General features: G+C 39.0%; 1 protein-coding gene and 1 long non-coding RNA gene across 2 annotated transcripts; one reads left to right on the plus strand and one right to left on the minus strand.

Annotated features, from left to right (window-relative positions):
• Nucleotides 1-19,652: 19,652 nt before the first annotated feature.
• PIM3 (Pim-3 proto-oncogene, serine/threonine kinase) lies at nucleotides 19,653-24,939 on the minus strand. The gene is made up of 6 exons (XM_086886897.1): nucleotides 24,143-24,939; nucleotides 23,685-23,794; nucleotides 23,482-23,532; nucleotides 22,825-23,188; nucleotides 21,404-21,580; nucleotides 19,653-21,248 (listed from the first exon to the last, which is right to left on the minus strand). Exons 1-6 carry the CDS (start codon nucleotides 24,222-24,224, stop codon nucleotides 21,064-21,066), a joined length of 969 nt encoding a protein of 322 aa, XP_086743023.1. The 5' UTR covers nucleotides 24,225-24,939; the 3' UTR covers nucleotides 19,653-21,063.
• Nucleotides 24,940-32,756: 7,817 nt separating this feature from the next.
• On the plus strand, nucleotides 32,757-41,504 carry LOC111923044 (uncharacterized). The gene is made up of 4 exons (XR_002860888.2): nucleotides 32,757-32,909; nucleotides 37,394-37,618; nucleotides 39,630-39,862; nucleotides 40,200-41,504. It is a non-coding gene; the product is annotated as an uncharacterized LOC111923044 (long non-coding RNA).
• The last annotated feature ends 30,585 nt before the right edge of the window (nucleotides 41,505-72,089 follow it).

The raw sequence follows: 72,089 nt of genomic DNA on the forward strand, positions 1-72,089 counted from the left end.
AAGCTATATGTATCTTCTTTCCTTCTTCAGGTCACTTTTAGATGTCTGAGTTGATCTGCTTGCACAGTTTCTGACTGCTCATTAGGAAAAAAATATAAATGCTGGCTAGGCACAATTTTCTCCTCTTCTCCCAAAGGAATATGATTGTGAACATATCAAGCAAGGCCTGGTGATGCAGCTACCTTTCCAGTTCTTGGTCTGAGAAAAGAGGGTATTTCCAGAGCAATAGGAAAAAGCATAGCAAAAAGACTATGCATCAGATTAGTAGTGGGTCAAGAACTTAAAATAAGCATGTGACCATCATGAAGTTAATGCTGACTTCCCTTCATATCTAAACAAAGCAACCATTTGCCACCTGCCAGTGACCATAGAAATGAGGATGGTGACTAATCCCCTTCTGTTAGCAGTTTGTAGCCAGTCTGTTTGGATTTAGAATATCAGTAGCTGGATGTGATTTTTGAGAGTTCAATGTCATAAAGAATTTTCCACACCATACTACCCACAGATGACAAAATTGATATGCCATTGATGGCTTTGTACTTCTATTAGGATTACTTGGCACTTAAAGGCTATACAGTTATATCAGGGCTTTTCAGGGCATACATATACCCATACTGTGCCTGGAGATTTGTTGAAGTAATACATCATGATAAAAGACTTTTTTTTCTTCTCCTCAATTCTGCATAACTTGCATACTACCAAGGCCACTTAATGTCCCTCAGCTGTAGCTCACCAGGTCAAATATATGACTCAAAAATTCTACAGCACCTCTGGATGCAGAAAGGAAAGTACATTCATTTCTAGATTTTTTCCTATGCAGCTTCATTTCTAGATTTTTCTTATATAACTAAACGGCTTGTTATTTTTATCAGTATCTGGGGAATTGTTCATACCTTTAAGGCTAATGAAGCTGAAAGAATTTATCCATCAGCCAGCTGAACAGCTGCAGTATGGTGACAGAATGTATCTGGCTGACAAAACCTATCCAGTAATTCTATGCCATTTACCAAAATGATAACACTTTTCCAACCTTACCGTATGGTTCAAATTAGGGAGCATCTGCATGAGCCCTTTGGTGCTGTGCATGAGTACTGGGAGACAAAATGATGATACTAAACCTGCAAGTCCCATTTGAATAGCAACATCATGTGAAACATTGAGAAAACTTGATTTTTATCTGCCTTCTCTGCCTGAATACTGAACAGAGCACCTGACCTTCCCACAGAAATGTATACATGGATCTAACTCAGTGTTATACTCCCAAGAAGGAGATTTGTGCTTGCTGAAATCCTAAAAGCACAGAAATCAAGAGCAACTTCCAAACCTGAGACTTGATATCTACACCTGAAGTTCAGTGGCAGCTTTTGAATAGTGGCTCATTTTTATAGAATTGGTAGCAGAGAAGGATGTGTATGAGACTGGAGTCTTAGATTTTGGCCCAGTCATAATTTGGTTGCTAACAACAACTGTTTACTGACTCTTCTGATGCTATTGTATTAGATAAAATGCTAGAAATTAATATAAATGGCCAAGAAGCTGTCTGGCTCATAAAAGCCTGAGATCTGGACCAAAGAGGAATAGAAACCAGTTAATAGAATTTGCGGACATGTAATAAAAACATAGGTATCACCATATAGCAGGAACCAACAGACTTAATCCTTGAGAAGTCACATCACAAGCAAGTAGAAACACAATCATTACAAAGTACTTTTTGTTATCTGTTTTCTTCTTTCTTATTAATTTATTTGAATTAATTTCTAATAATTAATTTGACAAAGCACAGATGGGCAGAATTTTTTCATCAGCGAAAACACAAACATCAGGGTTTAAAAAACTAAACTGGCCCTGACCTTGATAAAGATGTGAAATAGACTTTCTGACTTGCTTTCATCTGGTGAAAGTGCAGGATACCACTAAAACCCTCCTGTTTCAATGCGAAGTATGAAAAGCTAGAAGTCTGTGTTTATATAGATAATGAGATTCAACTCCTCATCAGCTTAACTAGAAAGATCATATTAAGTTTTACACAGTTGTAAAAATATTATCCCTGAAATAGTCCAAGCTCTGGTATGGCTATGCACCTTTGTTCAACATAACATGATCTTCACCTGAAAGAAATCAGCTCCATTTCAGGCTGCAGTGGATTTACCATGTTTCATCTTCTGCTTTATGGGCTTTTTTGGATGTTTACTTTTCTGTTACACTGGAGTGATAAAAATGGTCACAAACATGGTTCAAAGGCCAATTAGTGACCAGAGAGCCAGAAGCATTCAAGAACTTGGCATTCCTAAAAAAATCATTAAGTAGCATCTTAGACATTGTTGTGCAATGATAGCTCAAACACCAAACACCTGCACAGAGGGATAGCTGTAGGATAAAGAGCAGGGTAGTATTCCTCTCCAGCTCTGGATAAAACCCAAACTTTTCAGCAGAACAACAAACAAGCTACCTAAATATACTGATAAAAGGTAATATGAAAATTAGATATAAAGCTGATAATAAGGAGACTACATGATATGGTATGAGTACACAGATACAAGTACATTAGAAGCAACAGTCATTCTGATTTCATCTTGCTACTGCATTGAGTCAAGAAGCCAAATTTTTGGTGGCTGCATGGTCTATGTCAAGATCCAGTTACCATTTTTGGAAGATTTAATTTGGAAACACAGTTGTGCTTCTCAACCAAGTAACAGACTACATTTAGAATTATTGATCACATTTTGGAGAAATAGAACGCAATTAAATCTTTTATTGTCATATATATAGTGAAAAGGCAGATAGGAAGTAATATTAAGCCATGGACAATGTTAGGTGAAGAGAACATCAGTGGCTTGGACAGAAGCTAAATGTGATTAATTTACTAAGTTCTGCTTTTAAAGATAATGACAATCATCTCATTAGGAGAATTCTATTGCAATTATAAATTAAATATCCAAAGCAAAAATTTTTAGAAATTTGGGGTTTGTTTGTCTTTTTTAATCCAAGGTGTCCATGCAAATAGAAGAAAAACAAAAGTAGCATAATTCCTCAATTCTCTAATGCCCAAATGCATATTCTACTAGCTATGTCAGGTCAGAAACCTCAGGTTCTGTTTTTGACAAAGGCTTTGCTTATACTAGCATTTGCATTAGTATATTCTTATATACTTCAATCTCTATGTCTGACTGAAATATCATTACAGTTTTTAAGTCTTGGTATTAAATTCTAGTACAAAAAAGTTTGTGTATGCTATTTTGTATATGGGAGCAAAAACATATGAAATCTGGGTAAACAATTCCTTTCTACATTTGAGTGAGAGTTAAGCAGGTGCTGTTTTCCACATGTGAAGAAATGTAAACTTGGTGACAACTGCAGAATATTTTATCTTTGAGTACTATAAACACAAATACTTCCTGGATAATTGATCTGTAAGGGTAATGTTAATTAATGCATCTCCTACATTTTTAATTGCAATTTTCTTTTCCTGTACAATCCCTAGTTACTCCATGGGCAGGTTCTGGCTGGGATAGAGTTAATTTTCCTAACAGAAACTAGTTGTGGAGCTATGTTTTGATTTGTGCTGTAGACTGTGGTGATTGCAAATAGATGTTTCAGCTACTGCATAGCAGTGCTTACATGGAGTCAAAGATTTTTCTGCTTTTCATATTACCCCACGAGCAAGGAGGCTGGGAAGGCACAAGTTGGGAAGGGACACAGTTGGGACAGCTGAGGCCAAAAGACCCAAGGCATATTCCAGACCATATGGCATCATGCTCAGTGTATAAAGCTGGGGGAAAAAGGAGGAAGAGGAGAATGTTTCAAGTGATCACATTTGTCTTCCCAAGATACTGCCACTTGTGATGGAGCCCTGCTTTCCTTGGGATGGCTGAACACCTGCCTGTCCATGGGAAGTGATGAATGAATTCCTTATTTTGCTTTATTTGTGGGCATGGCTTTTGCTATCCCTATTGAACTGTCTTTACCTCAATCCAAGAGTTTTCTAATTCTTACTTTTCCAACTCTTTCCCCCATCCCACCAAGGGGAAGTGAGTGAGATTGGTGTGGGGCTTGGTTGATGGCTAGGGTCAAACCATGACATCCAGGGAAGTTATTCAGAGCTACAGAAAAGTTGCCTTCTCCTTTCATGCAGAAATAGCAGTAAGGGATAAATTCTTTGCACCACAGAACTACCTCATTACCTGCTACTTCTCTCAGGCCTGAAGATGCACTAAGAACAATATAGTGAATACCAAACATGGAATAAAAGAGTGGATAAATCCATTTTCTAATTTCTCTTCTGATGAAAACATGTAGATGTATCATACATAGTATGGTATGTCATATTTTTGCGCTGTTTTTAAAGTTATTTTTTATTTTATTATATTATTTTGTTTATTCTGAATCTGTTAAAATGAAAATAAAAGAATCCTCCTTATGTAATTTTAGTACATATTAAATAAGAAGCAAAGACAAACTATTTTTAATGATCTCTTGAAAATCACCTTTAAGATCATTTGGCTTTTGTATTTTAAACCCTTTTAGTTACTTTTATGATAGACACTGGTGTATATGCATCCAAAAAATATGTACTAATAGAAGTAATAAATTCATAAATTCTTGCCTTAATGTAGACAGGTGGCAGAGCAAACAAAATACTGTCTTTGCTCCTGCCTGATAAATGTCACCATAATATTGCTATTTATTCTCAAAGAAGAAATTTGCCTCCTGCATGAGTTTTCTTTTCCACTTGTGGGCCACTTGTAGGTTTCATCAATATCTTGCTAGTGCAAGGATAGTGACAACGACTTTTATCAGGGAAGATGAAATTAAGAACTGATATTTCTCACATAAAAAATAAATAAGCTTTCTAAGGCTCTTTTAATGTGTCTTATGAAGGAACAGTTAATAATATAAATGTATGTTTCATTTGTGGTTTATAGCTGCATAACTTCTCTTGCTGGGCTGAAGGGTAATTAAGCTGGGCTCAAGTAAAACCTTTCCTAAAGGTCAGACTGTCTGGGCTGGTACTGTTGGTCAATAGTGTTTACATCACAAAATTATGGGGCCAAGTGAAAAAACATGTAATGATGAGGAAATTTATATCATGCATATGCCTTTTTAACACATTAAAAAGGCATTGTTGTTTTAGGGTTGTTAGAAAGGTCATCTGTGTTCCTCTGAAAGACTTGTCTTAGTAGAAAAAAAAATGATCTAGTATTAGGTTTGCCAATTCAGTGCTAGGATTGTAAGTAACCTGCTTCATTTTTGTGGGGGCAATGCATTTTTTCTTCAAAAAAGTCTAGTTTGGATTCTCCTTTTGTTTCTCTGTAGTAATTCTACTATTACATAAATAAAGTGCTTGGATTTAATTATATCTTGTATTGCTGAAATGAGCAGGGTGTATTTTAAATAAAGAGCCTTACACAAGAGTAATGACGTGATTAAATTTACATTTAAACATATTATTTGTTGTTTCTGATATAAATCTCAGTTTGCTCTAGGGTAGAATTGTGCATTATTCAAAGAGCATCTTATCTTGGAAGAAAACCCAAATTCACACCTGAAAAATCAATTCTTTATGAAGACACTAACAGTAAAATACATTATTAATTACTTTTTTATTGTGACAGAACAGTTCTCTACAGAAAAAAAAAACCAAAACAAAACAAAACAAAAAAAAACCCAACAAAAACAAAAATCAAAACTCTCACACACCTAAGATTCTGGGACTCATATATTCTTAATTTTCCTGTAGATCAAGAAACATGATTAGCTGCAGCTCTTGAAGTCTCATTCAGTGCTGGGTGCTTGTGCACTGTCACTGTCTAGACACAGCTCCTGCGAGGAGCTGGGAGTCACTTCCCTGAGCAGAGCTTGTGTGGGGATGCTGCTGCCACTCCAAACCCTGCCCTCTTCCCTTCCTAAATGCTCTGCAGTCCCTCAGCCTAATTGTACTTGAAGCAGTGAAACTGATGTGCTCCATGTGACATGTGCAAAGAACTAATTGAAGTTTTTGGATGAAGTTTCTCTAAGTACTGAACAGATTTGTAGAGATTTATTCTCTCTTTGTAACATTTAATAACGTAACCATATGGTCATTTTTCTTGGGTTTTAGTATCTAATGATCAAATTCCACTGCTGCTATTTGGCTAACAGCTAAAAAGCCTAAGACAAATGTGTGACCTTGACAGTCAGAGACCTATTGCAAATGGAGAAGGGCTGGAAGAATATATCCCTAGATATATTTTTTTCTCCCCAATAATACAGAGAAGCTTTGTATTGACCGAGAGTCAGAAAAAGATGACATGTTTCCTGTCCAGTTTTCCACAATAACTTTTTTAGTAAGTAAAGGCAGCAGAAGTAACAAGTATAACAGTATTAAGAAGAGGACAAAGGAGATTGCTTTCTGAAATTGCACTGATTGTTAAAATGACCCCCTCCATTGATAGTACTATGCATTTTGGCAAGCACCATAACTGCTTGTCAGCTGTTTAAATCCAGTCAGAAATACAGCCCAAATAGTACTCAAACTAGTTTGGAAAATTAAAAAGGAATTTGACCTTTTTTTATTTTTTTTTTTTTTTTTGGGGGGGGGTGGGGTGGGGCAGGCAGCAAAGGAAACAGACACTGAGATAGAAGGGGTCTTGGGTAGAGTTGTCCCATATTTTCCCAAGCAGGAAGAGGAATTCAGGAGGCAAAAGGATGAGGCAGGACAAAGTGAGGATGGCATGGAAAAGGGAAATCTGGGACACACCTTCAAAGACAAATGCATGCTAGGAATGAAATGTGTGTGTGTATGTGTAATATCTGTCTTCCTTCATGAGAACAAGGGAAATAAAGGTCCTTGCCTCTCCAGCTGTCTTACGGATTCTCTACATACTTTCCCAAGGAAACTGGGAATCTTTGCATACCTTTCCTTTACTGGAAACAAGATCTGATGGTTCCCCTTGCCACCCTTCTCCCTGCCTGATCTCAGTGGCCAGTGGTTTAGTGGCCCTTCTCTCCCCAAAGATGCATGTGGGGAAGGAAGAGAGGAAAAAAAAGGAGGACTAAACATTGCCATTGACCCTTGGCTGTTCTCAGGGTGCGGGGGCTGCAGGGTCTAGGGTTTCTGGAACACTAGAATTGCCTGACTCCTATCTCTCTGTTACCATCTTAATGATAGCTATGACGTTCCTATGTGATGTAAACAACCACAAAGCCTCGCTCTGTCAGCTGATAACAACTGACAGGATCACAGACTGAAAGCACCTAGCCCCAGGCAGGGAGGATGAAGACCCACCTAAGAGAATGAAGCCATTTACACCCCTAAGCACTGCATTGTTTTCTTCCTGTACTCACCCCCCGCGAGATGTTTTCATTAATGACAATCTGCCATGAGGATAGGAGCACTTAACACTTACTGAAGAAGTTGTCTTGAAGTGTTGATTTCTTCCAGACTGACTAGATGCTTTGCAGTACTACAAAAGTGCTTTAGTTGCCTTAAAATTGTATGACTGCCCCAGGTACTGGAGAGAAGACTGAGTTACTGGAACCTCCTCCCTCTTATTTTCACCTGTTGGAGCCTTGCTTATCTTAACTGTCTGGAAAGGTTCAAGATCCAACGATGTAAATGAAATCAGTGTTAACAAAATCATTTACCACTGAGCACCCGGGATAAAGAGATCTTTGGCCTTGACAGTTTAGCAAGTGGGGAATCCTTTTGAGGAAAATTACAGATTGTTGATGTTGTTAAGGACTTTATTTCCATATGTCTTCACATTTGTACCTGAGTAGGAGCTAATGATATCCTAAGAGCCCTATTTCATTAATATCACAAGTAAAAGAAAAAAAACTAAATCGAAGGACTTTATCTAATCTCCCTGAAACCTCTCTAATCTAGGACAATCTGTCCTCGGTCTTCCAAGTCTAGACAGAACTTTAGATAGTGATATTATGTGCTATAAGTGCTTAAAATCTTTGCAGTACTGATCCTTAAGCTCATGATGACTTTTCCAAGACACCACCCTTCTATATTGTCTCCACATCAATGTTCTTCACTCTGTGCCACTATTGTCACCAACAGCACGAGATCATTTGATTCCAAATCACCTTCTGAGCTTTTCTGCTCTTGGTCACTTTTTCTTTTCTTTGGGAAACAGAGGCAGATATAATCTTTCTTTTGAAATGCCACAGAGCAGAAAGGTTTCAAGCAAACTTTAAGTTTTCCCCAGCTCCAACAGCTCATGAAGTTAACACAGTTAAGGCAGATATCTACCTTTTCCTTTGCTTCTGGATCTGTCCATTTGGCAGTTTTCTAATTGCCATTTCAAAGGCCTTCCCAAGCCCTTTAGAGATGATCCAAAGCACATCTGGAAAGACTCTTGCTCTGATGTGCTCATGTTGTATACAAAAAATAGCTATTCCTGCATTCCCTGAATTTGTCTTATTTCAGTCCAAAGGGATGTAACTACTTGCCTCCAGCTCACTGATTTTTCTGAAAGTCAAGTTTGCTTTCATTATGTTAACACTTCACTTGATGACAACATTAATTTCTAAAGTCAAGATAAGAAAGACCTGAGATCTCTTTCTTTCTAGCTTAGCAAGATAACTGCTGGCAAAGTGCAGATATACTGGTAACAGAAAAAATAGAAATGGGTAAGGAGATGGCAGGGAAACCTGACAATATGGTATAGTTTGATTTTCATTATAAGGACAGATATAGGCAAAACCAGAATTCATATGCATGAGCAGTAATAGTTTTTACAAGATATTTGAATGACTCCAACAGGAATATGTAGGCTTCATAGACACCTGTGTATGTGATAGACAATATTTTGCTACTTGTGATACTAGAGTAATGAATGTATGTAATGAAGCTGGAAATACTAAGTTAGGCATTGAAAGATTTCCTCCAGCAGCTCCATTCTGCTAGGGAAGTCCACTTGTGTAGCTTGAAAAAAAGGCCTACTTTACACACCTACTTTTATCAGTGTTTTCTGCTTTGGTGTGTCTTCTGTTTTAGCAGACCAACTGTGCCATGTACAGTTTCCTGTTATAAATTATATGGTTCCTCTAGATTTTTTTTTTGGTTGGTGAAGAGGAGATGAGATCAGCTATCAACTATGACTAAGTCTCCTTGCTGTCAAGGGATAAAAATAGAGTAATGTGTACATGCCTAAAGAAGTAAAAATAAGCCCATATGTTTGACAAAGGTGGGCTGGTTCCACTGGCTGCTCTTGCCCAAGGTTATCCTATGTTACAAGTTAATGCAGATGGTTATTGAATAGACTGGGGCCATCCAGCAACACCTAGCAATATCTAGCAACATCTAGCATCTGTTCACCTAGCAATGTCAGATAAGAGGGCAGTTGCCTCTAAAAGCCACTTACATATTAATCCACTCAACTGTTTTCTGCTTGTACATCTGGGACTGAGGCAGGATCAGACTCTAGCCATGACCTCACATAATCCTCCTTCTGTAGTGACACCCTTGCATAATACAGAAGAATATTTGCAGCGTCAGAGTCATATGTCACAGCAGTACGAGGAGTCACAAGTGGCATGACTGTGTCAAGGAGTTTTTAAACAAGTGTGACTGGCACGGAGCCTTACACATATCTGTCATATGGCCTTGTAAGAGATAGATTTGGGAAGCCCTAAGCAAGGCTGTTCCCAGACGTAAGGTCACTAGCACACAACAATAGTGTCCCTGTGAGGTGCTCCAAGAGACAATCATCACATTTGACCATTAGATTATCAAAATGGATGTTGTAACAGCATAGTGTTGAGTTTGAAAGGAAATTATTTTCATATCTGAGCCAAGAAAAATTTTCCAGTAACATCAGGAAGATCAACTTGGATGCCTACAAAGTTCTGTTAGTTAATAATGGCCAGGCAGAGGGCCAGTAGAAATAGAGGGTATTGTTTTAAAAAATATATATTCATCCCTTTCCCCTTACACTTTGCCTGCTGTTTGCCTTTTTGGACTGAAAGGGCTTCAGAGCAAAGTTGTGTTTATTGTCTGAGATCAGTCATATTACTTAATCAATGGCCACTAATGATAAATAAGAATAATATAAAACATTAATGACTTTCTACCCATGTCTGCATCTGGCTCTCAGTGAGCTACTGCACTTGTTACTGCTGCATCTGACCATATGTTCCCAGGGCAAACCCCCTAAAGTCTTCACAGCAGCAATACACCTGGGACATGAAAGCTGGTAGCAAATCCCTGATGTCAGGGCTAGAGGCAAGAGACAGAGAAACCAAGAAAGTCAAGAGATGCATGAAACTAAAAATGGTAAAGAATAGTGAAGAGACAAGAAATCCAGGTAGCTAAAGATGAACCCTGGGGCAAGGAGCAGGTAGGAACAAAGCAAAACTTGTCAAGCTTGATAGCACTGAGATTCTACAAAACACAACAAGCAGTGGACATAGTGATGAGATTGGTCTTACAAGCCAACTCTTAATACAGTTTTGGCCAAATGACTGACTGCAGCTCAGTCATCTTGATGGACAGAGCAGCGTCTAACACACTCTGGCAAGAACTTGGGGCTGATATGAAATTCTTCCCAGAAAACAGTAATAAGATATGCACCTCTTACTTGTTCCCACAAAATGATGATGTAGCAGGATGCTGATGTATCAAAAAGCCATTGAAAACAAGCAATGCTTTGCAAGACTTTGCACCTCACTGTAATAATAAACAGTAATCAGTCATTGTCATTATCCCATATTTTTCCTTCTGAATCTTTAGAGGAATTTTACACCAGCACATTCAGGTCTCATTAGCTTTCAAAAAGCTGCAGTAGTCACTTCCTCAGAAACGGCAAATTTACAGAAAAATATTTTTTATTTAATTTTTAAATATTTTTTATAATAAAGATACAAGCAAGAATGATTGTACAAAATTCTAATGCCCATGTCATTTACAAGACCAGACTACCACAATGAATCCCAAAATCTACAAAGCGATTTTTTTCCCTCATTATTCTTCACTTTCTAGTTTTAATCCCATTCAAATTCATTAGTATTCCTTCACTATGTTGTCAGTCTGCATTATGGTGGGGGTCTGGAAGACCTTCAACAAAAGAATTTTTGCCTGTGCTACAACCCTCGCCTTTTGTACCTTCAATCAATGCCAGTAGAAAGAATTTCTAAATGCCTGCATGTTGCAGGAAATCAACCCTTAATGAATCTTTGGATGCAAGTCTAAACAGATGACAGTACTTTCTAATCTGCTGTGGAAACAATATGTTTTAATTAAGTATAAGGTTTAATAAAATTTTCACTACTTGTACAAAAATTCATGCTGATTAACAGACGGCTGACAAGACAACCCTAATAATTTCTGATTAAATGCTTTTGTTTAGTATTTTCAGTCACCTCTACAGGGAATTAATTACTGGAAATGAAAAAAATGAAGGTTCACGCCAGTTAATATCCTTGAGAAAGTGGAAAGTAATCAACTGTATAAATTACAGTGGCATATGCAGGCCAGCCTGTGGTCAAAATTTGTACAACATACCCCAGCTAGTTTTTGAGATGGTTAGACCGAAATGCATGTGCAGTTGTTGTTGAAAGTAGCTGCTCCTTGGTTTTAGGTAATCAGTGAGCAGCTGTGTTCAGATGAATATGCCATTGCAACTTTTCTTCACTTTGTGATTTTTTTAAATTACATTTACCTATTTCAAATGGCCACCACTGACTGTAGTTGCAAAGCATATGTTTACATAACCCTTTCATACCCCATATTGCTCTTTAAATAAACAAATAACCTTCTAAGGCAAATCTACATGGGAATATACATGAGAACCAGACATCAGGCTGCGGTAAGTACTGATCTACCCACCCAGAAAAGGGTTTCAGTTACTCCTACTGAAACCATCCCAGCAAAATTGGGGTAACAGGTACTCCAACAAATGTTTTCAAACAGGCTTTCTATAAAACTAGTGAAAAAGGAGAAAATTAGCCACTTCTTATTATCCATAAGTCTCAAAGAGGTGTTAGTTCAAAAATTTACCTGGGAAAATTTACTTGCAGAAAGTTTGATTAGACAATCCTTTAGGTGAAGTCTGATGCTGGAGTTTTTGCTCCTCTGAGTTATTGCATTAACTTGAGTCAGTTAATAGCGTTGTAAATGCTAATCTAGATATATCAAGATACTTTCATTTCAGCACAAATGTTTGTATTTTTTTTCCAGGTCTAAGCCAATTGACAATCAATTATCTTGAATTTTAACAACTGGAGTGCAGAAGTGCAGTACTTGAGAACAAACATACGCCCTCTGTGCAAAGTGATCTTTCCCTGCAGAAAACCAGCAGCAAGCTGTATGATGCCTTATCACTACATTATTTGAAGTATCTTCCATTCCAGTTTGTCACCAGTGCCATGCAAGTTTTGTACTGGCCACCTGCAAGACCTGGGAGAACTTCATGAGCCCTTCTGATAATCCTGTGTTTGTCCAGGGGTTCTTTATGACTTTTTAATATTGCCTTGATGACCACCATTTGTGGTGCTCAATTTTCAGTGAGACCTACTATAGGAGTTTGAAATAGTATATCTATATATGGTTACATATATGAACTTGTGTAATTTGAAATTTCCACTAAAGAAATTTAACATATTCCAAGAAAACATAAAAAATAGTCAGAAAGAGCAAATAATTTCAGGTCTGTTGATAACTTGGCTAAATATTCAGTGCTGTCAACTATATTAGTTGTTCTGGAATTAAGAAAGTTATACTATAAGATGTCAGTAAGATGCAGAAAAAAGTTGTTATTTTATATATATATATATATATTCATAATCAGTGAATGAAGTCTTCAAAGGACTGTGAAAACTATCTGGGTAAAAAGAACCATTTGCACCAGCGCAGTTTTTGCCATGAAGATATTAGTTTTAAAAGAATATTAAATAATAAGAATGTAACTTAGTAAAGAATATGAAAGTGTGTATTATTTGTCCTGAAACTGTGACATGTTCTTCTCATCACCTGCATCAGTAGGAGTTTGTTACAGGCCATAAAAGGAGTTGGATAGTGCTGTTAGCTGGTGACACAGAAACACTGTTCAGCAGAGGAAAAGAGAGGTATAAATTATGATCAACATTGTTATGAACCTCTTTTCACATCAACAGGCAGTTACATGGGGAAAAAGACCTGGTGTTGTTAGCATGCTCTAACCAATGGAGGTGTCTCTAGGGTGAGTAATTGCTCTTTGTGGTATTAACAAAAATGCCACCAAGGACTCAGGTTTTGAGATAATTTTTATGCTCCACTTTTCTTTCAAGTTACCTTGCCCTTTCTTTCCAAATAACATTTGTTGTCTTACAGAGAGGACTTCTGAAAGACAGAAGGGTTTCTTTCTCCTTTTTCTACTGCTTTTCAGCATTGCAGGAGAAGTTTTCTTTACAACTCCTGGATTTCTTATTTATTTTCTCTGTAGGGCAGACATTCTTTTGTCACAAGTTAAGGGATAGCTCTGTATTCGTCACACAGACAAAATTTCCCTTGAAATGATTGGAATTTTTTGACAAGAACTGTAGAATTGGGTCCTATACCACCAAAAGTATTTTGGATAGGAGTTGTCAGGGAAATGGAGTTCCTCAGCTATTAGAGCTACTTCAGTGCATCACCACAAGAAGCACTAAACTGGGAATAGTGTATCCTTAAAATGTACTCAAAATTCATGGTTTACATAGGGACTGACCAAGATTTTCAAGATCAGTTGTTGAAGATTTCCTGTAAGTATACTAGAATCCTACATATTAAACTGTGAGTATTGGTAGAAATATCTTAAAGAAGACAATGGAGCTCATGCTTGCTGAAGAGACTCAAAATGACAGAGCAATAGGAAAGTTGTAGATCTTCAGATAAAACAATAAATGCAATAGTGATAACGCATTTGTTTTACTTTTTCTCATTGCAACTTTTTTTTCTGAATAGCTGTAAATCATTGTCATTGACTAACAATTCTGAAATGTTTAATGTATTTTCTCATTTGCAAATGTACCTGTGAAGCTGGTTAAAAAGTAGGGCATACTGCTGAGATATATAAATATAATCATGAATTAAGTTTTGACCTGTGTGGGATTCTGAGTGACCTTAGTTCCTTCACTTCATCTCTATTTGAGGTACTGTATACCTCGCAAGCAAATGCTCAGCACCTGATTTGAAGAAAAGTCACTTAAAATAATTTGCATGTCAGCTTAAGAATAGCAAGATTCGTCTTATTCCTTACAAATTCCTTGTTGCAGAAGTTTTTGAATAGAAGCTAGAGGGTATGCTTGATGGTACCAACTAGAGAAAATTTTGTTTTTACACATATCCTTTCTTCAGCAGTACCATCTCTCTTCCATCACACCCCAGACCCAAGTGGTTGTTCATATTCCCTCACTTATGCTGGGTTGCTAACAAAGAGATCAGTTTATTGATCTTCGTATCAATGCACCAGCAAAAGGAAGGGATAGTATGAGGGACAATTTAGCTGATGCTGGCTATGAGAAAAGGTCAGTACCCCCATAACCTCACCATCATGAGAAAATCTGTCACTACTATTGATTAAGTCAAATCTGCATTAAAAAGTTTTGGTTTTGCCAGTAGAAAAACCAGCACTGTCAATAAATTTTATATTGATTCAAAAAGCAGATGAATAATGTGTCTGAAATCTGTTTTTGTAATTCAAGATTAGGCTGATAAAATTAAAATTTTAAAATAGCTGTAACTTCTAGATGATTTATGAAAAATTCTTGTTTCTAAAAATACTGATTTATTATACCCCACAGTTTGTTTACTCTGGTGTTCAGCTAGCCTTACAGATATAAAACTCGTCCTTACCACAACTTAATCTGCCTTCTTGTGGATTAAGTTTTTTATCCATTTATATCTGCCCAGACAATAGACAAATTTCCCTCTGCAAAACAGTGGTCTCTTACATTTTTCTATTATATATTATATATATTATATATTATTTATATTTCAAGGCTTTTGATATTACTTAGACATTATAAACAAACAAACAAACAAACAAACAAACAAACTACCCTACTCTTCCCCTCCTCTCTCTCCACCCCAAAATCTTTGCATGGAGTCCGAACACAGGAGTTTTCCCACAGGTAATGGACATCTTTCCTTAGGATGATCTTGAAAGAGACTGTTCCTTTTCATGACTCTATTAGGTTTGGAAGCTTCTGGAAAAACAATAAATTATGAGGAGTCATCATTCCAATCTTTTATAACATATGCTTGTTAACATTTTTATACATTTTAATTCAAATAGACTGATATTTGATGCTTATATTTTCCTGTCTTAAAAGAAAGGAAGCAGAAAAGGGGAGAAACTTCAACCCTGAAACCAGGCCATTCATAATTACAAGAGTAAGTTTCTCAAGCAAAATTTTTTTTTTTTATTTCTACAAAAGAGCATTTTTTTCAGTAGCACTAACATACAAAAAAAATCCCACCTAGCTATTACACAGACAATTATTCATAAAATAATAAAACATTTGCTTCAGGAGTATGTCCATAATAGAGCAAAATACCAAATATTTCAATTTTCAGTATAATTTTCTGTAATCTTTGTGTAATTCAAACTGAAGCCTTAAAGTGACTGCTGAGTCAGTTATAATAAAAAAGAATAATTTTGATCCACAAGTTTCTTTTCTGACTATGACTTAATTCTAATTTTGATGTTTAACACAGACTCACCTGAGAAACAGTGCAAGTCAAAGTATGCATCTCACTAATTCTCTTAGTGGACTAGTATAAGCAGCTTTTTACATAATGGTTTGTGTGGTCAATTAGCAGAGTATTAGCTATAATAGATAACGTTCTTACTAAGACCATATTAATTAGAGCTTAAACACAGCTAATCTGAGACCTATATTGAATTTATATTATTATGTAAGCAGAATGTTTCCGTAGGCAAGTTATTTCCTTCATAGCATTGTAAGGAAAAGGAAATCCTTGCATCTGAGATACAAACATGCCGATTTTATCAGAGTATTGCAAACCACTTAATATTTCTTACAACTTGACTGTGCCAGGGTGTATTACAAATAATAATTACAAGCAGTAAAGGACACAAAGATTGAATACCTTTTAAATTTATTGGAAGAGAACGACAAGCTAAGAAAACGTCCGCAAGTATTTAATGGATGTATGTTTCTGCTTCTCGTTTTGCCTTGAGTTACACCACAGCTCTGGTGTTCTCTAGTCACTTCTCTTCATCAAAGAAAGAGCTAGTATGTCTACGTGGACACATTTTTTAGTCATAACATGAATTCACCTGTCATGAGACAAACTTTCTCTGAAAATAATTAGGAATCCTGTCTTATACACATTTAATTTAATTTTTAGTTGCATGGATTTGTGGCCTTCTTATCATTTTGTTTTGCAATTCTGCAACATAACCAAAGCTTAGTATGTTTCTGGTAAATCAGCTACCTGAAGGAACGCTGTAGGCAAAAGCATATTAAATTTCTAAATCACGGGTAACCTTGAAACTAAGTAATTGCAAATTTACAAGCAGAGAAAATTTTGGGACAGCATCAAAAACTGTAGTGCCATGAAACTAAAACACTGCTACCTTGACTTCTGCTACAAATTAGCAGAAGAATTCTACAAGAAGAACTCTTAAAAAAGTAGAATACTGCTGTTAGTAGAAAAAATGCTACTAACAATAGGCTGATATGGCCACAACATTCTGTTGTCCAGTTACACCACTGAGAATTATTGCCCATCTGCATGCCAGAAGACAAGTGCTTCTCATGGTTACTGAAATGAAGTGGAAGAATGAGGGCTAATACGGTTGTAAATGCTCGTGCCAAGAGTCGTGTAGGTAGGTGACTGAAGGCACACCAGGCAGGTTAACACTATAACATCAGATGCAGATTTGACAACCTTTTGAATACATACTCCCCCCTCCCATTTTTATTGGGAAGTTATTTTCGCATTTGTAGTGATTTAAAATTTTTCATTTTTAGTGAAATACCCCTTCAAGCATTATGGGATAATTAGGTATCAACCATACTCACTCATATCTAAAAATATCAGCTAGCAGTGCTTTAAAATCTCCCCAGTTTATGCATCATTATTTTTGGAACATGTACTTTAATTTCACCAACAGAGGTCACTAAACCACTGAGAGAGAACCATAAGTGTTTGGTAGGAACACACCCTAGTCAACCTTCCTAACATCCTCCGATAGTTATTTTCAAAGGGGCTCTTGTTCAGCTGCTTTAGCAAATATAAGCTCAGTTAACAAAAAAGAGAAAAAAAAAAAAAAAAGACACTGTATACATGTACACTCAGGGAAAAGAGCTTTACTAGGGCTATGAATTATGCAAAACACTACACTGTTAAAGATATTTCAGTATTAGAATATATTTAAAATATCTATTATGAAGCCAGTAGCATACCTACATGCATAGGTATGAGTATTGGTAAATCAATATTTCAAGGTTAAAACAGGCCCTGATTTAAACCATAGTGTTTTAAATGACCTGCTGAATTTTATTTTTCAAGCTTTGTGCTGTTGAAAACCAGCCTAGTGGGGAGAGAGTATGAAAAGGAAGATCCCAGAGAAATAACATTTAATGACATTACTACCAGATAGAAGCACAGGAGAAACCAAGAGCTGTCACAGACTTGCTCATTTTGGCAGAAACACTCAGCTAATGGAACTATATTAACACATCATTTTCCAACTTTCAACTGTAATGAAAAGCTATTTTTACTAATCATTACTTTTGGTACATGGTGTTTCAGCCACATGGCTTCTATTAGTGTACAGGGGAGTTTCACAAGCAAAGCTGCCTGTGCAGCACTGAAAGTGCACCTTTTATGTTGAGCTAATCCCAGGAGGGAGTCAGCACTTGTGCCGGTGTCCTTTTGACCTTTATCCTTTTAATGCATTTTGCCTCAGTAGCAAAAGGTGAAAACCTAGTTTTTATGTTTCAAAACAGAGCGTTTCTACGCTGATTCTCAGTGAAGCTAAGGAAAGTAACATCAGCTCTTGTGGAAATGTTGAAAGTCCCTAGCTCAGCAATCAACAATAGCTTTACAAATGTGTTTTTAGAATTGCTTTTCTGGTAGCCCTTTGAAGCTCACCCATAGGGCCCTGCTGCCATCCCTCTGAACAGCTGTGAACATGTGAAGTCACTGGAGTGGAAGATGTTAATTACTGTCAGCTACTGGAATTTCTCCAGGGACCTCTTGTGGTTAGAAACGTTTCCCTAAAGAAGTGCACTAGGTGCTGGGATCATCTCTCCTGTAGCATACAGGAATCCTCTCTTCTTAAGAAAAAGGAATTTCTCATTCTAAAGCGAAACTCTAAATATTCACTTTAAAGTGTTCTTCTCATAAGAACACTGTGATTTTTTTCTGTGCAATCGTAAATGTAGAATCTTTTATTTCTGTGAATAGAGTTCCAACAAAAGGCAACTGAGCTTTTCAGGGACTAGGTTTAGCACATATACAGATTTTCATTAAAACATGGGGAAACTAGTCTAAAACAAGAAAGGAACAAAATCAGAAAACATAGGAAACAAACTGATGGACAGAATTCCTAACTGTGGTTAGGGCTTTTTTTTCTCATCGATGAGTAATTTGAGTTTTCTTTTTGTGGCCAAGAAACAGCAACACACCTTCCCTCTGTGTCATCAGAAAAGTGCACAGACCAAAAATGGTCTTTTTTCTTCCGCTTTACCTCCTGCTATTCGTTGGCATTTTGAGTCTAAACTAGTTAGCATCAGGAGCCTGATGTGATGCCAGCGAGATATTACCCACAGGGAACCAAAATAATAGCAGATGAGCCAGCAGAAGGATCCCCAGAAAGGGAAATAACATAAAACCAAGATTCTAAGCCTAGCCCTTTACTGTGACAACTACAAAGCACCTTTAATGACCGAACACATCCTTAAATATACCTCACAGATCCCTCTGCAGTAGTTAAACCTTGTAATCACTACCACCCCCGCAACAAGACCAAGCCAGGTCAGTCTCTGGCTAGAGAGAAACCAGGATGAAATCGTTAATCTGCAGGATTTGACTCCCAACGTGTGAAGATAAATGCCGAGGACATTTCTCTTGTCCTCTGCCGCAGTGAGAATGGCACATGCTCCCCTGTATCATACTCCATCAAGTGACACACCAGGCTTTGGTAATCTAAGGGAGTTGAAGGAAAACAGTCACCCTGCTCTCCTGAGAATGCTGTCCCTTTCCCGTAAGGGCACAGAAGTCCTCATCCACACCCAGAAGGAAAGTGCAAGTGGGAAGAAGGAAACTGAAATGTAATGGAAAGTAAACATATCAACTGTGAAAACTACAGGAACCACCAGCAGCTACAGAATTCCTTCCTTGTTATACCTAAGGACAAGTACACTGATATTCAGTGTTTACAGAGGTAAAAGTCCCACAATTACAGGGCCAATTCCCTTTTATGTAGGCCATTAGTGCTGTTGTATTGTACTCCTTCCCCAGTCCAACAATAAACGCAGTGATTGAGTAGATAGAGCTCAGGTGAGGGATTGCTTAATTCTTTCAAAATGGTCACTGCTTAATGGCATAGACCATCTCCTAACCCTGGCTCAGCTGCTGCAGGCCTTTAACAAGGCTTGACACAGTAAGAATGTGTTCCTCAGCTCATCACAAGTAACAGCGAAGATAAAAGTAAATACAAACACAGAACTTGTTATATACAAAAAGTTTAATTGAAATACCTGTATAAAAAATATGATCTCCATACATTTCACACCGTTAAACAGAAGAAAAAATCCAAATCCAAGCTGCATAAATGCAACCAGATCACAGAAACACAGCTATTAAAATAAATTAAGGTTTATGACTCTGCCACTCTACCTTCCAGAGCCAATGCACGGAGACTGTACAATGTCAATAATTTAAAACCCTTCCAAACAGCATTACTTTACACTTCTGGTACAATAATACCAGACAAAAGGCATACTGACTAACTTTAAAAAGTCATTCTATTTCCCTTAAATTAGACTTTGTACAACAATTTCCCATCTTCCAACAAAAAACTGGTAAGGTCAGAAATTTTTTTTTTTTATTTTTTTTTTGTAACCAAAAGTTGACAGGAATGCAGAAAAAAAGTGCCATGGGCAAACCACTAGAATTCCCATGGGGAGAAGGAGGGGAAAGCACAGTGTTGAATAACTCTAACCAAATAAATTAACCAAATAAATAGCCACAGCTAAAAACTGTGGGAGGTCTTCTAAATTCCAAACAATAAATAACTGTATAGTACACGGGAAAAACCAAGTTTACATAAACACATTATACAGGTATGGAAAAAAAAAAAGTAGAAGTCCTTGAATATTGCATTGATTGTGCATTCAACATGCCCATACATACTTTAAGACTCGCAGGGTGACAAAAGGCCGGGGGGGAGTTGAGAAAGGGGCTTCTCATGCCCAATGGTAGAGATGATAAAAGGAAACATGAATAAATGTTTCTGATAAAGAAGCTGATATACCTGTTCATATTTTTGTGCAGGCTATAGGAAATATTTTGAGCAGCAGAGGTGGGCTGGATTTGTAAAGGGCAGGGGCGCAGGAGTGAAATGTCTGTGTTCAAGTATTCCATCACCAGTGGATGGGACTACTTCATTCAATCACCGAACAGGTTCTCCAATGCATCATAGGAGCTGCTTCCCCCAGCACTGAGTCTAAAGGAAGCAAATTCCTATAATGAACTGGATCTTCTTTGGACATAGACAGCTCAAAAAAGAAAGTCCCACTGAAGCAGCTTTCAAAAAGGCACTCAAAAGCAAATAAAATCTAGTCCAGGCTCTATGAGAGCAAAAAAGTTTACCATGTATTCAAGAGGTCACTGCTTTCTTAATAAGGTCAGTCTTTGACTAAGTACTGGCCTGCAACTCCCAAACATCAGCGTTTCCAAAGGAAATCTCTCATTCCAAAGCAGAAACCAGCAAAGGGGGAAAACAAAATCAAGTCCCTCAGACAAAGATTCAACTACAGAATAATGAATGCATTTTTCTAGCCCCTCCTATGTATTGGCAGCAGCACTGTGGTCTTTCTGCTTGAAGCTCCCCCTCCCAGTGCGAGGTCCTTAGTAATTCACAGACTCTCATTACTCGAACTTGTGCTAGATACATCAGTATCAAGGGTCCGTAGCCTTATGTCACAGTCCTCAGACTTCACTACATCAGATTTGTGCATCCATTGATGGTCAAAAATCTGGTCAAGTGTTGGTCTGTCTGAAGGCCTCAGTGAAAGGCACCATTTGATCAGTTGTTGACATTCTGTAACAAAAAAAGAAAGCCATATTAGATTAAAAAAGTAAAAAAAAAAAAGATAATCCTCAGTAACAAAAATCTACCCACACAAGCTTACAGGTGCAAGACTATTAAAATAACCCCCAAAACTAGAAAATCCATTAGACTTCTATAGAACTTACCAGGTGAAATTCTTCTCCTGAAGTATAATCGTCCCCTCAAGATTTCTTCATCTTGCTCAAAAGGGATGTCCCCACAAACCATGTCATATAGCAGAACTCCCAGAGACCATACTGTTGCTGACCGCCCATGGTATCTGTGGTATCTGATCCACTCTGGAGGGCTGTATACTCTCGTTCCTGAAAGCAGAAAAAACCCACAATTAAAGATTTAAAGCGTTTCCCTTGACATTTAGAAATTAAAAAAAAAAAAAAAAGCAAGAACAACAACAACAAAAAACAAAAAAACAACAAAAAACCCCAAAAACTAAACAGATTAAAATTTTTCACAAGCCAAAGCCATTAGCAGTGTAATTTCAGGTCATCTGCAGAGTTACACCATCAACAGACTTGGCCCATCCGGTTGTTCTATTTTGTTGCAAGGAATAACACAGCCCCATCAGCTGACTGTTTACTGAGGCAAGCTCCCTTTCACTGACCACGTGGCGTCTGCAGCATCACACCAAAAATAGACACAAAAGGACAAAGGGGGCCGGCAGGGAGGAGGGAAGGGCGACAAGAAGGTGAAACTCAGGTCTGCCCGCATTACACGGGGCTAATCTGCTTTATCCAATTCCACAGAGCAATAAACAAAATAGGGCCGCTTACGATTTCTGTGTTTTTAAGGCGGCCCCCCCCTCCCCCCTCCAGGGCTTTTATGCGGCAGCTTTTCCCAACCCGCCCCCCTCCACTCCTCCAGTGCCCGAGGGCTCCTTGGATACCAAACAAAAAGGGGAATTCGTGATGCCGAGGGTCACGTGCGGTGGGGCTTCGGGTTTCACAACAAACAGATGTGAGTGCGGCAGCTGGGGCGGGGGGAGCGAGACCCCGCGTTACATCAGTCACACTCCACGCACCGGGGAAATGCTCCCCTCTGCTCACATGCCGGCTATGTTCAGCTTTCCCACCTCTAAAGCATCGACCCCAGCCGCTGTAGCAACTCATTTTGAGAGAATGCATTTGTCCCCATCGCTTTAAAATCTGCAATGCGGGATTTCCAGGACACTGGCAGAATGGGAGCGGGGGAGGTACCACTCCGAGTTAAAAAAAACGCCGCATATAAAAACTGCATATCCACACATGGAAACATCCGACACTGGCAAAACCTCCATGTAAACAGATCACCCTCTAGGAAAAAAACCCCGCTTTTTCCAAGACAGGGAAACATAAACTGCTGCGTCACTGCCTGGAATCGCTTCTTTCCTGCGCAACTGAACACCCCTAAGCGGCTTCGGGTCCACAGGTTTCCATTACCGATAGATCTGATATGAACCCCCGTGTCAGGGGCTCTGCTTGTTGTGACTGGTCACTGGAAAGGGGCTAAGCAGCAGCTCTAGGAAGGACGTCACCCCGGGAGGGGCACGGGAAGGGTGGGGGGCACGTACCGTCGAAATCGGTATAGACTGTGTCCTTGAGGAGGGCCCCCGAGCCAAAATCAATGAGCTTCAGCTCGCCTGTGCGGAGGTCAACCAGCAGGTTCTCGTCCTTGATGTCCCGGTGCACCACACCGCAGCCGTAGCAGTGGCGCACCGCCTCCAGCACCTGCCGGAAGAACCCGCGGGCCGTCTCCTCGTCCAGGGCACCCTTCTCCGTGATGAAGTCGAACAGGTCCTTCACCAGCTCAGGCCGCTCCATGATGATCAGGTACCCGTCGGGCCGCTCGTACCAGTCCAGCAGCTTGATGACCCCTCTGAAGCCGGAGCCCACCTTCTTGAGAAGGACGATCTCCAGGGGTACCATGATGCCGCTCTGGGCAGAAAAAGGGGCGCGGGTCAGCGGGGGGTGGCGCGGCCCGGGGCACCCCTCGGCTGACGGGAGGGAGGCGGGGAGGGCGTGCAGGGCGGGGAGGAGGGCGCGGCCGGCGGGCCCCCTCTGCCGCTGCCGCAGTCCGAGGGGCGGGCGCGGCGCTGCGGCGGCGAACCCCCGCCAAATTCCCTCCCGACGCAGAGGCCGCGCCAGCGGGGCGGGCCCCGCCGCCCACACAATGGCCCCGCCGCGGCAGAGCCCCGCGGCACCCCCGGAGTCCCCCCCCGGGTACTTACAATCGTGCCCCACTCGGTCACCCGCTCCTTCACCACATGCTTCACGGCGACCTGCGGAGCGCGGAGAACGGAGGCGCCGTGAGCGGCGGGGCGGGCTCAGCCTGCGCCCCGCCGCCGAGGGCCGGGCCGGCCGCGCCCGCCGCTTCCCGCGCCACGCTCCCGCCCGCCGCCCGCCGCCCCCGCCCGCGCGCCCCGCGCCTCACCGGCAGCCCGTCGGCGATCCTGCTCCCCGCGTACACGGTGCCGAAGCCCCCGCTGCCCAGCACGGAGCCCACTTGGTAGACTTTATCAAACGGCTCCTTCTCCACTTTCACTGCGGAAACAAGAGGGAAAACCCCGCATTAGTATCCTCAGCCGCGGTGCGCCCGAATAATAATAGCACTGGTAATAATAATAAAAAAAAATGTAAAAAAAGAGCCCCCACAAACGCTCTGCCCGGTGGACCCGTACTGTGTACACTGCCCTGATTCCGACCAAGGCTTTATTTAAAAAAAAAAAAAAAAAAAAATCTTCTTCAATTAAGAAAAAAGAAGAAAAAAAAGTAAGAATAAAATAAACGCAGCTCCGGGAGGTGCGAGACGCCGACCCCGACACCCCGGTAACGCAGGGCGGGTCTGCGCCCTCCGGCGCGGCGCTGCCAAGGGACACCCGAGCCCCGTACCTGGCTGGAGGATCTTCACCGGCAAGTGGTCCATGCTAGGGCTGCAGATGTGCGCCAGCGAGCCGAACTTGGAGAGCAACATCTTCCGAGGGAGGGAAAACGACGAGTTAGCTCCCCGCGGCAGCTCCGCCGGCGTCCTCTTGGCTCGGCGCGGCTCCCCTCTCTCCGGAGCCGGCGGAGGGCGGCGAGCCGCCGAAAGCTTCTATGCGGCTCCTTCTTCGGCCGGGAGCGGGAACCCACGGAGTCCTTGGGGGTCCGTCCTCGCCGGCAGCAGTCCAGGCGTCGGTAGCACAAAGTCCTCCGGAGAAACGCAGTCAGAGAACGCGCCGCTCCCGCGTTCCTTCTTCCACCCGGCGAAAGCCGCTCGAGGCGCAGGCAAGCGCAGGAAAAACTATAGCCCTCCGCGGAGGCAGACGAGTCCGGGGTCTCCGGATCCACGCGTGGAGCCCGCCCCTGCGGGGGCCGCGGCGGCAGGAGCGGGCTGGGCGCCGCAGTGGAGCCGTGGCGGGCGGAGGACAGACCGCGCCGCCGCCGAGCTGCCCGCGCGCTTCTGAGCCGGCGGCGCCGCCGAGCCGACTCTTAACTCCCAATATTTTGGTGCGGGCAGAGTGCGGCGACCGCGCCGAGAATATCCCTCCGCGGGGGAGGGGGGAACACCTCTCCCTGCCGCCCCCGCCGCCCCCTCCCCTCTGCGCCGGAGCCCCCGCGGGGCGGCGGCCACGACTGCAGCGCCCTGTCCCGCCCCACAGCACGGGCGGGCGCGGGGAGGGCGGGGGGCTGGGAACTACTTGTTCTGTAGTAACCGGCGCGTAGAGTTACACACCGTCTGAGAGGAACGCATCACACATTAGAGGCAAAAAAAAAAAAAAAAAAGGGCGGGGGGAGATTCTCCCGTGTGCGTTAACGCCGCCGTGCGGCCAATCGCCGGGCGCCCTTTCAAAGGGCTCCCGCTGCTGCCCAATGAGGAGAGCCCTCATTTGCATGCGGCGGCGCGCGGCCAGGCGGCGGCAGGGCGGGAATGCCGCGGCGCGCCGGGCCCGCCCCGCCCCGGGCTGCGGAAAGGTCGCTCCGAGCCGCCGCGTCCGGGGCTGCGCGGGGGCGGGGCGCCAGCAGCGCCTGGGCAGGGTGGGCCGCGGCTCTGTGGAGCCCGCCTGGGGAGCCGGCAGAGCCGGCACGCTAATTGGCGCCCGCTCGTTCTGCCAGCCGGGGCTCCCCGGTGAGCACGCGGATCGCTCCCTCGCCCTCAGCGGCGATTCCTCCTCCCCAGCGCTGCCCCTTCGCCTCGGCGGACGTCGGCCCCGTGCCAGCTCGGGGGGACGCCGGCGCCTGCCCTCCGCGCCTGCCTCTGTCAGTCACGTCCCCTGTGCGGAAGCCCCGCGGGGCCGTGCGGCGCGACGGCGGGCGCCGGAGTCCTGGCGGCGCAGCTCGGCAGAGCCGAGCCCTTCCCGCCCCGCTAGGCGCCGCGCCGGGAGAGGGCACGGGGCCGCTCCATTTCCCGGCGCTACCACTGCCCAACCCGCCCCGCCCCGCAGGGGGCGCTGCACCAACGGGAATGGGGGCGCGTCCCGACCCAGCGGGCTCGCGGGGGTCCCCGTGCCCTGAGGCTGCGGCCGCGCCGGTCACCGCAGTCCGGGCTCCGGCCTTTTCTGAAGGGGCCCAGGCGGAGAGAGAATCCCGAGGGCTTCCGGCAGATCTTGCCGAGTGTCTGACCAGCAAAGCTGTGGGCCGTTGCTTTAGAAATTAATGAGCGCGCTGCTAGGTGGGCAACAGTACCTTAATAACTGCTCCAGCAGCTACTGGCCCAGATGCCAGGCAAGGCTGGCGCTCGGGCGGGGAGCGCCCGCCGTTTGCAGACAGCCTGGCGGCCGCCCCTCCGCGCCCCGTCACCGCCGCCCTGTCACCCCCCGGGCCGGGTGCGTGGCAGGGAAACGCTGGGAGCTGGAGCGAGCGGGGCTCAGCGGGGATCCCTGACGTGAGGGCGCTTTTGGCAGCCCCTCCCACCCTGGGCTCTCGGGGACAGCCTAGCAGTTGGCATTGTCTGATAATAGTAGTGCTGTAATCTCGGGCAGTCGTGCCCATAAACAAAGCAAGGGCTTCTAGGGAGAGGTAATATCTTTTATTAGATTAGACCAGCTGATGTAAAGGTCAAGTTTGCAGGCGCAGTTTCAACCCTTCATGTCGCAGAATGTATTTCTTGAAGATAGATCAGTTGGGCTATAAAAGTTACTACTTCTGATACAGACCAATTTGCAGAGGCTCCAAAATAAACCATTGAGTTTATTGAGTAGCTGAGGAATAATTTAGGACGTTTCATGTTTATGTTTTTGGTTTTTTTCCTTAAAGCTAATGATTGGGATTTACGAGATAAAGCAATAAAAAAGCTGATTTGGTTTGGTTTGGTTTTGCTTTTTTTTTTTTTTTTTTTTTTAAATTTGTGTTAGACCCTGCCTTTTGGCTGTCTCAAGTCACATTAATAAAAGTTAATACGTGTAACAGTGTAAGTGCTAATTATTTAGGGAATTAACACTGCAAGTTGTTACTAATTCCTGCTTTTTTTACATGACCAGGCATGAAAAATCATGCATGTATCACTGGTCTGCAAATGTAATAACATCAGGCCTTGTCGTTCCAACTATTTAGAATTGCTTAAATTCATCTCTGTGTGTGGCCAATGATGTATAGTAAATCAGTGATACACTTGCCTTGAACCTGTTCAGGAAATAATACAGTTCCTTCTAAGTCCTGTTGTGTTTTAAGCTACATCTTCAGCTGTGTCAGCTATCAAAAAACCCATGACATACCTTTCCACATCTATATTTGTAGCAAAATGGTAATCTAAAAATTCTGGGATCAATCCTGGCATTGATGTAACTCCCAATCTGATTTGTATTTTCACACCAGTGTGAAAGGGAGGTTATTTTACATTTTACATTAAAGAAAACAAGGTAGTTACTGTAAGAAAAAAAAAAAAAAAAAAAAGGTGATAAGGGGGTATTTGTTCTTCATTCACTTAATTTTGGCAGACAGACGTTTAATTTGTATACAGCTACAAGCACTCTTGGCTTGACAGAATTACAGATGGATCCCAGACATGGAATTTACCCTGTCTTTACATATAAGCCTTTCATGGGTTTGTGGTGCTCCTTTTGATCTGGCTTGGAACATGCAGTTCAGTGGTCCTGAACAATTATAGCTGCAGAAATATTTTATAAACTAGTTTTGGCCACTTTAACAGTGGCTTTGCAACTATAAATGGAAAATCATTCATGGGTAGGATGCCAATTCGATTTAGAATTCATGTTTCTGTGCAACAGTCCCTGAGCAGGAGTTTGTCAGGCACAGAAATATAGAAGTTCCATGGAAGTTTCTGTTTGCAGAACAGTACTACCTTCAGGCTACCTTTTAATGTCTGTATGAAACTCAAAGTTTGCTGTGGCACATCATCAGGTATTGCACCAGTGACATTAATGGGCTCTAATATATACTTACAGCCATTGTAGGTCTTCTGGAGGGGACCACCAAAATGCATCTGTTCTCATAATGCGACCATAAGGAATGCTGCTAAGGATGCTCTGGCAGTAAACGTCCATTAAACTTACAAGAATATTGGTATTTCTAGGTCACTCAACCTCTTTACATGTCAGAGCTTCTAGCTCCCTTAATGACTCTTTGCTTGATTCTCTTCAGTCTCTCTTTTCTTTGGCAAGAGAGCAAACTGAACACATTGCTCTAGATGTGGCTTCATCTGTGCTGAAGAGAGGGCAATAATCTTGTCCCTTGACCTGCTGGCTGTGGCACTCCAAGATGTAGTCAGTGTTTATTACTGCAGGTGCACACTGCTGCCTTTGTTGCTTTGTGGTCCACTGCGTCTTCTCCTGCGGAACCATTAGTTCCAGTCTGCACTTCTCCCTAACTATATCCTGTCCCAGATCTTGGCATTCTTCTTTTTTGGAAGTCCAATACAGATGTATGCGTTACATGTTTACTCAGATAGTTGAGGTTTGGATAGCAGCTATACCCTCCAGTATACCAACAGCCCCCCTTGAATTGCTGTCACCTTGTATTTCCAAAGGTCACGGATGAAAAAGTTAAATAATATCAGCCATTTCATTGATCACAAGAAATATCCCTTGGAATCACCTGCTAATTGGATTTAAAACAGTTATTAGGTACCTTTTGAGGCCCATGACCTGGCCAGTTTTTAATGCACCTTGTAGTATACCTGTGTCTTCCCAATTTGGCTGCAGATGCTGAAAAATTATCAAAGTTCTGGCTGCAGACAAGGGAAGCAACACCTTCTCTAATCTTACCCAGAGAAACCTGTAATATAGTTGTAGAAAACAATCAGAGTGACTAAACACGGTTTGTCCTTGGGAAATTCAAGATGGCTATTCTCAATAACATTTTATTTTCATGGTAATGATTTCCATGAATACTTGCTCTGTAATTTCCTCAGCCACTGAGAGAAGGTTGATCATCTTTTCACCACCCAGATCCTCCTTTTTCAAATTCCTAAGACAGACATTTTTATAGTTGTTAGAAACTTCCTCTGATCACCGTGACCTTTCACAAGGGACTGAGAGTGTCCTTCCAATGACTTTTGCTGTCACTCTTAGTACTCTCAGATGTATCCTGTCCAGTCCCATGGACATGTATGACACTTCTAGCTTGTTTAACTAGACCCTGACTTGATCCTTGCTACTTGACATGGAACTCTGGGATCCCCGAGAGTAGACCATGCCAGTAGAAACAGATAAAATGAATACTCGTGTGCTGTGTCACAAGGTCACCTTGAGTGTTCAGCAGTTGGCCTAGATTTTACTCAGTCTCCTCTTTTGTTGCAAAAGTGTCCTTACCCATGACATCCTTCATCAATTTTAACTGCACGTAAACATTGCCCCTCTAATTCCATCCCTGCGTGCCCAGGAAATGTTCCTGTGTCCCCACTTCCACCTCCCCATATGCTTGTTTTTTGTTGTTCAGCTCAGTCATATATACCCTGTGCTGCTAAGGAAGGCTTCTGCTATATTTTCCTGTTTGCTTGCAAATTAGGACATATAATAATAATAATGACTCTGCCAGGTCTTACAGATCTGTTGTTAGGCCACTTCTTTCAGCATCTCCAGTGCTTTTCTTTTGACCAATGTGTATTGGTCACACACAGAAGCCACAACCTCTCTTTATTTCTTTGCATTTTAGAATATGCTGAGTTGGAAGGGACCCATCAGGATCATCAACTGGCCCTGTGCAGAACACACAAAGACTCACACTATGGGCCTGAGAGTGTTCAAATGCTTCTTGAACTCTATCTGGCTGGTGCTTTGACCATCTCCCTGGGGAACCTGTTCAGTGCTCAACCACCCTCTGGGTGAAAAGCCTTTTCCTCATATCCAACCTAAACCTCCCCTGACTCAGTTTAACCTTGTTTTTTGAGTCCTTTCATGGGTCATAAGAGGGATGAGATCAGTGGCTACCCCTTCACTGTCCCTCATGAGGATGTTGTAGACTGCAGTGAGGGCTCTCCTCAGTCTTCTTCAGGCTGAAAATACCAAGCTACCTCAGCCACTCCTCATACAGCTTCCCCTTTAAACTCTTCATCATCCTTGTGGCCCTCCTTTGGACAATCTCTAGGTGCTTAACGTCTTTTTTTATGTTGTGGCACCCAAAACTGCCCCCAGCACTTGAGGTGAGGCTGTCCCAGTGCAGAGCAGAGTGGGACAATCCCCTCCCTCACCCTGTCAGTGATGCTGTACCTGATGCAACCCAGGACACGGCTGGCCCTCCTGGCTGCCAGGGCACTGCTGGCTCATATTCAGCAGAAAGATACTGACAACTTCTTCAGTTACACACCGTACATTTCCACATATGGCACATTCTTTTCCCTTTATAAATCAATATCCTGAGTGTATTCAGTCAAAGTTGACTCCTACCATAAGCATTAGTGAGACCAGTATTGAGGTACTCTTAAAAGAAGGCTGAAAACGGAAAGGGTTTTCAAAGAGAATACAAAATTTAGGACTGGTATCTTAAAACACAAAGCTCTACTAGCTCAATCTACTTTGTTTATTTGACCTGTTACCATAACAGTCTAGAAGTATCTACAACTTATTTATTTTTTTTTCCACCTGATATTTGCTAGCTCTTAAAGTCTCACACAGGAAGAGTTTCCCAGGTTGAGAACCGAGAGAAAACAACAAATTCTAGAAATAAAGTACAGGTGGGTTACAGAACTTCACTGTGGATGTAGTTCTCTGGTAACTGAAGACTTGGTACTGAAGCTGGATTAAAAATAATGCAAGAAAATATGCTCATGTGTAAAAAGAACTTACAGATTTGATGCACAACTAGCATTAGATACCATGACATTGTGTCAGGTGAAGTCAGACTGGTAAGTCTCTGGAGCATTAATATTTATGATTTGAAAAGTATGGCTCTGTACAGAACTGAGTTCTCAGGACCCCATCTTTCACTGTTTTGCAGGTGGAACTTTGTATTCAGTAGAGAGACTGCACAATTTCAGCAGCTGTTTTCCCTGTTTCAAAAAATATATTGAACTAAAGTGGGATCAAGGAAAGGTAATGAGAATGACTGAGTATATGAAAAAAAAACCAACCTCTTTTGAAAGATTAGGCCTTTTTTCACTTTAGAAGGAAGATCAAGAAGGAGGATACAGTAAAATAATGGTCTAGGTACCATAGATCAGATGACTGAGTTCTCTCTCATTTAACATGAACTGAGAAACATCAAGGAGAATTAAAAGGTAACTTTCAAAACTGAAAAAATAAAAAATACCCGAACCCAACCTGTAATTACCTCTATATATAAAACTTGTAATTAGACCATGGAACTCACTGCCAAGTCACAAAGGCCAAGAATGTAACAAGATTAAAAAGAGTATTGTATTTTTAGTGATAACAAGTATATTCAAAGTTATAATTGGAGGATAAAAATAGTAGAAGGGCTATTAAGTATCAAATTTCAACTTGGAAAACAGCTTTATGTCTTGTAGAATGAGTTGATACTGTCATTAGCAAATTAATGAATAAAGAATGTAAGTAAGGAATGAAGAATATAGTCCACCTCTGCATGCTCTGGAGTCTTTATATGTATAGAGTGAGCCAAAGCGGTAGTTTGTGTACCAAGGCAATTCTTAATAAAGTCCTGTCTGTATTTGCTCCTGTGATTCTGTTTGTGTTAGTAGTGGTATATTTGCACTGCTGCAACGATGTGAAAAATTGATCTGGGTTCAATGATTGTTTAATGGGATAGTCAAAATGAGTGTTTTTCAACCTATAATCTATGTATTGACAGAAATAGTAAGACATCACAAACTGTTCAATGAATTTTCTGTTTTTCTACATGCACCAAATAAAATCAAGGAGGGAAAAAAAGAAACAATAGCAAAAATCCCCAAGGTTTACTTCTATTTGTTATTTTGTAAAATTATCAAGTTACAAAAGTAGGTGAATACATAAGCATTCCATTAAAATTAAAGAAACATCAGAACAGATGATCTCGAGATTTTGTATTAAAATTTAGAGGGATATTTATTCTATCACTGTTGCATCATAGCTTTATGGGATGAAGCAAAAAAAACCAGTCTTTATGACTGTGTTTCATAGAAATGTTAGAGTACAGATGAAACTGGATTGTGTTCTACCTTCCCTTTGAAGTGTGAAGATATGAAAGCCTTATGTGAGTTGTGACCACCATAGTTATAAGATTTATATCATCCCATTGTATCTGTGCCCTGATCCAAAATGCTGTATTACCAGTAAAATAATTCATCAATCTGTTAATAATAAATTCATTTTAACAGACAGTGTCAATATGAATGGGTCTTTCTATATTTGAGAATAGATAGAAAAGTTTAAGTGTTTTTCAATAATTATAATGATAATAAGTAATAAAATTGCTGAAGACTTGCAAAAAGAGACAATATACAGAGCTGTCAGCTCTCCACTTGATCTTTTTTAAATCTTGACACTACATTTAAACTCAAACATAATACCAACATTGTAAGTCAAAATATTATGTTCATGTGGTCTTATGCTACTAATTTCTACTCAATATATAGATTCATTTCTAATTTTAAAAGCAAGAGGAGTAATTTAAAGGAGACTGAAAGGACAGTTGGTGGGCAAGTCAAATGAAGAACTGTTATAATAATATGGTAGCTGTAATATGAACATAATGAAATAAGTTCATGCAATAGGTGGATGCACTTTGTCACAACAGTTTGTCAACCAGTTTTATGGCTACATAAGTTACTAATTAAGGCTTGATGAGCTAAAATTCAGCAGTATAAAGCATTCAGACCTTTCCTACTAACTTAGCATCACTACCTTTATGCTTCCACTTCCACTTTCTCTACTTCAGCTTCTCAACCACTCTGTAATGAGAAAAATACTATGGAGTTACTGTAATTACAGAAATAAGATCTGTCCTTTGAACCATATACAGGAGAGAACCACCAGATTAGTTTGTATGGGTGTGCCCCACCTCTATGATTGACAATCTACTGGTGTTCCTGGTCTTTGCTAATCTAAAAGGATGTAATTATTAACCAGCAAAAACGCCACTCCTTCACATGCATCCCACGTGTAGTCCTCTGCAGAACTGCCACCAGTCACTGCTACTGTTGTTAGGACCAGACACAGAACAGCATCATTTAGCAAGCTGAGGATCCTCAACACTGATCTAGTGTGTGTAATAGAAAACAGAAGTTCACATGGAGGAGAAGGCTATATATTGAGTAAATTTCTATGTAAGTATAATTACTCTTGCCAGAATAGGCTGCCTTTTCTGTTTTTTTGAAGTTAGATTAAGTCTATGAGAAGAATAGTTCCATTTAAGATATATAAAAAGTTGGTACCTGATTTGTTAATGTACTATTAAAATAATAGTAATAAGAAAAGGGAAGGAATGAGTATCCTGAAAGGATCTTTGATCAAGGCCCAGCTGAATGCACTTCAATATTTGTATTATAATCTAAAACATAGTGACTGTCCTTGCTCAGTGTTTTATTCATAGATAACTAAAGTATGTACCATAAACCACATGACTGTATGATCAAAGGACACCTTACTGTGTGTGTCTTATCTGTAGTAGTATACTAACTTTATGATCATAATATTTCATTTTCTGTCGTGTTTCTATGGACTTCATAAAGAATATCACAGTCTTTGTTAATCAGTATCTTATAATTTTTAAAATTGTTTTCCAAATGTGAAAATCTAGCAACAAATATGCTACCATGCTATTATTACACTTTCTGAAAGGATGATTTCACTCGTATTTCAATCTGATAAGTCTCTTAGGCCGATCTAAAATGAAGAGCATGTATTATTTGAATTTTTTGACAGTCACTTTTGGCTAATTTTCAGTGCTGCCGTGGGCATTCATCAGTAGAGTATATGTAAAAAGGCACCTAATAAAGTTTGGCAGCAGGCAACAACAAACATCCATTTGTGAATGAAACTTAGTTTTGTGATGAAAGTACTAAAATATCCCAGTGGTTAAGGCATTATAAAAGAAGGAAAGATCTATTTTCTAGACTCTTGGCGCTACGAAGCAGCACAGCTGTAGCTTCTGAGCAAGGTCTTCTACCAGGCTAATGGTAATGGTACTCTGAGTGCAGCAGCCTCTGAAACAAAGGCTGTGTAGTTTTGAGCACAAGATTCCATGGACACCATTGTGGAGTCAACTAATAACTTTTATTTATCTTTGGTATATTCAACAATAAAGTAATTATTGAGGGAAGGTTGATTATTCTTGAGCCTTGAGATTTAAATTTCAAATGAAATCACAGTTTAGGCATTCTACGTTCTTCCTGATTAAGGTAATCCTGTGTGATGGAGGAATACTGGACTCTAAATCCTGGTGCAGGTCATTTCTGCATTTGTTGTATAAAAGGACACTTATACTAAGATGTAAAATGTATATGTCATACATTGAAAAGGTGAAAAGGAACAAAGTTATTTACATTTAAGACATACAGGAAAAAAAGAGTATTGAAGGAGCTGGTAGCAGTGTTAAACATGCTGCTGAGAGCGTCCTTTATTAGTACTGAAGTAGAAACTATGGATTATTACTAGGTTAATGGAGTTGGAAATTGTAAAAGATTGCAAAAAAGATTGATGGCTTGGCTGCAAGAAAGTGAGTGGAAAAGCCAAAGGTATATCCAGCACTTCTTAGGCTAGGGAATGGTGACTAGGCCTTTTCTTCTGGATGACACTCGAGGAAACTGATGACTAGCACCACTCTCTCTATTCCACAAATAGCAGGAGCATCTAACTGCTGAAGTATTCTGTTTCTGAAGAATTTGATTGCAATAGTAAGTCAGACAATATTTAGAAGTCCAGGATTTGTATTTAAAATACGTGTGAGAAAGCCTGTGCAGACAGTTCTAATTAGGATCAGAGACAAAGGTATCTAGCGCTTTCTGTTAAGATCTGTGGCTTCTGTTAGTATGTAGAGTTTGGGTTACTGCCTCACATGAAGAACCTCCGTGTCTTTCACTCCTTATTCTTGCTTCACTCAGAAGTCCTGATACTTTTAGTTAGGTTGGCTAGCAATGACCTACATAATTTTGAGTCGATTTTTCAGGATAAATGCAGTCATCTTGCTGTAACACTTCAGTGAGATGTCAGTCATGCTTCCAGAGAGGCAACCAACAGGAATGCACACATATGTATACTGCCCTCACACAAATTTATACCATATAAAAATGAACTGAAAGAAGTGGCCCAGAGAAGTGGTTGAGTCACCATCGTTGGAGGTTTTTAAAAGGTATGTAGATATGGCATTTAGGGATATTGTTTAATGGTGAACTTGGCAGTGCTCGCAGTTTACAACTGAACTCAATGATCTGAAGGGTCTTTCACAGCCTAAATGATTCTTAGGAGCAGAAGTGGTATTTGGTAAGATTAAATAATACACATTAGTAACTCCTCATTTAACTGATGTCCTGTTGCAGCTGTACCATTAATTTCCCTTGCATCGTAACAATTCTACTTTGAAGTATTGGCAGAAAAAAATTCTGAAAGGCAAAACAAAAGGCAATCTGGAGTCTTCAAAATGTGTTGAAATTCTCAAGGATCTATGATTTCTGGGAGAAAGTAACTCAGGCCTGTTTATCTTCTTGTGATAATTTTTACTTGATTCTCTTCAATGTCATCCTTAGGTAATATTGGAAAAGAAAATATATATCACTTCTATTTTATGGAACAAAAGCACACTTAGCTCTGTTCCAGATACAAAACAGAAACATACTGAACACCTCTGCCTTTTCCAATATCATTAGCAATTTTGTCATCTTCCTTTTCTGTAATGATGTAATTTATATTCATGCTACTCTGTAACAATATTCACAGGAACTAGGATTTCTTTTACTCACAAATTTTATTAAAAATCAATTATTTTTCTTATTCTTATTGAATGCAGAATTTTTCTGCCTATATTTTTAATTTCCCCTGTTACCTGGTTTTCTTCACATAATGTTTTACATTTTTTGATTCCATATTTAATTACTGTTCTTTGCCATCTGTCTGCAGGGAAATGTGGTTTATCTGTATTACTGATGCCTAAAAGGAAAATGTGGGAAACTTAATAATAATTTCCTACATTTTGAAAATGTGTGAAGTACATGGGTTGAAGGTAGTGTCTCTAAAGTTTAAATCTAAACCTTCATAATTACAAATCTGTCCTGTAGTCAAAAAGAAGATAATGAATCAATGCTGAGTTGCTTGCTACACAATTATTTTCCACACCATTTCCTAGAAGATGAACTTTCCAGTGAAATAGAAGATTTAAATTCATGATATGAGTGTTGAAGGCTGTATTTAGGTGTAAAAAACTATGTGTCTGAGAATACTTATAGACTTGAGGTACCAGATTAAAATCTAATATTTTTTACTTCCTTCAGTTTTGTGCCTTGCCCCTAGGAAAGCCACCGCCACTCTTGGGACAAAGGTGGCTGATGCACTTGTTGGTCTGATTATTAACATAAATCATCTTAAGACTGAATCCTTTTAGCTGAGAACATCCCTAAGAATAATAAGTCTTGTGTTATAAAAAAAAAAATATAATCTAGTTATGGTTTATTTAAATTATGTGCAAGTAAAAAGCAGCAAATTATAGTGGTACCACTTCTGCCTGACCACCTCTAATTCCTAAGAGAAGCTGTTATGTCCACTGACATTTATTGGTGTATTATTATTGATACTTTTGTGTTCTCACCTCACAAAGATTTTGGGCTCAGTTCTAATTTCTCAAATAATGTTTTTTCTCCACTGACTTAAAAAGATTTCCATTGCTATCAGAGAGATTTAAATAAGACAATTGTAGGTACATCTACGCAGTTGTGGTTTTGCTGTCCCATTGTTTTTTTTATCATTCCTATTTCATACTTAAGTTTGCTGGAAGAAAGGGGATTGTTTTTCACCTGTTTTTTCACCTCAGGTCAAAGAGATAATAGAATAGAAATTTATCAGTCTTGAGGGTCATATATCTGAAAAACAGATTTAAATGAGTACAGTCAAATATATTGTACTTAGTTTCATTTTTTGTGTCACATGTCAAATTATATTTTATTCCTCGCTTTTGGTGGGTTTTTTTGTGGGTTTGTTTTTGTTTTTGTAGGTATGTGGTTATCCATACTGCCGAACTTTGCCCTTTGTCAGGAAATGACAACCAGTGTAAGGATTGAAGAACAAATTCAATTCATTGTTTGGTCTGGTTTCAGAGTTATATTGCAGATAACATTGTTATAATGCACCTTGCATCTGCTGTGTAACATAAAAATTGAATGATGAGTTTTAAGAGCATAATAAGGAATCATAGAATTCATTGAATTGAATGGAAAAGCTTTTGTTTTAGACTAGTTGTCACTGTAATGAGTTTTTTCTTAATGACATAATCATGTTAGTAACAATGAATGTCATACCAACTCCAGGAGCAAACCAGCTTTCATAATGTATGCAGGAACAGAAATGTCTGATACACTTGTGTATTAAAGCGTACCCCTAAATGTTCAGAAAAAGGAAAAATATTGCTTACTGCTTCCTTCCTACGGAAACAAGATGGCAAAAATCTGGTATTCAAAATTCAGTATGTATGTCTTCAATATGTCTTCATACTGTCAACAAGATGAGAGTTATATTGTGATGGACCAAGAGTCTACTACAAACTATACATACTACTTCAGTAAATTGCAAACATAAACTTATTAAATTGACTTTAATTCTACAGGTTCTTGGTGTGCCTACTCTTATACCAGTGGTGAAGAGCTGCACCCACAGCTTCATCAGCAACTATGGTTCCTCTCCTCTAACCTCTGTATCTCAAGATATCTGAATGTGGAACTGTTCAGTAGTGCTTCCTCCTTGGTTTCATGATGACATCTATTCTTTCCAAAGATGTGATTATCCATTGTCAAGAACATAAAAGGCTCTCCTATAATATTTTGTGTGCAAGGTATTGATGCTATCCACTAAAGTTTTTTGGCCTTACTGTAAGAATAATTGGCTCTGGCAAAGTGGCTATCTTACTTTTTTTCTTCTGTATGAAAGGAGAGGGCCGAGAGAGAAATAGTACATTGCAACCTTCCAGGATAGTCCTGCTGCAGGTCCCTGGGAGTGTGACTTGACCCAATGGTACTATGTTATAAAAAAGAGGGTTGTCTGTCTTTCAGACGTTATGAATTTTTTAAAAAAAAAATAAGGAATGGATAAAGACCAAAGAGCATTGATATGGTGGGAAGGCACAATAGTGCACAAACTTCTAGATGTTGGCTGGATTAAGCTCTTCAAGGGCATCCTAAGATGTCCAGGTTTTGTGTGGAATTGCTTTGAAGTACTTGTGCTCTGAGAAACCAAGAGAGGAGACTCTTGAATGTAGATGCTGAGGCACTCAGAAAGGTTGGGATTTGATAGAATTGCTATACAGTTATGTAAAACATACATTTATTTAAAATATGTGAATAGGATTATTTTCATCCATCTTTCTCTTAATGTTTCATCTTCACAAGTAACACCTTTGCTGGAACTGTAGATCTCTCCTTGAACATGGGCTATCAGTTTTCCTGTAAAAATACCTATTTTTCTGATGGGCCTTAGTACACCTGACTGGACTGTGTTATTTTAGAAGGAGGTGCTCTTTTTCCTTTCCTACTTGCTTTTACCCACACACATTGATGTTAGCATGCAGTAGAATCATGGCTGATGTATCTCTTTGTCATTATAGAACAAGACTAGTAAAGAAATAACCAGAACCAGTGCACTTAGACATACCTTGTCTAAGTCAGTCATCAAAGATGATCAGGAGCAGCAAGACAAAGATGACACTGCAAGAGCTGGCAATTAGATTCACTTAGGCTGCAATAGAGCCACGTTTTTGAGTGTTGTTTAGAGGCAGCAAGAGATTATTTAAGCCAAAGGTTCCATGGTCCAGTCCTCCATTGTTGGGTATATATTTTTACTTTCACCTTTGTGCTGGCGCTTATGCTCGTCTAAAAGGTGCCCCACACGAGATTGTCTCAAGGCTTCAAATACTAATTGCACCACAAAGTATTCTTTCTGGACTGTCAAATGTGGAGGAAGTTGAAGGAATATGGATGAATTTCCTGTGGGATCAGAAAGGTAGCGTACCACATCCTTCATTATGGAACCCCTTTAGTTCTCTTCTTCTGTGTGAGAATAATATAAACACCCTGTTCAGATCCCATAAATTAGTAGGAGGAAATCTGCTTGTCCAAATGTAAAATTCCAAAACTGCAACATTCAGTTTCCAGATTCTGTAATTGTGCAGAAGCCCAAGTTCTCTACTATGTAGATAGAATCCAATAAGCAGAAAATGTCAGAAAGAATCATTGAACATAAAATCCAATCTCCTCTTTTGCCTGTCGCCTCACTGGAGGAGCTGGGAAAGACTGTATCTGGTAAACCACAATCAGTATTGTGGTAGCTATGACTAGCAGCCTTGGAGCAGGAATGTTTGACTTAATATGAGCTTAGGCAGGGAAGGAAATATCTTTTTTTTTTTTTTTTTTTTCTCCAATACCTGCATCAGTGAACAAAACTTGTACTAACTGACAATACCTTAAGTAAAAATCTGAGTTGTACTGGTTTGTCTGTGATATTTTGATTGCTTGTATGCTCTACAAATAGCTGTTGCAACTGAAGCAAGATAACCTACCATGGCTTTCTAGGTGCATACTGTTACCTTCTGTTCTGCTTTATCTTATCCTGGACTTCAGCTGGAAATTTCCATGTGCTCTTTCTACTTTCTTCTGACAATATCAGATAAGTTATTTCAAATAATTTATTTAACAATGTGAAGGCTAATATTGTTTGAAGAAAGCTAGGAAGGATTTTGCCCACTTTAGAGCCAAAGAACTGGAAAAGGAGTGGTGTCATGGGAAAGCCTTGATGCTGTTCTGCTGAAGACACCCACCTTTCATAAAGCAAATTAATTTTCTCTTTACCAGCAGCAGACTGACTGTCCATTGCTACATCATGCCATTTTGAAAAACTGTAGGTGTAGCAATCTGCAGTGGCAGTGTGAGGATGGAAAACTGGGGACCATTTACCACTTGCTGCCAAGAGGTGTATCTGTCCTCTCTCCCGTCTCTCTAATGCTGTGGATTGATAGCACCAGCCATGCCTGCCTACACCAGTTGAAGAACTTGCTGCTTTTCTTCTGAATACAGACTGTAGATGTGTGAGTATTCCCTAACATACTTCAGGCAAAAGTGTTAGCAAAACCTGCTATTTAAATCCTTTAAGGCAGCTTACTTATCTTGACCCAAGTGGGTTAGGAACTCCTTTTAGGTGTGTATCTGCTAGTGGCAGCCTGTAGCTCTGCACAGCTATATTACAGAGTTCAGAGTGTTATATCTTCTGTGGCTAGACTGCATCCTGTACCTGAAGTAGACTTATTTAGACCAACTTTTAATCTTTTAATTAATTTGTACATAAATTTTCTCTCCTTCTTTCAAGGTAGTTGTGCTTCATTTAACAGCATGCTGTGAGTCATATTTCATTCTTTGTCTCCCTAGGCTTCTTCAGCCTCTTTGGAGATAGAAGACATGATCATGTCTCTGAATCACAGACTACTGGAGGCTGTGAGAACGCACAGAACTTATATATTCTATGCTTGCCTTGTTTGTATGCTCTCCCCTAGGCACCTGCTAATCATCACTGTTGGGAATTGAACACTAAAATTCTAAAGAGGATAAAGAGGTCGTGGGTTTTACCTGTTATGGTTGTTCTTACTGTTTATTTCTATATGGCTCCAGGAAGACAGCAGCTACTCTGACTTTGCAGCTTGTCATTCAGTAGGGACATACTTTTCACTTTTCTGGCCATGTGCAGTCAAGAAGAGGGAGAAGCTAAAGAAATATGTAAAAGTGTGAAGAAAAGTATTTGTCCTTTCCACATAAACATGCAAGAGAGAAAGGAAAGACAATGAAAGCAGGGAATACAATGAAAAGGTAGGATGGATGGCTTTTCACTGATAGAGAAAGAGCAAAAGAGCAAAGAATCTATTAGTAAGGCAAGGCACAAATGGAGGAAGACACTATATCAAAGGGAAGAAGCCAGTACTGTAGCAAACTATAGTAAAAACAATAAAAAATGTTTACATAGGATTTTAAGAACAAATAGAGATGGCAAAATCCGAAATTTATTTTTTAAATTTTAAAATTTTTAGAAAATAAAAGCAGTAAAGAAATGCATTTTGTGAATATTTTAAGTTCTCATTAACAGGGCAGTGTTTTCAATGATGCATTAATTCACCTGTTCAAAATGCTTCAGTCATCAAGTCATGGAATTGCAGTGTTGGTGTGTATGTGTGTGTGCATGTGTGCCTTTGTGGTTTGGGTGAAACTGGTATTTTTTCATTTGAATCAGACAAAGGTGGGGCCAGGGTGTTTTCTTTCAGGCACTTATTTATCATAGCTTACAGTTTGCTTTGTTGTTCAAACAGTATGTGACTCCACCCGCTCCCATTATTACCCAGCAAGGATACAAGTCTGCTTTAGGGTTTCTATGTTCGCACTATTGAATTCTGGGGTCAAGTTGCTTTCTAATAGGAGCAACACTTTGAAGGGTAAATTGTAAGTGTTGTATCTGGACTGCAAAAATCTCTCTCTTTGGAAGCAAATGATGTTGAGAGAAAATTCTTACACTATTCCTTTTTTAATTGGAAATAAATCATCCCTTTCACTCCATTCCACACTGTGGGGTGTTGTTGGCCCATGTGCATCCAGGGCTGTATCTGCTGTGTTTAAGAATGTGCAGGTTTGATCTCCTGAAAGCATTTCAAAGGAATATGCTGACAGTGCATGTACACTTTCATCTACCCCACAGACAGGCTACCAGAAGTGGTTGCTCATGCTGGAAGGAAATAGTGCTTTATGCTATTAGGGTGTCACAAATCACACCTCATGTTTCCAATGCAAATGTAGAGCTCCAGGAAGCAATCTTGTTCCTCCTATCCCAGTACTCCCTGCAGGGTGATGCAACTCTATTATCTTTAGTGCAGAATAGTAGCTGCAGACAAAGTTAAATTCATGAAAATTACGGGTGAAAAGGAAAATCAACCCTATTAACTACTTTTGTGTGTGAAACTGGGTCATGAGTCCATACAAATTTGTTGTGCTTGGACCTCTTACAGCATTTCTAGATTCCCTCAAGTCCCAAAATACCAGGGAAGAGAGAGAGTGGGGTGGATGAAAATAAGGTGAATTGTCAGTCTCCTTGGGAAAGCTGCCAGTATGTTTCCTGCTACTGAAATACTTCTCACCTTTTTGGAGAGCAAAGTTCCATGTTTCAGTGGTGCTGCTGAAAATTAATTTATTGCAGGATTTTGCTGTGTCCCAATGTAACACACCAAAAATGTCACCTGTCTCCTCAGTCATAAACTTTTCTGTGTCTACCCAGTAAAGTCACCTGCTCTTTTTGCTAGATGTAGGTTCACTGTCAGAACAAAGATTCCTTTAAGTCAGTGTGTGTAGTACCCTAACACAGTGCACATATCCAAAAGCAGAAGGAACAACTATGCAAGGGAGTGGATTCATCAGAGGTCAGGCAGGAGCATTTCTTGTAGATGACTAATGGTAAGGGATGGGCAAACCTTGTGTTGTTTTGAGGTTTTGTGAACCTTGTGAACTGTACTTTTGGTTTCACACGGTTTGTGAACTGTCCCCCCTCCCACCTTGTCCTTCTCCCTTTGGTATTTTCAGAATGGGGATTTTGTTGATTTGTTATAGTTTTTTTTTTACTGTAAACAAGGGGTCCCTTTCTGTATGTATTAATGCTTGAAGAATCTTTCCACCTCAGCCCATTCTCAGCAAACTACTAAATGCAGGAAGTTTATGTCCTTATCATCTCTTCTTTTTCTCATTTTGATGATATTTTCTTCTCAGAGCACAATACGGCAAAGGGACCTTCTGTGTCACTATCAATAGAAACTGCAGCTTATTATTTTTCTAAGTCTACCTAGCTCCAGTTTTAAACAAGTTTTGTTTTGTTTTTGTTTTTTTTTTTTTTGTCTTCTTTTAATCTGATTTATCTGATTTTGTATAGTTCTATAGCAGATTTTTTAAAAATTATGTTTGTGTTTGTCTCTGCTCCCCTTTTCAGTCACTCAAATGATCTTTAAAGTCACAAATCAGAATCATAACCCTCCTGGTTTCATTAAGGTCTTGTATCAATGAGATCCTTCAACTTCACAAAATTTAAGAGATTTTAGAATAGAAAATAGAAAATTGTTTTTAAATAATTGTTATCTGGAGGAGTGAAAGTGCTCAAACAAAGTCTTAAAGAGCTAATTTTATAATACTACCTCCTCATTTTAATCTCTGCTATACCATGCCTTGTGCTGCATGTTTAAAGCAGGTTGATTTATTGTGTAAACTGTGCAGCTTTGCACTGGTGAATTATAAGGAGAAAAATTTTCTCAGACTTTACATTAGGATGGCCTGCAAGATGACGTGAAAGAAACAGTTGGCAATTTGGGAAGTTTGTCTAGTGAGTTCTGTTTTAAATATCTTTATCTTATAAATTGAATAGATTGGTTTTTTCCTATTTTTGGCATAGTATTCCAGTAGATTTGGTAGATTATTGCTGTGTTGTAAATTTTGCCATTAGTGAATGCCAATTATGTTAATGAATTTTAGCTGGCCAATCAAGGAAGAGTCAAAGCTATTTTCTGTTTGTAAAATATACTAATTGAGATCACTATACACTGTTTAATTGTGTTGGTAAATACTCTAATGTTTCATTTCTAAACAGTTCATGTTTTAATGGAGAAGGAGGAACGGGAAATTTAGTAATTTGCCAAAAATTAAGACATATTTTCTAATTACACGGATTATTCATTAGCACCAATGCTTACAAAAATCCCTCAAGGCACAAATACATATATAATTTTTAAAAAAGGAAGTAATGCTTTATCTAAAATAGAACTTAAAACAGAAATCAAAGCCAACTTTGATGGAAGCTTTGTGCGTTTTAAGCTGACTCTAGGGTATACAACAAATAGATGTGGAGTGTTGCAAAACTCAAACTTTGAAGCAACAGAGCGCAGTCTGAATAGTGCCGAGATACAGGAGAAGAATTGTCCAAAAGACCTTGGGGCAATTCTAATGAGCTAAATATGCAAACTATGCTGTGTGTGCAACATTTCTGTAATGTTTACTACACTGCCATAAAAGAATTTCTCTATGAAGAAAATTACTTTTGCAAGAATTATAGATTTATAATGGAAACAGGCAGGCATCTGTCACTATGCAACTGGTGAAAAATTGAAGGCTTTTAGTTTAATTCAGTTCTTCATGCTGGAATATCCTCTTCATTTGAATTACTGTACCAGAATTAATATTAGGGCCACCGACAGAGAAGTGATTTACTACAAGAAAAAGGATAGATTGGCAGATTTATATTCCCTAAGCACTTTCCCACAACAACTCTTCTGATGACAAGCCAACCTAGCAAGTTTTGGCTTGCAGTTTCGGTGGTTTGCAAACTGTTTCATTTTGAAAGTATGGGAGTTACTCAACACCAGGGGCCAAATGATGATCTGAATTTTGCTGGAGTTACATTCATGCTTCTCTGGTTGCTATTTTAGAACAATTCCTAATGTACACTGTTCAGATCATGATCCAGTCCAGTTTCCTACACTATGTAGAAGGTGGTGGAAGAAAGAAAATGAGATTCACCTCATCTGTGGTAGATCCTGTAATGTGTCTATCTTTTTTGCATTAAGTCTAGAGAAAGCCTAGGGCACATATTTTATACACCTACTGAATTGCCCTGCTAAGATGTGTATCTCTGCTCTGACTGTAGGAGCAGTTTGGTTACCCAACTACCTCAGACTAAGACCTCAACCTTTATACAGCTAGAATAAGGCAAAGGGAAACAGACTGGAAAGGGAGATTCTTCATCAATGATTTTGAAAGAAAATGTTCCTTTACATTAGCAATACTTTTTCTTGTAAAGGTGTTCATAATTTTTTTATAGGGCACATAAATGTTATAAGTTTGCTAAACCTCAGAAGTCACTGTAATGTCACCCTGAAAGATGAAATTTTAAAGACTGGATTTTTTTTGAAAAGAAAGTGGAAGAACATGAAATCTAGTGGCAATTCTGCCCTCTCCTTTTTGCTCATTCTTCCCAAGAGCAGAAATTGAGTTTCCTCATGGAAGCTGCTTAACTGCTTTTAGGGGTACCAGAAAATGAGAACTTGTTTGTGGTGTTTTGTCTGGGGTATGTTTTGTATGTTGTGGGTTGTTGGTTTTGTTTCTGGTTTTTTTTTCATATGATTGCAACTGGTTGACTTTGTTTTCCTGGAAATGCGAGCTCTGATTGAAAATATTTATGTAGCATTTGTGCTGCTCTCAGTGTCTGTCTGTCATGGAATGACTTCATGCTACACTCATTCTTTCAGTAAGGCTCAAACAAAGCCTATTGGGTAAGTGAAGAAATAAAGAGCTACTGCAAGAAAAACTCCAAGATCATTTCAAATGTAGGCAAGCCAAAGAAGATCTAAGGGAGGCTGGAATGTTTCTTGTATCAAAGAGCTAATTACTGGTGGGTGGAAAAGGGATAAGGATGGTCATGGCCAAAGGTAAAAGTCATAAATCAGTTTAGACTTTGAGTTTGAAAGACTTTAAAAAAAAAAAAAATGGTGCTCTGAGACAGTCTTCTGCGTGGCAAAATAAACCAACTACTATTAAGATAAGCTCGGTCACTTGAAGAAGAAGTTTGTATAATATAATGTTATATAACAAAAACCTGCATGTGGTGATCCAAATATTGTCTTTTGATAATACATTTTGAAGCCTGTAGAACACAGAGCACTCCTGTATTCTTGGCTTCCAGTCAAAGCTATTACTAAGTATCAATATATAGCTTAGGATACTTTCCTTTGTGATGAAAAAAGCACCTGAAAATACTGAAAAATTATCATAATCTCTTTGGAATTCTGTGAGTGAGAAAATGTTCTACAGTTTGATGGAGAAAATAGAAAATTGATATTAAAGTCTTATCTAGAGTAGGAAAATTTCTTACCTGTTTTTGGCAGTTGTTCAACTGCAGAAGTAATATTTGTTACACAGATAAGTGCACATAAAACTGGAAAACCCCCACTATTATACCCTTTAACTCAGATAATATTCCTACTTATGTCTTGGGTTTTAAAACTGATTCTTTAATATTCAAGTTACGTCATTACTATGGCATTGTTTTGCACAAATAATGGATTTAGTCAAACTAGAATCTAGTCTGTAGTTTAAAATAATGTCAGAATTTGGACTATTACAAGACAGTTTAACTTCCAACTATGCAGCAAGATTTGTGTTTGTGTTCTAAAAATCACATCTGTATGCACACACACACACACACTCTGACGTATGCTCTTCACCAATCAAAATAATATCAATTATGATTAAGAGTCAGACTTCAATCTGCAGGTGCAAGGGCACTTTCAGACTATAGCCTGTCCTTAAAATCACCCTGTTGTTAATAAATGACTTTTTGTAAAACATACACATACCTTCAGATAAGTCAAAATAGCGAACAGAGGTCTTGACAAAAGTCCTGTATATTTGAAAGTGTTTTCAGATATCTGTGTGTCCGTAGTACAGCATTTATGCACGTACTTGGAAAGCAGACACCCTGCAATAACCACACTGAAAAGGATTACTGGAGTCCTTTTGCCAGACTGGACTAGCAACATCTAAGTTAACTTGACTGTGTAGCAAAGTCAGTTTTGATTTCTTTTCCTCATGCTACATGCTGTTGTAATCTGTATGTGATGATTAAAGGCTAGTGAAGTGTTACTTTGCTCTTCCTGAGCATACAGAAGATTTCTCTGTAAATAGGATAACCATGTCTACAGCGGCTGTTTTGCTCAGAACCTCAAAACAGCATCTCAGTTGTGCACACCTTGTTCTCCTCATGTTTCTACCTTTCTTGGATCAAACAGATGTTGCTGAATCCTGTTGTAATGGTTTTGTAATATAATTGTTTATCCCAAATGTCTGCCTCACCTCTTTGCCAAAGGTTGTCCTGTTCAAAACCAGTAGGAAAGAGTGTTTTTCTGCTCCAAGACACTATCCCACAGTTTTGGTCAAATGTATGGTTGTAGACACTTAAGATAAGAAGCTTGACTTTTTTTTTTTTTTTTTTTTTTTATTTTTTTATTTTTTTTTTTTTTTTCCCTGAATTTATTCAATGACTTTTATTTATTTATTTATTCTTGTAAATCTTTTCCAAAGACAGTAATCCCCCCAGAAACTTATAGAATAGTCAGTTTGGAGAGCAATGCCTAAAATAATTAAAACGAGATTTAACATAATTTTTTCTGTTAAAGACCTTAATAAAAATATTTTATGTATATTCTTTAATTATTTTATTAGCTTTTATCTATGTAAAATGAACACATACCAAAGAATGGGGATTGATAGTTCATGTTCTCTTCCTGTGTTCTCCAGCAGAGTTTAAAAGTGACTCTTGGTGTTAGAAAAATTAAGAGTATTGGTAAACAAATTTTAAAAGAGAATTGTGAAGGAGGTTTTAAAGGGCTGTATTGACAAGTCTAGCCACTTCACATTAGAGTTTTCACTACTGTATTCTGTAATCAGTCTCCAAGATTAAACATTGACTGACAACAGAAAAAAATTATCTGGAGCTCAGAATTATGAACAAGCTCAGTGAGTGATGTGGAGCTGAGAATTCTGAGCAGAATTCTGAACAAGTGGAGTAGGAATTTCTTCTTAACCCTGAAGTCAAATATTTTCCATTTAATCACCATTTTACTTGTAATGTAAGAAGATGGCTTAAAACAAAGAAAATCACCTCTGGAATATTCAGAGATTGAGCATTTTCTTAATTAGAATGCTGTATTTCAGCAACAGCCCTGGAACCTTGGACGGGTCCCCTGCTGGGATGTGCATAAGATGCATGTGATTTTCAATAATCTCTTAGCAACAATATTTCTATGAACTGATAAAAAACTGCATATTTTTTCTGCTTAAAAATTATGTCCTGTGGTAGTGCTCAGTAGCAAATGTCACAGAAAGAAGCAGAACAGTCTTGAAAAGTGTAATATGGTTGCAAACTGAAGCAGGTAATTTTTTCAGCCTCAGTCTAAATAGATAAGCTGTAGTAGGTATCAAACTCTTTGTGAACAGCACTCATTAACCATTGCAACATGCAGTTAATATTATTGCTGTGTCAGTATAACACATAGTAGAGTCTATGGCAGTATAACACAGTCTGTAGAGCCTACCTGGTGTAAAATTCCTGTAGCTAGAACACCATTAAATGGTGTGATGTAAATAATACCGCCTCTACATCTTTGATGGCGTCAAGAAAAGTAACTGGAACAAAAGTTACTCTTATCCAAGTGTGAGAAGAGTTAGATTACTCTTCCAATGGCCAACTATAGTTGTTCAACAGTCTGGAAATCTCAAAGATTCTAGAAAAATGTAATTTAAGGGTGGATGATTTCAGAGACAGCTGAGCATCAGTTATAAGCTGACAGTCTCCCTTGCCCAAATCCATCCCTGATACATAGATGCTGTACAAGATGAACTGAGTGTATTGGGTTGCAATGCAAGATGTAACCAAATGTATTCTATTACCATCTGTTAAAACCAGGTGGGGCAGTGCTCTTTAGCTCTTCCATGACCCATCCCTCATAACTCCAGGGGGATCTTCGGTTAATGGCCTTTGAGCCTCAGTGAATGACTGATAAATTTACATCATCCCACTGTGACATGCTCCAGCCAGGGGGAGAAGCCAAGCATTCCTACCTGGATATAATCTGAGACTTGGAACACCACAGGCAGCCTTTCTGCACTGGATTCCCAGAGGAAAACAGGACCCATCTACACCACCACTGGACCTTCAGGGGAAAACTACACCCTTCTACAGGACCCCTGCTTCAACAGGACCACATCTGTCACTCCAGGAAGACTGCAGCCACCATTTAATCAGACTGCTACCAACACCCTGAGCAACAGGGAGTCAGGTCGTATTCTGACTCTGTCAGGTTTTTTTGTTTTGTTTTTTGTTTTTTTTGTACTACTACACTTTTATTTTAATTTTCCCAGAAAAGAACTGTTATTCCTACTCTCGTATCTTTGCCTGAGGGCCCCTTGATTTCAAGATTATAATTCGGAAGGGGGTGTGTGTGTGTGTTATGTGTTTCCATTTCAAGGGAGGTTTCTGTCTTCCTTAGCAGACACCTGTCTTTTCAAACCAAGAAACAAAGATACTGTTTGTCACTGAGACCTTCTGAAAGGTACAAACAGCAGCTTTGAACTTTTGGGAAACTCACAGCTATTACTTTAAAGTTCTTGGCAAATATTTGTCAAAATCATCCAAGGTCTTAATGCCACTAAACGTAGGAATTTAATGTTTTAGTTTTAACAGTGGTAAAAAGATTAAATTAATCCTAGGAGACTATGGTGTATAGAAAATCACACACCAAGGAACCTTAAAAATGTAGTTGTCTTGGTACCCCATGGGGCCACCTTATGTGTCTTCATTTCTAATATTGGAATGAGTCAATACATAGTGTGAAGAAAGGGTTTCAGTTTCCACCTTTGCCAAATGAGATCAAATTCACTCCCGAATCTGAAAATAAGAAATAAAGACAAAAGGTAAGGGGCAAGTGGATTCCTTGAGATCAACAGCTTGAATCCAATGACAGAGACTAAACAGGGAACCCAAATCTCTTGACCTCCAGACAAGTATTCTATGGATGATGCTGCCTGACTTCTTCCTTTGTTCTGTTATTTTTTGAACATCACTCTTTCAACCTTGCCATGTAACAAGTTGTAAGGGATAATTGCGTTTATATCAGTGATGAGGAAAACATAAAGGAGTAGTACTGAGTCAATTGGTCTGTTTATAAAATGTCAGAGCACAACACATGGAGTGGTAGAATGTATTGAAGGTGCACTATTTAAGAAAGATTAAACAATGACCTACCAGATATTTATCTGAGGTCTCCACGGTAGTAATCTACCACTTGTGAAAATTCTTCTGCTTTCTAAATCCATTTAAAAGAAATTATCCACATATTCCTGAGCTTGTTGATAGTACTCTTGGATACACTGACAATGATTGCTGAATGATCAACATACCCAGTATGCTGCTCAGAGCAGCAGCAGTAGTTTCACACTCTCAAATTGTTTCCTGAATAGGAAACATGGATTGTGGGTTGTTTTGTCAGTTTCCCCTCTTTTTTCCCATTCTGTAGCAGAAATTAAGGGGCTTTCTTTTCAGATATTTGTTGCTTCATATTTCAGTCAATTTGACTAGCTTAGAGCAATACTTTACCATACATAATCACTGTGCTATTGGTTACCCACACAGGGACCTTGGTTGATCCAGAAGCACTGGGAAGGTATGGTAAACTGTCATCTTCAGTCTGTGATACAATCTCAAGCCTTGTGATTCCCAGAGACTGGCTTATTATCATAGTGAGTCTCTTTTGCGGTATAAACCGTTCCACTAACAGCATGCAAGCTGGGACAATATGATGGAATTCCTCTCAGAATTATCCAAAATCTCTGGTACAATCTAAACATGGTATTTACCAATATACAGTTAGCACACAGTGTGCAGAAGTGGAAAGCATGACTCATTCCACTGTTTATCCTTAGTGTGAAAGATTCATAGAATGACCACAGTGACGCGGTGCTGGATTTTCCCCCACCAGCTCCCGGCACCGAGCCAAGAGCGGGCTGTTCCCAGAAAGCAGTGCAGTCCAGGATACAGCTGTACGACTTAAGCTCTACAGCACTGGCTGCCAAGCATTGAGGGCAGGAGCAAGGACGAGGGAGAGGTCTTCCATGTGGTTTCCAAAAGGGATTTATTCCCTTGAAGGTTCCAGGGGTGAAAGACAAAACAGACAGGGTACAGCAACTCATATACGGGGGAGGAGCAAGGGGAGTGTACAAATAATAACCCAATAGGGAAGACTTAGGGGAGGAGCACAAGGCGGGGTTACATAACACATAAACCACTGGAGAGGAGAATGGGTCACATGGGCCAATGGGGCTTGGAGGAATAGGGGAATTCCAAAGGGGGCAGTCCAGGCAGGGGGTTGGCACGAGGGAGGATTTGTGGCAAGGGGAACAGGGAACATTTGGGAACAAGGGGCAGGTATCAGGGCGGATTGGCAGCTGGGGTAGGAGGACACAACGGGACTAAACTATTAACATGGGGGGGGCTACAACTTAGCAATACAGAGGGTAATTGAATAAAGTGTAATGAACTAAAATGCACCACAACACCACACTACATGGTTCTATGTACTTGATTGCATTTCCCATATGCTGTCCTGTCTGTGTTAGGTAGCAACTTAACACCCAAAAATATTCTACTTGATACTAAAGTCATCATATCCTTCTATGGAAATACTTATGGAAGTGTGAGTATAGGAGTACTGTGAAGATACTTTAAATAGGATGCTATTACCCTCACTTAGGGTTTGTGGGACTAAGAAGGCCTTTTAACTTGGCTTCATAAGGCTCAGGACATGATGGCACTAGGAAGTTGGCATATGGTTAAAAAAATTATTTCTATAGCTTTTTCAAAAAAGCTATAGCTTTTACCTTCGTGTATCTCTGTAGGACTTCAGTCTAATACTGTCTGTTTTAAAATGCATTGTTACTGAAAACTTGTTAGTTTCCAAATTCCAACTGGGCTTGAGAACTTTCCTGATACTGTTCAGCTGATGGCACTTTTGCTGAATGCAGAACCCATGATTATCTTCTGCTAAGGATGAACTCTACCAATAGTCATGTAAGCAAAAAGAGAAAAGAGACAATACATAAAGACAATAAAAATTTTAAAAACTATGTTTTCTTTCTTTCTTTCTTTCTTTCTTTCTTTCTTTCTTTCTTTCTTTCTTTCTTTCTTTCTTTCTTTCTTTCTTTCTTTCTTTCTTTCTTTCTTTCTTTCTTTCTTTCTTTCTTTCTTTCTTTCTTTCTTTCTTTCTTTCTTTCTTTCTTTCTTTCTTTCTTTCTTTCTTTCTTTCTTTCTTTCTTTCTTTCTTTCTTTCTTTCTTTCTTTCTTTCTTTCTTTCTTTTCTCTTTTTCTTTCCTTTCTTTCTCTCTCTTTTTCTCTCTCTCTCTTTCTTTCTTTCTTTCTCTCTCTTTTTCTCTCTCTCTCTTTCTTTCTTTCTTTCTCTCTCTTTTTCTCTCTCTCTCTTTCTTTCTTTCTTTCTCTCTCTTTCTCTCTCTTTTGCTCTTTCTGTATCTCTGTCTGTCTCTTTCTTTCTTTCTTTCTCTCTCTCTCTCTCTCTCTTTTGCTCTTTCTGTATCTCTGTCTGTCTCTCTCTTTCTTTCTTTTCTTGTTCTTCTGGGCAGAGAAGTGTGAAAATACTTATGTAAGGAATAAAAGTGAATCAAACATATTTACCCCAGTATTTCTTATTTACATTAAGGTATACTAAGGCTACATAAGTCATTATTTCAGTTTCTCTATTCATATAAATCCCAAGAGTTTACACTAAAATCTTGTAGCTGTCCATTAAACAACAGGAAACATATGGTTACAGAAATGTAGTTACATCTTGTTAAGTTTATTTTTTAAACACACATTATTCCATTGGATGTATTCCCATTTTTCACATGTATACTTTTACCTTGTAGAAAGTGCTTATACGGTAGAATCTTTCTACTATAATGTCCCGAATTTTGTGAACAAAGTTGACAGTCAAGAAAATTACTAGATGATGACTAAGTAGCTTCTGTCCATCCTGATTTATTTCTGAAACATGGTAAAACCATCACAGATGCGTATTGCATTGTACAGAGAGCATGCATATGCATTAAAGACACATACATTATACATTTTAGTGTTTTAATTGTGAAATATGTTCTTTTTACATTCCTAATTATGGAGCAGAACAGATGGCAAAGACTTAGTTCAAAGTAATGTATATCCATTAAAATAAACGATGTTGCCAACCATTCATCAGTGATAGAAGAGTTTACTACTTCCTTGGAATATAATTAGGCACTAGTCTGGGCTGCAAAAAATGTCATTATTTCAAAGTTTATTTTCTGTAGTCATTTAAAGTCAAAATTAGTTAGAAAACTGTTTGAAAGCTTGCATTATCAGGTGCAATGCATTTAACATGGGTTTGTCATTTGACAGCATGAGGCATTTTGCAGAGAGTGTGGAAGGACTATGAGTGACATTAATTTTGGCTGTGTGTGTGACTCATGTTTACACCATTGTAAGTAGCTGAAAACTAAACTCTTCCTTCTAGTAACAGGTTGCAGGAAGGATGTGTACTGTGAGCAGCTCTTAGGAGGCTGAACAGAGTAGTCTCAGAGCAGTCTTGGGAATACTTGCTGTACCTTTTGGGAGGGCAGAATTTGCAGTACTAGAGGCTAACACATTTTGACAAGGGCTGTGGAGTGATATGCCAGGCTGCAACTCTTCCAAATCAGTTTATGTAATATTGCTGACTCTGATCAACATTTACCATCCCTAGGCAAAGTGCCTTGCAGCTGTGGTGTTGCTATTTCAGATAGTAATGCACAGTTTGGGTGACATGCTGAGCAGGAATGCCAACCTCCCCATAGACATAATGGAGGGTAGTAGTGCCTCTGAAAAGTGATCCAGAAGCACTGAGAAAAGTACCAGTCACTTTAACTCCATAAGCAACTATATTTTGGCAGTTCAGTAAAGACAGAAAGAAATTTCATTATTTGGTTTCTTAACAATACATGCTGCAGCAGATGTTTAAATTTAATTGGAGTGTCATATGGCTCACTGTTTTCTTAAAATGAGCAATGTCAAGAAACTTACCTGGCTCTTCCACAGAGGCAAAGGCTAGATGAAGCCCCTAGTCTGAGCCTACAGCCACACTAGTAAATTAAACAGTCTCAGGGAATTTTCCCAGGCCCTAGAATTCAAATTTTCTACATGATTAAATTGCTAGTACAGTCCCCAGCATGGTTTTTGGCTTGAGCTAAATAGTATTTCCCTAAGCAATTCCTGGGCACAGGACAGAAACGTTCATGGGTAGTCAGACTGTTGGCAGCAGGCAGTTTTCATGCAGCCATCTTCTTGTGGGGGCTGGGAGAGCTTCTTGACCTCTTGGCCAGGATCTGCCAACTGCTTTCATTGCCAGATAAAGGTTTCTGTATATTTACTTTCCTTGTACAGACAGCTAAGTTAGATTAGGTAGCCTTAGATAGCAAGTTGCAGAGAAAAATAAACAAACAACAACAAACAAACAAACAACCCAAAGCCAACAACAACAACAAACCGAAAAAAAAGAAGAATTAGAAAATTTGAACCTTAGGTAAGAGGAGAACTTGTTGACATTTATAATAAATGATCTATGAGAGCTTCTGTGAGAAGCTCCATCCAGGAGCAGCACAGCAGCACACCTCATTCCCTGTCTCCAAATTCACACACTAATCAGCTTGTACATGTTCATGGTGAAACTGCCAGTGGGCCTAGTGCCTTAAGCACAGGTTGTAGTTTGCATTCAGACCCTGTATATTTGCTATAAACAGTCTTCACTTAAACACACGTCTGAAATAATCTGTAGATGACAATTATTTTTTCCAAGCTGGCTACCCATATGCATGGCTGGAACTAATGAACAGACTTGAATGCGAGACTGTCTATGATGTGATTATAAACAGATCCTTCTGTATTTAAAACACAACCTGAGTATAAATATAACTTTCTGTACTCTGGTAATGAATTAGACACTGTACAAAATTAACTCCCTGAACTTTGCATAATTATTGCTTTGTAGAATGATTGCTAGGATATTTTTTTGGGTTATGGGGTTCTTTTCAGCCTGTGGTGTATTTTCTCTTCCTTAACAATATGAGCACCTTGTCTTTGCAAAAAGATGATTGCAGGAATTATAAGTCTTTTGTCTAAGTAGAACTAACTACTGAAATGAACCAAAGCCTTTTCTGCTAGTGTAAGTCCTCCACTGACTGTAATTGGGGGAATTTTGCTATTAATTTCAGTGCTTGACTTGACTAAGAACCAGACCTTGAAGAAAAAAACAAAAATAATATCCATGGATTTTGTCCATATTTTATTAATTATAGACAAGAGGGGTAATAGATGTGGGCAAAGTCAGTGGGTTTAATGTGAAAGATAGTCATTATTGACACATCTGCTCTTATTGCACAGAAGCCCATGGAATGTTCTGAAAGGGTTCCCACAACTTTTAGGTTGATTGTTATTAATAAGCAAAAGTAAATAAATACAACTGAAGATTTAATTCTTAAAAACAGAGAGGGAAACCTTAGCATTCAAAGCTAACTGTGGTTACCAGTAATACAGTTTGTACTGAGATTTTTACCAAGCCAGACAGAATAATCAAATGAAGATGGAAGGAGTGAAATATGCAGAGAGATCATTAAATGTCCATCACAGTAAACAGCATCACCAAGAAATGTGCTGCACAAGTGAAATTAATTACAGCTTGTATTGATTTTAATGGCAGAACAGCACATTTATTAATGAACAGAAGGAGAACACTGTCCAGCAACACATTGCTCAGATCTTACTCTGAAGTGGAAGGTAAGAAAATTCTGGATTCATTTTGGTGTTTGTTTACATTCAGACTGAGAAATTCAAACTGTGACTTACAGGACAGATATGGTTCACTGTGTCAGTAAAAGACCTTAATGACTTTTACTTCTAGGCTGTAAGAGAAGTATTCAAGGTAATGCCACTGCAGAGTTTTTCAACTCTAATATGAATTGCTAGGGTTTTTTCAGAAAAAGAGCTCCTGTGAGTCCAGAATCTTATCATAACTACACTTGACAAGAAAGACATGTTTCAGACGTGTCTCCTCAGAAAAAAATATTTCCTGACTGTCATATTTCTTAGCCTCAAATCTTGTCCTTGTCAGAAGTAGGATTTATACCATGATTTCTTCCATGCTCCCAGGAGAAGCTCTGCTTTGTAGAATTGGACTCAAAAAAGTTCTGAGAATAAATGATCCATATTGCTTGAGGAGCTCACATGGCTGTTTCCAATGTACCCTTGTGTGGAAAGAAGGTTTGATTTCCTTGAACTGTCACATCTGCATCTTCTTGGTCATTATATTAACTTAAAGAAGATGACAGGAAATATTATGAGTTTGTTTATATATTTTGACATTGACAGAGCAAATAATTAGTAAAATCATCTGAAGCCTAAACCTGAAACTGTATATTTTGTAGCATGTGGGAAAGCTTCATTTCTGTTACTTGTGATGTTTTAGAGTTTTGGTTTTACCCAGCAAAATTTTGGTCTAACATCCCAAAATGGTTGAAGCTGGCAGGCCATGGTCCAAGCCCCTGCTGAAGCAGGGTCATTTCAAGTCAGTTGCCCAGGTCTGTGTCCAGACACCTTCTCCATATCTGCAGGGATGGAGGTTCCACAATCTCACTGGGCAACTTGTGACATGTAGTAACAGTAGTGAGTAACATGTACCGAGTATTAAACTAATTACTACCTCCTTATTTATGAGCAAATGAGGTGAGGAGGACATTACAGGATGCTGTCAGACAAGCCAAAGGACCAGCAAGCCAGACATTGGTACAAAAAATTCTAACAAACTAAGTGGCCATGTTTCTTTTGTTTATTGGTATTATTTAGATCTTTAACCCCTGTGACACTTTGGTATTTATGACTTCTTCCTGATTTAGTGGTAGTTTTCTGTTGTACACGGTTTTCTTCTCTTTCTGCTGCTTTCTCTCAGGCATGGATTTTGAAGGGTGTCTCTTAATGTTCTGAAAAATTCCATCTCTTTGTGATTATCATTTACTCATATTTAATTTATTTATCCCATGTCAGTGTGGTCTAATATTCTCAGCATGTTGTGATTTCAGAGGGGTGGTTTGCTCACCTCCAATAAGAGAATGGAACCTTTGAGCCAATGTTTGCTACCAACCATAAAATAAACTGGATTGAGTGTTTTGTCCTCTTTGGGTTTGCAGTAAAGGATACAATTGATGTTTTGTTTAAGATGGCATAAAAACCATAAGATTTTCATCAATATTGATCACAACTCTTCTTAAAGTATTGGGATTTTTTAAATTTTTATATAATCAAACAGGCTCATATTGCTTAAAATAAATGTTTTATTTTATTTGTTATAAATTTGTTTTGATATAATTTTAGAAGTAGTTTTACATGTATAATTTCAACATTCTCTGTGATCATTTAGAGCAAATCAAACATTGCACAAGTGAAATACTCATTGAAATTGATGAAGATTTTAGAGATAATTTAAAAAATATCTTATAAATTAAGCTAAAATTGTAGTTTTTTTCTCCATTTTTCTAAGAACTGAGTGTATATGCTAGGAAATCTCAGTACCCTTTACTTGGAATTAAACCCATTTCTTGCATAACTGAGTTGAATCATGCAGAATGAGCTATGCCAATGAATTGAAAACAGAGGTATTAAAATTCTCAAAAAATTGTTATTCTAGAGATAAGCAAGCTGAGGTTAAAAAAAAAAAAAGAAAAAGCAAGAACCAAACCAATTTTTTTTTTCAAATGAAAATAATTTAATTTCTTTAAAATCAAGAAAGAAAATCTATATGTTTGGTATAAAAACACCCTCAAACAACAAAACAAAATTTCAAACACAGTGTTTCTCTCCTACCCTGTTTCACACATGCAAACAGACACCTGTGACTGCTGATCCTTTGTGCTGACTCGGTGTCTGCAGCAGGGAGACTGGCAGGCAGCACCATATCAGCAGTCTGAAATTACTTACAGGTACCAAAAACATTAATGTCCATTCTTAGGTGCAACTTTATTATGGGAAGGCTGTACCTTGAAGGGTATGTGACCTTGTGGGTAAATTTGTTGCTATTTTGTAGAATTGCACTCTGTGGATTTACACTGTAATTGAAAGGAAGATTGGAAGTAGGCTTGACAGTGCACACTGATAAGGACACACTTTACATGAAACACCTGATCCAACCCAAAGGATTCCAGCATTCAGAGTAATCTGGCAGGAATAAGGATTAGGCTATCTCTTAGTGTGTTAGATTATTTATCTAGGAATCAACAAAGCTAAAGACTAACCAGTTCTTAAGAGCTTCTCAACTATTTTAAAAGACATGAAAGCCACAGTAAAGTGCTATGAGTAATCTTAAATATCTAATGCCTAATTCAGAGCCTACTGGTTTCAATGGAAAGGTATTTGCTGTCAGTGGGTTTGTAAAGGGTTCCTTGAAATCATTATGCCAAATCTGACTGGTTTACTCCCTCTACTGAATGATCAGGACAGATTTTGAACTTTTCTATGTTTAACAGTGTTAAAATGTTATTACAGAATCTGCTCATGGAGGTTCTGATGCTTAACAAAGGCGGAAAAAAGGGAAAAGTCAGTCCTGATGTAAAGAAACCAAAGAGGTGAGGGTCAGAGGAGATCAGAACAGCTGTGTGGAATGGAAGTTCAGGTTATATCAGATGTTGCTGTGGGCGATGATGGCCAAAGAATTTCCATGTCCCTTAGTGAATATATATTAAATGAGAAACATCAACTTTAAATAAGCTTAATGAGGAGGATGAAGGGTCAGGGCTCGCAGGACTAATGGGCTGGATGGACATAATTGATTGTACTTTGATTGTAGCTTGGGCTCAAAGGCTAAGTTTGTACTTTACTAGAACTAGTCAATTCTACAACTACTCATGGGATGAGTAGTCCCACAAGTTTCCTAAAGCGTGATATGGTCTCAAGATCTGTCTGTATGGACATTGACTGTCTTGTCTGCTCAGCTTGATGGCATGGCATTGATTGGTCCGACAATATATGGATGGGAGATGTGCCACATACAACTGCAGGAAAGAAATTTCCCCTTTAATGTCCCACTTGCTCCAAATGCAGTCCAGAGAATACTCCTGATACAAACAGGATAGATGTGATGAATGATCAAGTCCAGTCTTAAACCCGTTATTAAAACACAGAGCTATGTTTGGGACACGCTTCTGGTGTAGTGAATTGAGCCTATCTCACATCCCACCCTTACTGGCTTCATGAACAGGACAGTGAATCTATATGAAAGAGCTGGAGATCATCAGTGCTTTGTTTCCCTCTCTTGAGGGTCTGGGTTTCCCCAACTGCACCAGTCTGCAATCACGGGCTTAGGTGTACCTCATCTGAGCAGTACATAGCTCTGAGGAGAATGCTTAGAACAGTGCTTGGACAAATTGTGAATCATTAATCAGATTTTGAAAAATACAAAGTTTGCAATTAATGGCACACATTTGCTAATGAATAGTAATTTTAAGTACATATGAGACATAATAAAAATAGTCCAGCAAAGGATCATGGATATGATGATGTTGTTGGAACATCTCTTCTTTGAGGAAAGGCTGGAATTGTTTACCCTGGAGAAGGCTCAGGGGACATTCCTATGTAAAGGCTGAGGGTAAAGAAGATGGAGCCAGGCTCCTTTCAGTGGAATCTGTTGACAGAACAAGAGATAATGGGGGCAAACTGAAACACAAGAGGTTGTGTCTCATCATCAGGAAATACTTTTTTTACTCTGAGTGGCTGAGCACTCAGACAAGCTACTCAGAGAGGTTGTGGAGTCTCTGTCCATGAAGAAATAAAAAAGCTGAATGTGGTCCTGGGGCAGGTCTAGGATCTAGGTGACCCTGCTTGAACAGGGGCACTGAACATGACCTCCACTGGACTCTTCCAACTTCAATTGTTTTGTGGTTCCATGATTGTGAATACATGGGATTGATTATGCTCATACTGGCATTACAAATTCTCTGTGGAAACAGAGATGTGTGAGTGCATAGTCTTCTCCTCCAGAGCCTTCTCCTTTACATACAGGTGCAAAAATAAAAGCAAGCATTATTTAATGGTACTTCCAGAATTTAAGTATTAATTTCCAGTGGAATCAGAAAGGCAGAGCTAAACTCATTATAAATGAATCAACTCAGTTACATTGTTCTCAGTCTATATTCATGTCTTTGGAAGAGTCTATTTTTGCCGTTGTTCACTGTTTCATTGTTTCATTTATCTCATCTCTTCCTACCCCATTTAGAAGTATAGTAAGAATAGTGGATTACTCTGTAGAATTGATTAGTTGACAATAGGGATAAGGCTTTTATTTTCTCATGGTGCATTTCTAAATTTTCACATGCCTTGTCAGTTGTCTTTTTTTTTAATTATATTTCTCAGGAAAATGTTATACTAAAATGACTAAATTCCACAAGACAGTAAACTGAATGATTGAGCTGAATGAACAAAGAAGCAAATTATATAGTAGGTTAATGACACTCCCAAAAAACTTGGGTGAAAAGCTAAAGCAGGAGTGGAATACTAATCAGAAGCTGCCTCTAACCAGCAATTACACATGCTTGTGAAAAATACTACTTTTACGTTACATTAAATCCCTCTTTTTTTGGAGCAGTAGCAGAAGCCATGATTTCTTGATGTTTAATTCTCATGAAGCAAGAGAAATATTTGATCCATAATAAGCCATTATTGAGCATGGAGGAATTAGATACAGAAGGTATTTCATGCAGCAAGCACTGCTGTATCTAAGAGGCTCTGAATACGAACCCGTGCTTACCCAGGGTGCGGCTGTATACGGCAATTTGGGGCAATTTGGCATTTCCCTCCGTGTCAATAGTGTACTGCTTGTTCCTAGCAGACAAGTGTCTGTGCTGCAGAAACCACCATAACATCTTGCAGTAACTGCTCCCCTTGTTGGCAGTGCAGCAGAGCACACCAAGGGAGCCAATGTGGAGATAATTACCTTGGCTCCATCAAGGTTGGGCCTGGGAAATGTTTGTGGGGTAGCGTCTGCTAGGGCTGACCGGGCTTTAGCTGGCATAAAGATTTCATACAGAAGACTTCTACCACTAGAGTTATCTTTCTGACCCCTTTCATGAAAGGTAAAGTAACCTATTTATTTTTCAGCTGTGCATTGGTTACAGATATTACAGTGCTGGTGCTATTCCAGAGGCTACTGTGGTGTTCTTATTCAAAGGTTTAACTACTGCACAGTCAGCTGGGTGGTATTGAAGTATTCTCACTTGTGAATACTACAGCAAATTTCTGAAAAGAAACAAAGAAAGTTCCATTTCACAGGTTTTATTAACCCAGGAACCCCTGTGCCAGTCATGGTATGCACATGGAGCAGGAGACAGTATTTCTCTTGATACAAAAGAGAAAAAAGATGGGAGTGTGGGGGTGGGGGGTGGATAGGGCACAAGAAAATGAAGTGATCTGCTGAGGATCACCCAGAATATTTATTGCAGTCACTGTAACTCTGTATGCCATTTGAAAGATGAAAGAAAATAGCAATAAGAACAAGAGCGATAAGTAAAGTTTATCAGTCCTCAAAATAAAATAATGTTAGTTTTTTGTGGAACATCTGTGAAGTTCCCAACATCCTTGCCTTGGCAGAAGAGCATCTATCTCCCAAAGTTAAAGAATTCTAAGGAACTTGTGATGACTGGCCTCCTTACTTTATAAAAGGTAAATTTCTGAGGACCTCATACAAAAAAGAGGATCAGAACCCAGATTCTTTGAGGGCTTGCAGCTTTTCAAGTTACTTTGGTTTGCCAGCTGAATTTTGCCTTCTGAGAACCTTCCAAGCTACTTGTTAAGAAGGTGGGTGAGCAGAAATTGGGCAAGAAGTCTGTGAAATCTTTTGATGTCACTGAACTGGCATCTCCTGGGGAGAGAAAATTATTGAATAGGAAAATTTCTGATCAATTTGGTTATAATTCCCTACAATAATGCAAAATGCATAGATTCCATTTTTTATAGCACTGCATGCCTAAATACCAATCTCTGCATATGCATGTGTACACATTGCAGAGGGTAGATATACACTATTTCAATATATCATGTTTGCAAAACAATGTAAAGCTTCTCTAGCAGCAACGGGGCTTGAGGAGTGAGATGGCTGGAGTGTGATCAGGCCCCATATTACTCCACACCTGTAGGCCAATCCAGGAAGAATTTTTTTGCTGATTATTTGTTATTAACATGATTTATACATTACAAATTTTTCTGAATATATGCATGGATCTTCATTAAAGAGTCAATGACTATATGAAACTAATTAATAAAGAAATAATATTCTTAGAAATGGAAACTGTCAACATTGGTTTCTCTTCTGATTTATATGAGTAATATCATACATGATTATTGTAATAAGTTAAGTTAATGGAAAATGTCTACGATTTATAAGTGCACTTCTAACTAGTTCCGTCTGAAAGAGATAAATATGTCAAGAAATTATACTAATTCCCTTCCCTAAATGTGTGAAGACGTAAAGATATGATTTAACATGTCACACTTGCAATCAGAAAAAAGTCCTACAATCAGGAATATGTAATAAATATTTACATCGTGTTTTTTGAAGACAGAGAGAGTGCAAACATATTTGAAGCAGACCAAACATGTCTGGAATAAATTCTAAAAATAATTTCCTCTGAAGAGAGGTTAATTCTTGCTTTACAAGGCAGGGCTAAGCTCACGGTGTCTTTCCTTACTGTGAGCTTCTAAAGTAGAATTTTTAGATAAGCAAGTGGTTTACTGGAAGAGACACAACACTGAGAAGGCATAAGAGTAAAGCCCAGATGTAGGTTATATATCTTAGTGCAAGTGCTGTGGGTTATATAGTACAAGTCAGAGGCATATCACAGAATGCGTGTGTGGGGAAAGGTGTCATTATGCTACATCCAGGTTTGAACTATCGCTAGGGGTGAGAAATATCTGAGGTGTTACAGAGCCAAAACTCACACAAGAGTCCGCACAGTGTGAGCGTTCTGTGGTGCTGCTGGAAGCAGGGAAGGCGGGGAGCTCCAGCAGAGTCCCTCTCTGCCTTGTGAGAGAGCTCAAGAGGGAAAAGGAGACCCACGTGGAAACCTTGTCACCGTGCTCCTGCAGTGGGTGTTCTTCAGTGCCTGAGAGACTCATTATGGCTCCTGCATGCTACAGGAGATGCGACTGGCCAGTCTGCTTAGAGACCATATTACTGATTTAATCAATAAGTTAATACTTTCACAAGATAATATGTACAATTTGAAAAAAAGTTACACCTGGAGAAACTCCTGAAAGTAAGGCATATTTTCTGGTCATATTCAGTCTTACATCTGATGCCTGCATATGTCACAGAAATAAATTTCTCTGTTATTTCCCGTTCAAATCTTTCATCTCCTGCATAAGATACTGAACTTCCCCATCATTCAGTGATTTTTATCATATCTGAGATGGAAAATGGGTTGGAAGCTTTCCCTCACATCAAATGTCCAGGCAATCCTTGTTAGCAGGTGCACTGCTCATTTTTCTGATAATTGCCTATGGCCTTGCAGTACACCTTCCTGAGATAAGGTGGTTTGTTGGCTGTAGAAACTCAGATTCCCATCTCCCTGCTTTGGTTTTGCTCCTCTTTATGGTTTTTGTGTGAGTGAGGCCAATGCTAAGTCAGGCTGGGCAAAGTGGAGCGCTGTCAGCAAATTTCCAGTTATTAAATTAATGGTTTGTGTTCTAAGTACGTGGCAGCTGGGCTGGAGACACCGGCTGTGCTGCCAGATTTAAACCAGGAGAATGAATCCATAGTGCAGAAACTTGCACAAACCAAGGGTCTCACTCTGAAACTTTGTGAATTTGGGCAACACAAAGAAAGTAGATGCATCCTTTAGAGCAGCTGGGAAGTTGCAGTGATGGGGAAAGAGGATTCAGATGGACAGTGGTCAGTGAATTGATGGCATTTCCAGAGCAGCATGGGAAGAGCACAGCTTGGGAGTGAATTGATGAAAGGAAACTGAAATATTGGTCTGCTGGCCTTCAAAATTAGTCAGAAGCTTACAATGGGCTTCAGTGGGCTCTGTCTGAGGTCTTGTAGGCAGCAGGGAAAGGCGATGGATACTGCTGTAGGAATTCTCCGTGTTTGCAGCAGAGCTCTGAAATGTGTACTCTGGTTTGGATCCCACAGATAGCACTGAAGGAAATGAAGTTTTGGTCTCAGAATGGCATATGAGAGATGTGAGGTAAAATAGAAATTTTTATTGCTTTTCTTCTTAACTCATAATTGTATGCTTTTAAAGGGAGACATTAAAAGATAGGGGGAAATGACTAAAATAACTCATAATTTGTGCTAAGATGGGATGCACTTATAAGAAAATTTCTCACCCCTATAATTTTTCCAAATTCTTATGAGCAACAAATACTGAGCCAAATTTCACAAAATCAGATAAAACATCAAAACTGCATCTTTTGGAATTTTTAAACTCTAAGTAGCAATATGTTTTGAAAAAGATCTTGTCTTCAGCAAGAAAAACACCACAGGAACCTCAAGTATACATTTTTATGAACCATATAAACATACAAACAAGCAATGAAACACTGAATGGTTTGTCCTGTGATTTTTTTTTTTAATTAAAGAAAATACTTAGTAAAGATGGATTTAGCAATTATTTTGGAAACCAACTAGAAGTATATTTCCACAGAAAACTGTTTTTCATACCTTTTTTTTCTTATGTAACATCATAATATAATAAACATTTTTATTTTTTTTGAGATTTCAGTATAGCATTTGTTTTTATTTTCTTGTCTATAACTGTGATGCATTTTCTTCTACTAGATTAACTCATATAAATTTATTTTTCGCATATTAATTTATGATAAGTAAAAACACCCATTTAAAATTAAATTTTATAAAAACTTCAAAAATAGTCTTTGTTCTGTCAGCTTTGTTCAAAAATAGATTTTTCTTTGTCTTCCTTCTTTATATTTGTAGCATTTTGCTCTACTGTTTTTAATTTTAATGAGCAATATTTGTGCAGAGGCATTTTGTTATGAAGCCAGCTGAGCTCTGCCAAACATCATCCTACTAGTTCAAATGAGAATTGCAAGAAAACGTTCCAGACTATGCCCTTTTGAGTGGCCATTTATTTCAAGCAGTGATAAAACAACTTCTTTCTAGATGGTGTTGCATAATTCAGCCTATTTCTTTACTAACTTTTTTTTTTCTTTCTAAAATGAGAAGAATTATTGTATGTTTCCCCTCCAAAGTTTATTTTCTTCCCTGAAAATGCAGTAAAATTCTGAAAAAAAAATTGATATTGTAAATGATAATAAGTCATTGGAGACTCAAATAAATACAAGACATTCAGATGACATGTTGAAGGCACTGGTCATCCATTGTCTCCTTTTAGCACCCCAATCTTAAATTCTTTATCAAAGATAATAGTAATTTTGTCCCAGTAGAGGAATATAGGAATATGACAGGATTTTTGTAACAAAGGTAATCAGAAGTTCAAGCTACATAGATAATTAGTTTAATACAAAGGCACTCTTGCTGTTCTTTTTAAAATTTAATAATTTTTTTAGTATCTATAATGGAAGTGACAATATAGTGCTGTTTATTGTAGTTGCAACCTGGAAGACCATTTAAAAGCTATCAATGCTTTGATACTGGAAATCTGTTACAAAACCAATGTATTTCCAGGGTGTTCATAATTTATATGTATCATAATTATCAGAAAATACATAAATACATCTTTTTCTCAAAAAGATTATCTGCTTGCAGCTGATTTACTGTAAAAGACAGCAGCTGAGAAAATTCAGGGCTTTCTGTTGTGCAGAAACGGACTGGTTTATAGTAGCAGAAGACTGGATTAACCAATATGGCATGACTTTTCTCTCAGGAGACCAGCTTCCCACTCCTCTTCTTATGGTGCTGACACAGTGGTCAGTTGAAAGGATCTGCAGAGAGAGACCAAGATCTTTGAAAAGTCCCTAATTACAAAGAAGCAATTGCAATAGCAAAAGTTACATACCTTTGAAATTGCTCAATTAACAGAATTGTCATCACAACTAAATGAAGTATTTTTAACTTTGATCTTGAAGTCTTACTACTGAAGCAGTTCTTAGCTTGTGGTCCTTTACAAAGACATGTCTGCTCAATAATTATATCAACACTTCTTGTGATACTGACCATTAGAAATAAGAAAAAAAGAATAGAAAAAAAGTTTCCACATAAGCATTCAAACTTCTGAGTTAATGTTTTGGCTGAATTTGTTCCCACTCAGTTTTTGAGATCCCTTCAAATAATCTTTTGATTGTGAAAGTGGTGGAAGTTAGTGGAAAGTAGAATACTGAGTTGCCTCACTATTTATGGAGACTTTATGTGAAGGTTTTAGAAGTATTGGCATGACAAACCAGTTGGAGAACAATTACCTATCAAAGCCCAGAAACTTTCCTTTTCCATAGTTAAAATATATATTTGCAATCTGCCTGTAGAATTAAGCAATTTCACCAAATTGATCTACCTCACATTTGACAAAATCAGAATTTGCTTTCAAATGTGCACACCTACAAAGATGTGCTGTGACAGAGCTATTTATCTCTTTCCATAGCAGCCCCCACAGTGCTGTGCTCTGTGGCTGTAGCTGGAACACTGTTGATAATACTCCAGTGTTTTGGCTACTGCTATGCAGCCTTGCTCCAAGGGCCAGTAGGCTGGGGATGGGCAAGAGTTTGGGAGGGGACACAGGGACAGAGCCAGCTGACCCAAACTAATACAAGGGATATTCCGTCCCATATGGCATCATACTCAACAATAAAATCCAAAAGAAAGGAGGAGGAGTAGAGGGAGGTGTGTCTTTTATTCAGATGTTTGTCATCTGAAGCCACTGCTGTATGTACTGAGGCACTACTACCCAGGAAGGGACTGGACATCACTTGTTGATGGGAACTAGAGAATAAACTTCTTTGCTTTTCTCTTCTGTATGGTCTTTGCTTTTCTATATTAAACTATCTCTATCTCAGCCCTTGAGTTTTCCATCTTATTTTCTCTCCCTGTCCTGCTGAGAAGGGGGACTGAGAGAGCGGCTTGGTGGCACCTGGCTCACAGCCAACATCAGCTCACCATGAGACAGCAACACATTTTAACAATGAACCATAAATTCCTATTCTAAGCTTTAGTTCAGTCATCATAAAAAGCATGGGACTTCATCCTCTTAAATTCTTAAAGAGATATGACTTCCTCTGGAGTCTCCTGTTAAAAATAAAAAAATGCTCTGGAGTGCATAACTTGGAGAGAAGTAAAGTCAATTCAAGTTTATGAAGAATCATAGCTGATGATAGGAGGAGCCTCCTAGCCAGGAGACAGGAGAGGCTACAAAGAAGATTGGGCAGCCTGACAGTCAGAGCCAGGAGCTCTGAAGGGATGAAGAGCTCATAGCAGGCAGGCAGGAGAAATGGCAGAGTCAGGGCAGGACACACTGTAGTGTTGCAGGGTAGAGTTACTTCTGAGGTACTCTGCAGGAACTTTTATTACACAGAGAAAGCATTTTTAGCACTAATCAGCTTGGTGGCTGTAGTGCTAGTAAGTTCTACATTCTCTCTTGATGAGCTGAGAAAAAGTGGAATATCCCTTGTGTAGGATGTGTAGATCAACTGCAGATTGGGGACACAGAATGAATACAAAATCTTGGCTGTACAGAAAGAGAAGGCTCTTTTGACCACCATTGAGGCTTTTGATATAAGACATTCTGAAAAAATTCAGTCATGAAGTCGAGATGCCCTATGGTCAGGCTTCCCATGTGGTAGACAAGCACCTTATGATAAGGCACGTGCCATAGATTTATTTTGGCCAATAATTTGTGAACAGACTTATGAATGTATTTATGAGATGGGATAGGAAGAGTACTTTGAGGAACAGATAATAAATAACCTGAGATACTAGATCTGCAGGCAAAATAAAAAAAATCTTATAAAAGTAAACACATTTTGAGGCAAAATTCTAAATAAGCCAAAACTATAAATACGTTTAAACTATGGATGATCATCCAACAAAAGGGACAGTTCCACCCATTCCTCATCTTGATTCCAAGATAATTTTTTGCCTTTTCTTTTATATACTTTTTACATAACTTTTATGTATCCTCAGTATTCTTAGCATCCATACTTGTAATTCCTTAAGTCTGATAATTAAGCATAGTCCTAGTATTTTGTTAGAGCATGAGACCAAACATCCTAAAGGCCTCCTAGTAGGAGGCCAGAAAACCCCACACTATCCTGAGAAACCAAGGCCCTCTCTAGAACATATCCTGTAAACTAGAGATTTGGCCCATCCAAGGGGGAATTCCTCAGATGGGGGAATATCATGCCATTCATCTGGGCCTCCCATTGTGGCATCCTTGTTAGAAATGCTAATTAGTAAGGCCTAAAAATAGTATAGGCAATCTACTGTGTGTGTGCATTGTGGTGCATTCTACCTTGGTAAAGTGGTGCACCAATAAGGCTCCTTATCAAAATACCAATGTAAAAACCCTTATCCCTTAACTGTGTCTGGTTCTTAATTTTTTAAGACCAAGAAAAGTTATCTTGCAATTTCTTGTTTCGGTCTGTGGAATCCGACTAATTTTCATTGTGCTGGGGTTTTTTTGAACTGACACCAGTTCCTGACTAGTTTTGAGTGCATTTGCACAAATGCTTCCTGCAGCCCAAGGGGATCCATGGTGTCATGAAACTGAGCAGGCTGGTGGGAAGAAAAGGGTGGGATGGCCCTTTTCAGTCACGGCACTGTATCTTGCTGTCTTAAACAGATCATGAAACTGGACTGTGAGAGAAATTTCCCTCAGGACATAGACATGCTGTGGGATGAGAAAATCCAGCCTTTTGGTATTTAAATGATCTGGAAGACTGCACATATCTTCTGCTGGACTGAGACCAGTGTTGTCAGCTCAAAGCTGCATATTGCATTTAGTCCAGTTGAGTTGTACTAGCTGAAACACATGAAATACTATCCCTTGTATACTGAATCAGTATGTCCAATAGACATGAACTGGGCTGCCATGTGCAGAATTTGATTGTATTCCTCAGAGAAATAAAGAATGAGTTAGGTTTAATGTCTTAGTGTAAAGTAATATGAAGTTGGATTAAGCTATGCACATCAAATTCAAATAGTATTAACTATGCAAAATACCTATTCAGATTATTTGGCAGCAGATTATGTAGACAGAATCGTATGCCCTCTGATAAAAACTTACTCTAAGAGTAATCAAGAGTTCAAATATGTGAAGATGTATGTTTATGTTTAGAACTAAATAATATAAATTTTGACATGTGGGCCTTATGTAATCATGGTCTTTTTGATAAGTATAATGTCGTGACTAAACAGTAATTGCAAATAAGTCTCATTTCTAAGCATTTTTATTAAATGAATTATGGCATATATAAAAAACAGAAAATAAGTTTTAATGACAGTGAGTTAGATGACTACCTATTAGTCACTATCACAGTCAGTACCATAGTGCTGACCTACTTCAGTCTTCTTGACTTTGCACTTTAGACAAAAGCAAGTTACTCCTGCATGTGTCTCCTCTTTTCTTGCTATTTTTGGCATGCCTTGTTTCTAGACTCCTCAGTACAGATGTTAATTGTGTGTACATAACAATTGGCAGATTGGAACCTGGCTTTTAGCTGGGAAATCTAAACATGAATAAATAATGTTAATAATATGCAGTTGCCTGAGTACATTGTTTTTCATGGGTTGAAGGATAACAGCTCATCAGGTGTCCCACAGCTTTCTTGGTACAGACTGGGCATGCAAGTAAGAGACCTAGCACAGGTGTCTGCAGCAAACCCATACCAGCCCCGTGTCATATGTGTGTCATTCTATGTGACTTAGGAATGGGAGGTGCACAAGAATTGCTCATGAAGGATGTGTCCTATTACCTGCTGGTTTCTTAATTCACTAGGTAGTAGGCACTATACACAAGGGTGAGACAGAGATGCTTGTTGGAAAAATCAAAGTTTGTAAGCACCATTGTCACTGTCGGATATGAAATGATTCACACAGATGCAGCTTGAAGTGAGATGAAAGAAGAAGGAAGTTTATTTGTTCTTTCAGTATTTATAGGTTTTTGACAACGACCAGGGATTGGACAGTCAGGCTACCACCTTCCCAACCACACTGGCCATGAGAGACATCCATCAAAAGACATATCTTTAATGGAATGTATAAACACCTATGTTTATAGCTACTTTCCTGGGAAAGTGGCTAGAAATTATGAAAACAATATTGAAAGGTCTGATTCTCAGGGTGACACAACATACAACAAACCTTCAGTGAACTGGGTTAAAAAATGAAAGCACTAGGCCAATGGGAAGGAGAAAGAAGTGTTAGTGCACTTGTAAAAACACTTTTTGCTCATTTTGCAGAACAGCTGCTGTGCACAAGTAATATAAGAAACAGAAACAGAGGTAGTTTCCTATCCTAAAATAAGGCGTCATTATGAAAGCAAAAATAAATAATGAAAGCACTATAAACATTAAGAAATGTGTAATAGTTCCCATTTCTTCAGAGAAAACTTAACATTTTCTGTAAAAATGTGTGCTTTATGTGCTTTCAAAACTTTTCACTATAGAAAGCTTAATTAATTATTTCCAGGGAGGAAAAGAATTGCCTTTTCTCTTCTACAAAGCCTATAAGTAATTTTATAGGAATTTATGTTTTATATTGAATGCCTTTTATTACCAAGAGTTCTTTCCACAGCAGGACTGGAAAGAAAGTTAACAGGCATAAAAATCAGAGGTAGAAAAGCAATTGCTTTTCCCTGCCATTGAGCTGACTGCTCTCCATGGCAGAACATATGCTTTCTGAGAATGCTCCGAAAGGCTCAATACACTGATCTGTTACTGAGAGTGGTGTAAAAGTGCCAGTGATTCCATTCCTAAAATGCTCACACAGCATGGGTTGATCTTCATGTTTCCTTTCCTGATATTAATTATATTAACTGCTGCTAATTTTATCCTATATGCCCTAAATAATATATGTTACACCCAGTATATTCAGTCTGCCACTAAGTCTCTATTACACTGTGTCTCGGCAAGACTAAAGTTTTAAAATCTTCCTTAGTAAATTAGCACCTAGCTTTATTGCTCTTTCCTGCAAATTTTCTCCTTTGAAATTTTTTTCTGTTTATGTGCATGTAAGAACCACATAAGCTGCTTGAATTTCTCTTTTTATTATAGCTGAACAAGAAAGGAATTTTGTGTTTTTTCTGACTCTGTGATGTGTACATGCATAGGTAATCTCAGAACACCATTTCTAGTAGCTTATAGCTTCAGCTGCTAAGAGACATAAATAACTAAGCAATCCTTGACTAGGCAATTGACCAGTGAATCAACATTTCACCTTCTCAGAACTTCAAGATCAGAAAAGGTAAAAAAACCAAACCTATGCAATATGTTTCAGATCCCTTTTCCCATAAGCTGTTCTTTCAGCCAAGTGGTTTTTGACCTTTGCCTGTGTTGTTGATGATAATTAGTGATCCAATGGCCTGGCCATTTTATTTAGGACTAGTAGCAAGAGCTGAAGCCACTGCACATTCTGATTTGCAGAGCAGAGATATCAACTATTTACATGGTATTAGACCTCTTCTGGTTATGTAAATGTCCATCCAGTTGTGCAATTGTCCCTAGGAAGGCCTTTTTACCCATCCACTGCTATTGCAAATGTGTCTTCCTTTTTCCTTTTCAGCCACAGAATAAAAACATCCTCCATCCTCAGTATAAGAAATAACAATCAGAACTCAAAAAGCTGAGGAGACTCAAGTGCTTGGGATCTTTTATATATTATAAGCAGAAAATGTAGTTGTCCTCTTGGGCTGTCAAAATGAAGTCCCTTGGTAATGTAATTGCATTTATATAATTTTATGGCAGTGGCTGCTGAACAGAGAATTTTTCTCCTGCCATCTTCCTTAATACAAGGAAAAGCATACTCTCAATGCAGATTTCTTTGATATACTGCAGTATACTGCAAATCTCTGTAGGGATTTAAATGCTCAGCAATAAAGCTATTTTCTCAATTCAGGACTCATACGAAACCTAACCTTCATTACTCCCCCAAACCCTGCAAATCCTAATGGATATTAAAACCAAAAAGCATATAAGCACTTTTATTTGGAGGATAGATAATAATAATATTTTTTCAGTTGTAGATTTCTCCAGAATATAAACATTCAGTTCAGAAACTGAAGTTGTCCATTTTTGCCTCTCAGTTAAACAGATATTGGATTCATGGTGATAAAATGTTACACTAGTCTTCTGTCACTAGTATTTTCTAATATAATTGAAATCTGAAGTGTATATGGCGTGAAGTCTAACTATCATTGTAGATAATTGCAGTGATCTTACACATTTGTCACAAAGCAAATATGGTAAAATTGTCTTAGGTGACTTAGAGTGATGCATAGTTGACCTTATTACATGGTTTCTTGAAGTGTGACAGCAGACTAATACTTTCATGTGAGCAATGCCGATAGTAAAGGTCAAGGATTGAAGATGACAATAACAAATCTGACTTCCAGCACTGTAAAGTGAAAGCCATTAATAATAATGTATATTATTACAGCCAAAACATAATGTAGAGCTTGAAACTGTGA

This window comes from Cyanistes caeruleus, chromosome 4 (assembly GCF_971803275.1).
Source record: "Cyanistes caeruleus chromosome 4, bCyaCae1.hap1.1, whole genome shotgun sequence".
Classification (NCBI taxonomy): domain Eukaryota; kingdom Metazoa; phylum Chordata; class Aves; order Passeriformes; family Paridae; genus Cyanistes; species Cyanistes caeruleus.

What these genes read in the sequence shown, in the direction of transcription:
- PIM3 (XM_086886897.1), bottom strand. Translation starts at nt 24,224, where the DNA reads ATGTTGCTCTCCAAGTTCGGCTCGCTGGCGCACATCTGCAGCCCTAGC. An exon ending in TGACCGAGTGGGGCACGATT is followed by an intron (nt 23,189 to 23,481) that starts GTAAGTACCCGG and finishes TTTTCTGCCCAG; the next exon opens with AGCGGCATCATGGTACCCCT. An exon ending in CAGGAGAAGAATTTCACCTG is followed by an intron (nt 21,249 to 21,403) that starts GTAAGTTCTATA and finishes TTTTTGTTACAG; the next exon opens with AATGTCAACAACTGATCAAA.